The 72,089-nt window shown below is 39.7% G+C and overlaps 2 protein-coding genes across 5 annotated transcripts in view; both read right to left on the bottom strand.

The window, feature by feature from the left end:
- Positions 1 to 21,260: 21,260 nt before the first annotated feature.
- EIF1B (eukaryotic translation initiation factor 1B) lies at positions 21,261 to 25,608 on the bottom strand. The gene is made up of 4 exons (XM_072651458.1): positions 25,270 to 25,608; positions 24,086 to 24,249; positions 23,535 to 23,636; positions 21,261 to 22,961 (listed from the first exon to the last, which is right to left on the bottom strand). The coding sequence occupies exons 1-4, from the start codon at positions 25,298 to 25,300 to the stop codon at positions 22,917 to 22,919; spliced, it is 342 nt and encodes a 113-aa protein (XP_072507559.1). The 5' UTR covers positions 25,301 to 25,608; the 3' UTR covers positions 21,261 to 22,916.
- A 45,427-nt stretch (positions 25,609 to 71,035) lies between these two features.
- MYRIP (myosin VIIA and Rab interacting protein) overlaps positions 71,036 to 72,089 on the bottom strand; it is a 444,715-nt gene continuing 443,661 nt past the window's right edge. For all 4 annotated transcript variants that reach the window (XM_072651463.1, XM_072651461.1, XM_072651462.1 and 1 more), the window contains one exon: positions 71,036 to 72,089. This exon is cut by the window's right edge and continues 1,204 nt beyond it. The gene's annotated coding sequence lies outside the window, so the exon portion shown is untranslated.

The following is a 72,089-nucleotide window of genomic DNA, read 5'->3' on the forward strand; positions in this document are numbered from 1 at the left end:
ACAATCAGTGCTTAATAAATGCTTTCTGACTTACTGCCTTTATTTCAGGAAACAAAAATAAAAGAATAAGGCACAAAGTAAAATTGTATCTGTAAATCAATATTCACACTTTACTTCTGGGGGAGGGAGGAAGGGTGGGCCTGACCTATGACTGCAGTATTAGATGGAATTGCTGATGAAGAATCTCTCTCTGCCAATGCAGATCAACCTTGGAGTCAGGTGTACCTCACAAACCCAATTTAATATGTAGGACTGTATGGAATTTTAGTTTAACCATCATAGCCAGTCTTGGTGCTTCTCCAATGGTGATCTCCCTCCTCCCAGACAGGAAAGTTTTGTAAAAGTCTTGTTTCTGTAGTGCCTGTGCTGTGAGATGTGGCCTGTGAAAGAGGAAGAAGAAGGAAAAAGGAGAGATGGACATTTGAAGAAAGAAAGCTAACACTCCATAGCAGAGCTGTGAATTCCTAGGGCAACCGTCTTCCTGTCAAAAAGCTTCGTGATTTCCAGGGATATACACAACACACAAACATTCATCAAGACTTTCTGTTTGGGGTTGCATCCCATTTGATTATAAGAGGGTTCCTTTTTGAGGGAGAAGCCAAGGATCTATCTCTGTATTAATCAAACTTGCCAGAGTGAACAAGTGCATTAGGTCATACAGCACGAAAGTGTCAGCTCTTCTCCAGCTGAATCCAAAAAAATATGGCATTCAGCACTGCACCCCACCTCACCAAATGGTCTTCAACAAGGAACCAGACTTGGAAGGGAAAAGAGGTCAGGAGAAGGATCAGGCAAACACCTTTCCTTTGTTCACTTGCCCAGCTGTGCTTGTAGCCCAATTTGCTGCCCCTCCCCATCACTTCTACTCCAAGACCATTCTGGGAGCTCCAGGTCCTTCTTGATATGAAGAATATCCGAGAGTTCCAGATACTTAGAATTTAGAATTGTTCTAGCGTGAGCCTACCTATGATAGTTTTCAGGGTACCAGATAGGCTTCTGACCTCATTAGATAGAAAAACAGATTAAAGAGCATCCTCCAGCCCCTCTACGAGGAAGTCTAAGGGTCCAAAGATAACTTGTAACTGATTGGGCTTTTCCTATTCTTAGTCTCATACTATGCTCATTCTCTATCTCACCCTTGACTAGGATTAAGTGAAAATAAGAGTTGTCTGGGGAAGGAAAGGACTGAGATACTATTTAGCCTCAAATAGCAAGGGCAATCATGTTTTACATGAGAATAGCATTTGTTCATGTTACTTATACCTAGGAAAAAACTGGGAAATGCTATTGCCCTTCTTGAAGTCAAGCAAAAGATGTAGATGTCATGAGGACAGGACTCAAGTGAGCAGAGATGTAGCTGCCAACATGCCCTCTACCAAGGGTTCAAGGGCACTCAGATTTGGTCCCCCCTGCAATCTCCACTAGAGAAATCATTGGCTAACTGCAGATTTCCAAGCTTTTTCCCCCTTGAGAGAAAGCTTACAGAAGTGAGCCCCAGCTCTCACTGTACACCCACACTCACCATAGGAGGAAGTCATCAAAAACATATGTGGAAATCTCTTCCTTGTTCGGTAATGAAATTGTGAATTATTAACAACTCTCGCTGATAGTTTCCTAGTACAGGCCTATAAATAGCACAATTACCTCAGTATAACCAACGCTACTTGTAACCACATCCCTTTAATAGAAAGATGGCTTGCGCAATATGCTAACAACTTTATTGAATGCATGAGTGAAGAAACAGGTATTAGGCAAGTACCATCTATTTTTATTTCGTATATTAAAAGTCCTACAAGTCAATAGCACTTCTAAGAGAGGGAACATGGAGACTACAAGAGAAATATAATGAAAACCCTCTTGAAACTTTTCTTTCAGCCAACCTGCAGTTACCAGAAAATTATCTTCTTGATTCTAAAACTGGTCCATGACATTCTTCTCCCCACCCTTGGCAATTATTGCCATTTCTGACTAGCTGAAGAGGGGGCTCCTTCACAAAGGCTTCTGTGACTCAGGAAGGAGGCATTGGAAAACAGGGCTCCTCTCTAGCAAAGGTACACCCCAGTTACAGAAGGGGCTTCTCAAGCACAGGTCGATGTGTCCTAGATTTGAATTCAGACAACTGGGGTTTGAATTCTGGCTCTGCCATTAACTATTTATATGATCCCAAGGAAATCCCTTTGTCTTATCACTCCATTTCCTCATCTGAAAAAAATGAGGAGTTTGGCTAGATTAGGGATTCTTGACTTTTTTTGATGTCATAGCCTTCTTTGGCAGTCTGGTGGACCCCGTCTCAGAATAATGTTTTTAAAGACAAGAAGTAAATTACATAGAATTATAAAGGAAATCGATCATGTTAAAAAAAAAAAACTATCAAAATTAAAAAAAAAAAACAAGCTCAGGTACCCCAGGTTAAGGACACCTAGAACAGATGATCCCCAAAGTCCTTTCCAGCTGTAACATTGTATGATTCTAATTTTGCTGTGCAGAGCTCAAGGCTCAGCAAGGTCTAAAAACTGTCATTTCGACTGGGATTTTCCTCAGATTTGCATCCAAGTGTGTGAAATAGTCAAGAAGGCTAAACACCACACACATACACACACACGCACACACACACACTCTCTCTCTCACTCTCTCTCACACCCACATACTCTTTGCCCACAGTATCATGAATGCTTTACTCCAATTGTACCTTATCTCATCTTTCTCTGGGTTTAGGCTTCATCCCCTGTCCTTAATTACCCCTAGCTTTCCATCCCTCTCTCCTTTAGCTGCTGCTCTGCCTTGAATGGAGTCCAGCTCCATCCCAGGACACCTGCTCCACATGCTTTGCCTGAGAAGAGCAATGATATGAAAATTGGCAATGTAATTCAAATCCCATTTTAGAGGTAAATAACCTTGACAGCAGAGTCTCCCATGCTCTCTTCTGTAGACCCTAGTGCTTGATGCAAAGTGAACAGGAGTTCTGGGAGAAAATGTTCATGTTTTGCAGCACTTTTCTCTCTAAAATATTAAATTCAGGGAGGCAGTATGACTTAATGGTTTGAGTTCTGGTCTTGGAGTCAGAACTGAATTTGAACCCTGCCTCAGACACTAGTACTACTTGTGTGAACCTGGACATGTCACTTAGCCTCTCAGTCTCAGTTTCCACATCTGTAAATAGGAATAACAGCATCTATTTCATAGGATTGCTGTGAGAATTGAATGAGAGATTAAGTAAACTGCTTTTTAAAAAAAGCACGAGACTAGATGAATGTTACTTATTATTCAGTAGGAAATTAGGTGTGCATAAAAATGCTTACATTCTGACCATATGGGGGTAGAAAATAGGCTTAATCTCCTTTGTTCTAAAATTCTCCACATTGGCCCACCCCCACCTGAGTCCGAGGATGTTCCATACAAACATTGATGTTTCATCCATGTCGTTCTAAGCTCTCTATGTTCTGCAGTAATATTAGTTTGGGAAGTGTTGTTCTCAATATATTTTTTTAAAAAGTTATTGACATTTATATGATGTTTTCTATTTATTATCTCTTTTGAATTTTACAACAACCTTATAAGGTAGGTGTACTGGTATTATCCCCATTTTGCAGATGAGAAAATAGTGGCGGAGGGTGCTTATAGCCCTTGCCCTGGATTGCCCAGCTCCCAAGTGTCTGAGGCAGTTTTCAGTCCTAAAACTCAGTGCACTATTTCATGCTGCCTCCCAAACAACTATAATAAAAATATCTCCTGATTGCAGATGAATGTAGACATTTGTATCATAAATACAGAAGTCCTGGTTGAGAGGGGGAAGAAATGGTCAAGGCTTGGAAGTAATCCTGTCAATTTGTCAGTCTATTAAAGTATCTAACTGAATGCCCTCGAGCTATGTAGCAGAACACAGGTGTGCTTCATCACTATGTTTTCCTGAAAAGGTGCCCAAAATGACTTTTTTTTTAACCTCCAGCATAATTTCCAAAGATGGGAGATGTACTGTGGTAGAAACTGTCCTTGTAATCTAATTGGTGCAGGGGAATAAGGTGACCTGGCAACTATACCCAGGATGTTAGACTAATTGGCTTCACAGCACTGACCAGTCAGGGTCACTGCATTCAACTGAATCAATACTGTATCCTTGCCAGATACCCTTTCCATGGTATTGTTAAGTAAACCTCCTTTTCGGAAATGTTAGATGGTCTACAGAGTTTGAACTTCCCTGTTTCTCTTGAGGACAACACCATCCTTCTAGTCATTCTGGTTTGCAATCTGCCTTTTCATTGTCCCTCACCCCACCACCCTCACTCCACTCCTATCAACACAACATTCTCTCACATCTGTTCTTTTTATTCTCACAGCCACTTCTTTCAATCAGGACCTCCTTACTTCTCATCTGGACTATTACAATAACTGTCTAATTGGTGTCTATGCCTCAAGTGTCTCTGACCTCCAAAACACCCTCTACACAGTTGCCAAGTTGATGTTCCTAAACCATTCGTCTGCCCATATAAATGTCTCTGACATTTAAAGCCCTTTTCAATCTGGCTTTGACTTATTTGACATTATTCCCCTTCACAGACTCTACAATTCAGCCAAACTGGGCTGCTTGTCTCTTTTACAGGACATCTCATTGCTTCTCCCGGTAGGCTACACTTTTTTTTTAGGGCAAAGGATATTCTATCCCATTTCATTTTCCATTATTTTGGTTTGTCTTTTTATTTCTAACACCTGGCACACAGTGGGTACCCAAGAAATGCTTATAGAATCACTGAAAATGGATCAAATTTGCACCAGCCACTGCTGGACTATATGCAAAACAGGGAAGACTTGGGAAGATGAGGGAGTGGTGTGTACAAAGAGGTGATTGAATTGGAGGGCAACGGGGGAATTTGGGAGATGAGAGCAGCCAAGCAGGGTAGGGATGGCTGGCAGACAACACTGAAATGAATAAAGGTTTATTTTGGATCTGGAGAGAAGTGCTCAGCCAGGCTGCTGCTGCTGTCTCTTGCCTTTAAGTAGGGTAGCGTGGGGTGGGAGATAATGAGGAGAGGTAGGAAGGAGTGGTTTGGACACTGAGGTCTGAAGTCATGATCTAACCAGGCAGGAAGTCTTTCTGAAACGCTAAGTGATCCTGCTCTTGGTAATTCTTACCCATATCCCCATCTCCTCCCAAGTCTAAGTGATCATCTCCCCACCCCCTGGACTGCTAATGGGGAGAGCATGGAGTAGGTGATGAAAAAGGTCCAACCAGATGTGGAGGTTCAAACAATCAGGGATTGTTGTGAAATGTGGAAAATTCGAGGGGCAAAGGTGGATTCTATAGCTCCACAGCAAGAGCTGGAGTCGAGTTTCATTTGCTTGAGGAATGCTGCCAACCCAGCAGCCTGCTTTCATGCCATGGCAAAGCTGATGGTAACATGGCCCAACAAGGCCATGGAAAATGGCTTTAGTTGCCAGGAGTGGAACTCTTTGGTGTCTGTGGAACCTAGAGGCTTGGAACAAGAAAGGAAGCAATTGTAATATTTAAGGAGGCCCCTGAAAATGTTAGGCAGTGGAGACAGAGAACAGATAGAGTCATGCTTAGGAGAAGTAGGCTCAAAGGACTGTAGACAGATCTATAGATGGAAGGGACCTTAGAGGTCATCTAGTCTATCCCCTTCATTTTTTAGATGAAGAAATTGAGTCAGAGAAGTGAAATGACTAATTCAAGGTCACTCAGATAGTAACTAACTGGTACAGTGAAAAATACTATTGAACTTGGAGCCAGCCCTAAGATCTAAATTTGAATCCTGGCTGCTTGGGAAGTAAGGTGACAGAGGGGATTGTGGGTTAATTCTGGGGTTGGGCTTGACCGAGTAGTGATACCATATGGTGTCAAAGAGGGATTGCTTAATTAGGAAAGGAAGGAGGGTTGTTGACTTACTACCCTGAGTCCACCTTGACCATCCTCCTTAGCCAACATGGTAACTGACTAGCTTTCACAGTTAGAAGTGGCCCCATTTCATTCCATCTTCTCCAGGAAATTAACTCCTCTGTCATCCCTACTTTCTCATATTAATCTTCAATCGCTTCTTCTCTACTAGCTGATTTTCTACTGACCACAAACATACCTATGTCTACCTCATCTTCTAAAATCCCTCATTTGATTCATTCCTTTCCCTGATATTGATTGTCCTTTATCGCTTTATCCTTTTATGTCTGAATTCCTTAAGAAGGTCATTTGTGGTCTATAATCAATTGATACTTCCACTTTTTTTCCTCTCTCTTAATTCTCTATAGTCTGACTTCTGACCTCATGGAATTGTTTTCTCCATAGTTATTAATGAGCTCGTAACTGCCAAATCTAGTGGTCTTGTTCTCGATCCTCATCTTTCTTGGTCTCTCTGCAACCTTTGACACTGGCAGTCAACCTTTTTTCCTTGGTATTTTCTTTTCTCCATGTTTTTCTGTCACTGCTCTCCCCAATTTTTTCTCCTACCTATTTAAATGTTCTTTTTCTGTGTCCTTTGCTGGGTCTTTATCTGTATCATATCCACTAACCACAGGTGTCCCCCAAGGTTTTGTTCTGGGTCCTCTTCTCTTCTCCTATATTATTTCATTGGGTGATCCCACTGGCTCCATGATTTCAACCTTCATGTAGGTGCAAATAACTCTCAGATTTACATGTTTAGCCCTAATCTCTCTTCTGACTCCTAGTCCCACATCTGTGGCTTCTTGTTAGACATCTGGAATTGGATGTCTCATATATATCTTAAACTCAGCCTTTCCCAACTCATTATCTTTCCCTCCCACCTTTCTCTCTTCCTAGAAAATTTCCCTATTACTTCAAGGAACCATCAACTTCCTGGTCACCCAGGCTCACAACTCAAGTGTCATCTTTGACTCCACACTCTTGTCTCATCATCCATAGGCAATCAATCAGGTACCAGCTCTTGTCATTTCTATCTTTATAACATCTCTCCTACACCCCCCCCCCCTTTCTCTTTTGACACTAACATTAATCTCTCTGCCTCAAGGCATTCCCTACTCCAAACCTTCCTTCACTTAGCTGTCAAATTGAACTTCCTAAAATTCAGGTCTCCCCCATTAGACTGTGAGCTCCTCGAGATGGGTGTTTGCCTTTCTTTGAAAGTGCTTAGCACAGTCTTTTACACACAGTAGGTACTTAACAAATGCTAGTTGACTGACTAACTAAATTCTCATCCAACCCACTTTATAGCTTGACTCACACATGAATACCCATATCTTCTCCTTTCCTTTCCTTTTTGGGGGGTTGGGGTGGGTAGGGTGGGGTAAAGTATTTAATAGCTTGAGTAGGTGAAAACAATAAACTTTTATTGAAAAAAATTTAAAGCATCATTTCCAAAGACCATCTCACAAAACCCACCGAATCAAAGCACTGCATGCACATACAATGTTGACTGGTGTACAGGGTCAGCCATCTGAACAGGTGGCCTCGGACACCATTCCTGCCAATCTTTGAAAACAGAGCCTCTCACATGGCACCCCTTTAGACATTCTCCATTCCAACCTAACCGACCTGTTTGCTGTTTCTTGAACCTGATATTCTCTACACCTCTGTGCCTTTGTCCAAGTTGTCCCCTTGGCCTAGAATCCACTTCTTATCTCTTGCCTTCTTAGAATTCTTATCTTCCTTCTAGGCCCAGCTCAGCTCAGGTGTCATTCCCCCCCAGGGACCGTTTCCTGATTCCCCCCTACAGGGTGATGCCCTCTCTTCCTCCTTAAATTTCCTTGTACTGTGTTACTCCCATGTCAAGGATCTTCACTAGCTCTATTACCAGAAAAATAAAATGCATACTCCTCAGCTTGGCATTTTATTTTAGTCTGGTTATAGTCTACCTTCTGGAATGAGTTCACAATACTCCCCTTCACACACTGTTCCAGTCAAACTGAATCTTGTTCTTCCCCAAATTCAGTACCCAATTTTCTGCACCTCTACCTTTGCACACTTGTACAGAGTAGTTAGGTGGCACAGGGGATAGAGTGCTGGGCCTGGTGTCAGGAAGACTTATCTTTGTGAATTCAAATCTGGCCTCACATACTTACTAGCTGGGTGACCCTGAGCAAGTCACCTAATCCTGGTTGCCTAGTTTCCTCATCTGCAAAATGAGCTGGAGAAGGAAAGGGCAAACCACTCCAGGATCTTTGCCAAGAAAACCCCAAATAGGGTCATGAAGAGTCCAGACATGACTGGCCAGCAGCAACAGTAACAACCCCCAGGCATAAAATGCCTTTCTTCCTCAGCTTAGCCTCTTAAAAATCTCCCTAGTTCAGGTACTCCTTTTTAGAGCAAGCTTCCCCTCCCCTCCGTTACTGAAATCACTTTGTATTTACTTTATCTGGATATGTTTTACTTATCTGCTCTGGATGGTGTAACCTCCTTCTTTGTTTGGTCTCAATATCTCCTAAACCAGACTGGAGGCTTTGCACATTAGGTAAGTGCCTAATAATCCCGAGTTGAATTGAATTGATTACATTAGATTGACTGGTACAGGGGTGGGGGACTCTTAGCCTGCAGCCCATGTGTGACCTCTAGGCCACAAGCTGGGCTGGTACGTAACATGTAGGTCTTTGAGGACAGGAATTATTCCTGATTGAGCATAGTCAGTCAGTCAATCAGCATTTATTTACTACCTACTGTGTGCTAGGCCAAGGAATACAAAGGCAAGAGAGTCCCTGCTCTAAGGGAGTTCAGTCTAATGGTGGGAGACAAGATGCAAACAACTATGTAAAAACAAAATTAGACAGAATAAATTGGGGGTCGTCTCAGAGGGAGACTAACATTCAGGGGGGTTAGGAGAGGTTTCTTGCAGAAAGCGGGATTTTAGTAGAGACTTGAAGGAAGTCAGAGAAATCAGGAGATGGAGATGAGGGAGAACTTTTACACACATGGAGGACAGCCAATGGAAATGCTTCTTGTGTTTTAGGAGCATTGGACTGCAGAATTTGTGGAAGGGAGTAAGGTGTAAGAAGACTGGAAAAGTAGAAAGGATTCAGGTTATGAAGGACTTTGAAAGCCAAACAGAGGATTTCATATTTGAACCTGAAGGTGAGAGGGAGACACTGGATGCTGTTGAATAAGAGTATGAATAAGTAAGTTGAATAAGAGTAAGAAAAAATAGTAAGAATTCTATTATAGAGATGATAAATGAAACCATGGAGCTGATGAAATCACCAGAAGGCCCAGCAAAGCATTGAGGGACAACCACAGTTAGTGAGTATGACACAGGGAAAGATCGTTTGGATAGTTAGGAAGAGAATCAGGAGAGAGCAGTACCAAGAAAGTTAAAAAAGACTTCTCGCCATGGTCAGGTCAGGAAGAGCAATTACCAGCAGTTCAGATAACAGGTGATATGGTCCTGCAGCAAGATGGTGGTAGTGTCCAAGGAGAGACGTTAGGACGGTAGAAATGACAGGACTTGACAACTGATTGGATATAGGTGGTGAGTGAGAATAAGGAGTCAAGGATGATACCAAGGTTGTGAGCCTGGATGACTAGGAAGATGGTGGTGTCTTCAAGAGTAATAGGGAGGTTAGCAACAGAGGACGGTTTGGAGGGAAGGACGAAGGTCCTCATCACCTTCCACCTTGATTACTGAAACAGTCTGCTGGTGGATCTGCCTTCCACAGGTTTTTCCCCATTTCAATGGAGATTCAGTCACTAAAGTGATTTTCCTAAAGTGCTGGTCTGACCATGTCACACCACTACTCAATAAACTCTAATGGTTTCCTATTGCCTCCAGGATAAAATACTAAATACTCTGGTATTCAAAACTCTTCAGAACCCCCTCTTCCCTTTCCCATCTTAAGCCTTATTGCCCAATGTGAATTCTTCAATCCAATGGCACTGATCTCAGGGTGTTCCACAAAAAAGACTCTATCTCTCAGCCCCAGGCATTCTCTCTGGCTCTCCCCATGTCTGGAACCTTCTCCCTCCTTCACTTTGACTACTGGCTTTGCTTAAGTCCAAACTAAAATTCTACTTTCTACAGGAAGCCTTCCCTAACCCCTCTTGATTCCTCTTGCCTGTCTATAGCTCACTTTGTATATATTTGTTTTCATGTTGTTTCCCCCCATTAGACTGTGGGCTCCTTGAGGGCAGGGACTGTCTTTTGCCTCTTTTTATATCCCCAACATTTAGCACAGTACCTGGCACATAGAAGGAGCTAAATTAATATTGACTGATTGATCAAATGTCAAACAGGTGGTTACATATGTGAGATCAGAGAAAAGTTAAGGCTAGATAAATAGATCTAAGAATCATATTACAGAGACAATAAATGAAACTATGGGAGTTGATGAAATCACCAAGTGAAATAGTACAGAGAAGAAGGGAAGGCCCTGCAAAGTACCCATGGTTAGTGGGTATAACACAGAGAAAGAACATTTGGATAGGTAGGAGGTGGCTCAGGAGAGAGAAGTACCAAGAAAATCTACAGAGAAGAGAAAATAAAGGAGACAAGACTGACAGACAATTTCAAAGGCTTCAGAGAAGTCAAGATGGAGGAAAACTGGGGAAAAGACCATTGGATTTGGCAAGTGAAAGATCTTTAGTAACTTTGGAGAAAGTGTTTTCATTTCAATGATGGGGTTAGAAGCCAGACTGCAGAGAATGAAGAAGAAGTACTGGCCCTTATTGTAGATGGGCTTCTCAAAGAATTTACCCACAAAAGGGAGGAGAGAGAAACAGGGCAATCACTCTCTGGGAGGAGGATAGATGACTGAAGTGAGGGCTTTTTGAGGATGGATACACATAGACATGTTTATAGGCAGTAGAGAAGTAACCAATAGAAGAAACAATTGAAGATTAACGTGAAAAAATCAAGATAATGGAGGGAACAATGTGCTGGACAAGATCAGATGGAACAGGATCACTTGTGCATGTTGAAGGGTCTGTCTTGGCAAAGAAAAAGATCACCATTTTAAGTGTAACAGGTATAGGAGGAAGTAGTGGCAGAAGGCACCTGAGGGATGTGAAATAAGGAACAAGAAAGAAGGGAGAACTCTCTGTAAATGGCTTCAATTTTTTTCAGTGAAATATGAGACAAAGTTTTGACCTGGGAAGGGAGTAGGGAAAGAGTGGCTGTCAATAGCTTGAGTATGGATAAGAAGGTTTGGAAAAGCTACTGTGGTAAGATAGTGAATTGATCAGAGAGGTGCATGAGAATTGCTTTGCTGCAGTGAGAGCCCAGCTGAGATTATGTTACATAAACTTGTCATAGATCTAGCTGCATGCTTTTGTGATTTTCTCTTGCTTTGTTTAGGAGTACATGAGTAAGAGGCTAGGCAGTGAGTGGTAGGAGTAATCCAAAGATGGGGTTAGGAGGGAGAAACTATTCTACAGGATAATGGGGCAAGATATTTGAGAGAAGAGGGTATCATATAAATGAACTGGTTCACCAGTGGGTCAAGATGGAGAAGAGAGCGGATGGCAGGGCAACAGTGAAGGACCAGGAAAGAATGAAGGACTGGAGAGATTAGTGGTCATAGGGTTTGGCATTACAGAGCAGGGAGACAGGTGGAATGACAACAGACTATGATCAGATAAAAGAATTTTGGTTTGTGAACACGGACGCACGGCCTTTGCAAGTGATGGCAAGATCAAGGGTATGACTGTCTCTATTTGGCTATTGAGGGTGGAGAGAAATAGGCAAGGAGGGGAATTGGGAGATTGAGACATCTGAGGGAACATCACTTTTGTATGTTGAAATCTCTTAGAATGAGAGCAAGAGTTGGGAAGAGAGAAAGAAGTAGTACTTATTTAATAAATGTTTGTCTACTTGAATTAAACCTGTTTCCAGGGTGGGGGGTGGGGTTATCCAAAGCCTTCATCATTAATTGTTCACAGATCCCCAAACTGCAATGACTTCACAATTACATAAGGAAAAGTGAATGAAAAAAGTTTCTAGTCTTGAGGAAGGAGCTGAAAACATTGGGGGAAGCTGTGTAGACTGTGTGGCCCAGTAAGTCAAATCAAAATTATAAAGTAGTATTTTCCAGCTTTCTTAAAGGTTAGAAGGGAAAGAATTTTGTAGGGCTATCTCATAGCTGATAAGAGATGTATTAGTTAAAAGCACAAATATAGAAAAAGGACACATTCCTTGATCACATAAATATGAGCATTTTCCCACTAAAGTAAGTAGTCATAGTTATACATTATTTTTGATTATTCACTCTGTAAGTTTTTAGTTAAGTAAAATTTCTTCTATAGTTAAAATTCTACTTATTATTATCAATTTATGTAAATGTACCATGGGACACAATGATGGAATTCTATAAATTTTATCAGGGAGGGGGAAAGGTTGTGGGAAAAAGGTCAGATCTGTTTCATTGATATTTTCTTTTAAAAAAAAGTATAAGATTCTACTGACTGTTTACTTGTATGGAACATGGGAAGTCAAGAGACAGAGAACTCAAGTTTAAACCCCATCTCTATCACTTACTGTGACCTTGAATGGGTCATTCAAACTCTGTTGGCCCTAGTTTTATCATCTGTAAAATGAGGGGGCTGGACCAGATGGCATCCAAGATCCCATCTATTACTGTATCTATGACTTCATGATCTAGGGGGCCCAGTTGCCTACAGGATTTAGGGCTGAGTTGTTTGCAGTGTTGCTGTACAATGCACACATGCTCAGATTATTTTAGCAGTTGTGGGGAGCAGGAGTAACCGTGGGGCAGAGAGACCAGTTAATTTTGTGAATGCATATCATATATGGGGAAAGCTCATCAATACTTCAAGAATGGGTCTGTCCATGGGTGTGAGTATTTCTTCCCCCAATGCAGATGGCAACCCCTTTGTACATGGTCTTAGTACCTAAGTACATGGTCTTTGAAAGTTGCTGTGGCCAAAAAAATTCTAACACTCAATGGACAGTCTAGGTATGAGACAGATAAAAGATCCAGTACCTGAAGCTGCTCCAGTCTAGGAGAACCTGCCAAAGCTGGCACTTCACTGACAAAGGTAGCAAGGACTCTGGAACACCTCCTGTCCCCTGGCGAAGCATCCAAATATCATTGCCATGGAGGTTAAATGAAGGAAAGTGGTAGAAAAGTATAGAGCATACAAATAGCAGAGGAGCTTTGGAACATTTGAGCTCCTTTCTAAGGATAGATGATTTTTTGATCTCTACAGATGCAGCTGAAAACCAGTTCAACAAGGAATGAAAGAAGAAAGGAAAGAAGGAGAGAAAGAAGGAAGAGAAGGGAAGAAGGAAAAGAGGGAGGGACAGATAAAGGAAGGGAGGCAAAGAGGGAGGAAAGAAGGAAAGAAAAAGTATTCCTAAAGCATTTGGGATACAAATATAAGCTACTTCAATCCTTACCCTCAAGAATCACATATTCTAATGGGAGAGATAACAATATAAGGAAGTAATGACCACAGAGGGTTATTTTGATTGAGAAAGTTAGAGGGTTAGTGAGCATAGAGAGGAGATTAAATGATGTTTTTCAGGAGTAAAGGTTAAGAACTGGGAAAGAATTGGGGGTGGGGGCCCTGGAAGCACTCTCCTATCAGACCAGAGCACATTCCATGGAAGAAAGAGTAAGTCCTCAGGATGTGGTTTCTGGACCAGGTGATTAGGCATTTAGAGTAAAGAATGTTTAGGGCTCAGAAGAGACAAATGGAATGGCACAGTAGAATAGTAATATACAGTTAACTGAAAGTCATTGTTGGCCTGTAGACATTTGTGGCCACTGTTCTTAGCTTGGAAAGGACATTTGCCAGGATGGACCATTGGTGTGCTATAGACAGCTCCTATTGATTGTTGCAAAATTTTCAGTGTGAGCCTCTTGGCAAACACTACAGATCAGGGCTTAATTTATTGATTGTTAAGACTTTTAAGTGCTAAGAGAAAATGTTAAAAATGCAGATTAAACTTTAAAATGTATGATATATTCATTTTCCCCCTCCAGAGCTGATTGTTAAACATTTATTAGCATATCCCCTAAGATCCTTTCCATGTAAAATATTCCAAAGCAACCAAATGTAGCCTTTTTCTTTTCCCCTTTATAAAGTCACAGAAATTATGCATGTAAAGACATAGTAACCATGAAAAAGGAATAAGAGAAAAGCTTTTGCATTCAAAATGTACATGCTGCTTTGCCTCTAAATCAGGGAAATCCTGAAATATGATTTGACCAACTCTATGATAAGACATTGTATCTACACAGCATCTCTCTTCCAGGCATTGGTCCAGCTAGAATTGGAAACTGACGACCTCTTTCAGGTTTTTTAAAAATTTATTTACTTATTTAAAAATTATTATTCTAACCTCATATACATATGTATTTGTGAACATATATATTAACAAGAATTCATATATAGAAGAAAAGGAAAAGAGGATTGTATAAGAAACTGATAGAAATGATTATTAATAACCAATGATTTGGGGAGATCCAGAGGGAAAGTACTCTGGATCTCCCCAAATTTCATTTCAAGGCTGTCTCTGAAGGACAGGGCTGATGATAGCATGTGATTAACATTCTCCTCAATCTAGGTATTACTGCCCCACCCAACCCTACAAGGAATTTAAGGTGAAATTCCTGGTCCATTTTGCTCTACTTAGGCTTGGGTGGGGAGATACAGAGTCTTAGAGGATGGGGTAATTTGGAAGGAAATGTACCTCCCTTAGCCCCTCATTAGAATAGTTCTACCTCTCATTATAATATTAATTCTCTCATTAATCATCAGCCAATCAGAGCTGATTACCACCCTAAGGAACACACATTCTTCCACAGGACATATAAACTGTGAGCACATCACCATGATTGTCTTTGGTCCAAGAGAGATGGCCAAATGACCATTCTTTTTATTCCTTTTATTAATAAAATATTAGCATTATTAATAAAATGATTAATTACCCAGAAACTACATCTCTTGAACTTTTAAAACACCACAAAACTGCATAGATCTATTATATACAGTTTGGATTTTTTTGTTGATTTATTTTTAGTTTTCAACATTCACTTCCACAAAATTTTGAGTTCCAAATTTTCTCCCCATTCCTCCCTTCCTCCCACCTAAAAACACCAAGCATTCTGAATACCCTTTCCCTCAATCTGCCCTCCCTTCTATCACACCCCTCCCTTCCCTTATCCCCATCTTTTTCTCTTTTCTTGTAAGGCAAGATAGATTTGTATACCCCATTTGTATAGTTTGTTTTTAAAAATACCTAATGAATTCAACCTTCAGCTTTCAAATCTGTCCTACTTGTCTGTATTTCTTTCTGTCCTTTTTGTTGCCTGCATTTTTTTTCCTTCTGGTACATTATACTTCCCATTAAATGACTTAATTGGCTTCTCCAAAACTACAAACCCACCCTCCCACCTCCATCCTTCCCATACCCCAAACAGGAAAAATGATGACTTTGAACCCAAATAAGGATGCTATATTAAAGGATAATTGACACAAAACTGCCATGCATGATTCAGTCTTCAAAAGAAGACTCTATGTGGCATTCAAATAGTCTTCCTACATCCTGAAATAAATAACTTATTACAGTGATAATATGTTGATAGTATCTCATTAGGGAAGTTAAAAGTCAATTAATGGGGCAAAAAAAAAAAAAAACCAACTTAAAATAGTCCAGGGATAGGCGCAGGACCCTGCACCCGGTGAGCACTTAATGTCTGCAGAACTGAATTTGTTTCCATTTTGAGTCAATAAAACTGGAATTTGGTTTCCAAAATAAAATAGATATGATTTTTTTCCAGGAGTTGATGAGTCAGGATTCATCCTAAGGGGTTATTTAGTTCCATGAAAACTTTGCCTCAACCTCTGGGTCCCAGGTGATAAATGGCATCCATTTGGGCAGCATTGAAAACACAGGTGTTTCAGTGGGAAAAAGCTAAGAAAATTAGGAGTATATTACCCCTAGGATGCATGATAACAACTTCTGGATATATCATTGTAACAGTAAACTAGAATCAATGTTGTATTAGCGAAAGAATAATAAACTGTTATTGTGTTTTACGTATTTATTCCACAAACATAATAATCTATCATAATTATACAACATCAAGGCTCCATTCCATTTGGAATAGAATGCCTAGTAGATATGGAATTCATTATTTCTCCCCGATGCCAGCTGTTAGTAGCAATCAAGCTACAAGATTGTTTTTTATCATTGTAACCTCTGATCAAAAATTACCAGCTTTGAGATGAAGTCCAAGCTCATCAGTTTGGCTTTCGATGCATCTCAAATCCTGTCCCTATGTACTCAACATATACTATTAATCACCTAACTTATCAACTATTAATCAATATACACCCCATGTTCCACCAAGGCTTGTTTCTTCATTGTCCTTGAAATATATCATGCTCCTCATTGGAATACCATGTCTTCTCTGTTTCTGCCAATCCTAATCCCATTCCTCCTTTTATTCATGCAAAAAAACCCCAAAAACTGAGTGCCTAGAATATGCAATATGTTGTCCTGGGGGCTGGAAGAGATACAAAGAAAAATAGGAATACGATGCAGTCCATTAAGGAGCTAATAATCTAGTAGAGGAAATGACATATATTCAGGTAAATATAATATTGAAATATGCTAAGTATCTCATTCAATTAAATGACCACTAAAAGTCTACTGTATACAAGGAGTTGTGCTGGGCACAAAGAAGAAAAAGGACACAGTCCCTACCTCCAAGGTGCTTACCATCAAATGGGTGTGGTGATAGGATACAATAACATAAAAATGAATGAATACAAAAAGCACTTATTAAATACCTACTATGTGTCAAGTACCACGTGAAGAGCAGGGATACAAAGGCAAAAGCAAAAATAACCCTTACCTTCAAGGTGTTTTATACACACATACATATACACACAAGCATATATGTATACGTATATACATACATATATAATTTTAATTCTGAACTTACGGAACACCAAAGAAAATTGACATTTTCATCTTCACATATCTAGTAGAACAGAAAGAGTATTGGACATGAAACTTCAGATCTCTATTATTTTATAGCTTGACTTTTGTTTACAGTATATGAGTTCAACCTGTAGCTTTCAAGGTTATTTTGCTTCTTTCCACTTCGGGCCTTTCTTCTATTTTTCTCTGCTTTTTATTTTTTAACAAAAAGCCTGAAAGACCTTTTTAACTTCCTTTTTTTTGGGAACCTTATCCCTTGTTACAAGATGGGAGTCGTGGTCCTGAGAGCATCGTGAGTTTCCCCTTAAGGCAGGCTATGCCTTATAGAACATACTCATGGAAAAATACTGACAGTGACATTTTTTGAAAACTGGCACAATTGTCTCCTAAATAGTATTTTGTTTACCCCCACCTTGTTTTTCTCCCTGCAGACAAATCCCCCAAACAACACTTTGTCCCGACCCCTGATAAGCAATTCGGCCAGTTCAGGAAGGCCATCCATAATCGTAGCACCAGAATCCTGCCCTCAGAAGGCCACCTTGGAGCATCCCCCACTTCTGCTGAATGGAACCATGTCTCTGTGCTCCCCAATGCTGCACTGCCCTTATTTATGTGAGCCATACCCTATGCTAGTGTGTATGACTGAGCTATATGTAGTAGGGGCCTCTCTTCTCTTCCTTCCCCTCTTCCCCATTGCTTGCAATAAAGATTTGCATTGAACTCCCATTGTTTTACATGTCAGAACCCAAACTCATTAAGGGGCTGTTTTCCCCAACAGCTCTGGCTGGCTTACCTTTTGTTAGACATAAACTGTGTACCTGGATACGGGCTTATTTGACACTGTGAACAAGGGTCAATGTGGGAACCCAATGTGCTCCAAGGAAGGGTTCCTTTAGGCCAGAGGACTGCCACAAAACACCTCTATTCCACTCTCTCATCCTCCCTTCCACATTGGAAAAAGAACAAGAAAAAACAAGGCTCTCATAACAAATATTCCATCAAACAAAAAAAAATTCCTTTATTGGCTGTGTCTGAAAACACATCTTATTCTGCATTAAGGCATGACCTGTCAAGTGATGGATAACGTGCTTCATCATCAGTTCTTTGGCATCAAAGCTGATCATTGCATTGGTCAGTTCTCAGATTTTTAAAATTTGTTTTTATTGTTGTGTAGTTTTTATTGTGCACATTGTTCAAGGAGATGACAATCTAATTGGGTGTGACAACTAACACTGAAAAGAGGCATCCAGGGAGGGATATAGGATGTAGAATGACATCTCTTTTTAATAGAAATGGTATTGATTGCATTATGGTTTCAGAATTAGGAAGAGGGGTGTGATGGGTGTGGTGGGACAGAGGGCTTAAAAATATAAGCTTTTTAGAGAATAGCATGAAATACAGAAAAAGAGCTCTAGGAAAAATTTGAGGGGGTAGTCACTGTGAGCTCTTGGGACTGTGCACACTTTTGTGGAGGAGGTAGCTGCTGAGAGAGCACATTCCAAGTAAAGGGACTTGTCTGAGGAGTTGGATGGAGGTAGGAGAATGCAGGATGAAATCACTGGATAGTTGACCAATTTGACTAGATTGGAGTGACTCATTCAGGGTTACACAGCTAATAAATATTCGAGCTAGAACTTGAACTCAGCTTTTCTTGACCCCAAGTCCAGCAATTTATTCACTACAGCACTGACCCTATGCATCCTCACACCAACTTCAAAATCATCATTGCTTAAGTAGATGAAATACTATGGATTCTAGATTCCCGAACAAAATCACTACATTGCTTTGGTTCTTGCTCTGAGTTATTTTTCTGGTGTAATCAGTATGTCAGTATAAGAGTACTTTTACTCTATGCTGTTCAAATCTCATCAATAAACAAAATGGTGGGGAACAGAATTTTTGGATAGGTTCATTAATCTGATTTTGTAGCCACAAACATCATTTTGCAGGGGGAACTGAAGGGTATTCTTAAATATTTGTACTACTAATATGGTCTCACAGTCACTTGGCACTGATTCACTTTATCACAATCTGTCATAACGAAATTTACATCTGGGTGCTTCACATACATGCACTTGAGTTGGTAAAGACAAAACTTCAAAGAAACTTCAGAAATACTATTGTCTTAATAGAACCCCATTGGGTCAATTAGTAATCCAATCTTGTCTAACCCCAACCCCTATAATCTAAAAAGTCATTTAATGGTTGACTAACAGGTACTTAAATTCAAGTAAGTCCTAATATGGGAGACTTGTAAACTGGGTTTAAAAACAGTTAACATCATATACTTGTCTTTAAAAATAGGTGAATTCTATCAAATTATCTCCACATGGTTTTTTCAGTTAGTTGGTGCAACAAAATACCTGGAGAAATGATATGACCCAGCACAGCGCTTGACACATAGTAAGTAATGTTTGCCTATTTAAATCAAAACAGTTTTCCAGTCCTTCAAGACAATTGGTTTCTGCATTAATGTGTATTAACATAATGAAGCCAGGCCATGAAGTTCTTTGGGTTGGCAGTGATCTGAAACATAGTTCTACTCACTTAAGTATATCACCATCTTAAGAATTTAAGTCCCATGTAGTCAGAATGACCAACAAGATGGGAATTACCATTGTAGAGCATTTAGGTATGTGTGCTTTTAACATATGCAAAAATTGCATGATTGTCCATCCAAGTTTCTGTAAAGCTTGTGTGAAATTTACATCAACTGGAACAGGCTATGTGCCTAGAGTGAGAGTCAATAGGAAATGTGTAAATATAGACATTAATACAATTATTCCACTAATAGTATAAACATATGTAGTTTTAAAATTTGTTTCAATTACAAAAAGCTATTTGTCATTGATGTCACGGCTTTTATTGCCCATCATTTCCTTCATATCCCATATTATTGGCACTAAAAACACCACTGGCCACACTCAAATTTTGTACAAGTCAGATTGGTGGGAGGGGGGCAGATACATCTAATATTCAGATCACTAAAATAAATTAACAAACCATAAATTAATGGCTTAGTGTTAGAATTCTGCAAATGATATAGCTGGGTTTTCAGGTTAGATCACAAAATCACTCAATGCAAAACATTGCTGAAATCCTACACATTTATTATTAAATATAAAACCATACTTATACCTTAATACTAGTGTTTGAGAAAACGGATTTAAATAGAATGTGGAGACTCTTTAGACTTTGGGGCCTTGCTTCTTTATCAACTCCTTGATTCAGTATTTTCATTTGTTAGAATGTCATTAACTGGAGAGGTAGGGTGGCAAGGAGAGCTGTGCAGTAGGACCAAGATTTTAAGTAGGCAGAAATTTGTGAAGCATGTTAAGGGGATTTGTGTATATACATCAGAAAATAGTTGTTTGAGGTACCATAAAGCGTTGAGATGAAACAAGGATCTTAAATCTTTTACCACTAGCTTCATGACAGTTCCTAATATTGACCACCAAGTGGTAGTACTGACCTAGGAAACCACAGATGTGGTGCAAAGGCTGGGAGATCAAGGCAGCAACGGGCTGAGTACCTCTACGTAGGTTATTTGCAAGCTGGCCTTTTGCAATTATGGACCTATGAACTCAAGAGAGATTACCTAGGCATCTGAGAATTGGTAAAGATGAATGAGTTTCCTCAAGGGAAAGCAACAAAACAGGCTGACTTGATCAACTGCCACCTCTTCATTAATCTCAAACTGGTCAGTACTTTATCCTCTGGTATCAACTTTAGCAGAGTATTTTATATTTGACTAATTTTTCCCCCTTTACTTCCCCAAGTACTTTTTAAATCTATTAATTCAATGAACCAAATCTACTCAGCCAACATTTGTGACAAACTAGTAGTGGAAGTAAAAGTTTGATCCTTTTACATACAATAAACACCAAAGCTATCAAATTTTAAAATTTTTCTATGTAATTATTTTTGCATCAATTTACCAGTTTTTATTCACTTTAGGGAGCCTAGCAGTCAAATTGGAGACCTTAATTTATTCCTTCAGGTATTCCCTCCCTCCCACTCTCTCCAGTCCAAGTTGCAGATGACATTTTTGTGAACCAAAACTCAATTACTATTATTACCTTCTTCTAGGTGTTCAGAGAATTAAGCGAACTAATTTGATAGAAGAAAATTTGGGCCTTGGAGTCTGCATATGACCTAGCACTTAAAAGTCTGGATGGCAAATCTTATCTTGACTCTATTTTCACTTACAAAAGCATCCAACACCATATTTAAGCCTTAACACCAAATTGAAGATTTGGAACTTGGGCCTATGTGACTCTCTGTGCTTGTGGGAATGAGTTTTGTTCTAATCAGATACCTGAATGTTGTTCTCCAAATAGCTGAATGATGAAATCAAGGCAGAAACCAGATCTACTCATCTCAATAAAGAAAAATTTGTTTTCATTTCAAACAAGTTATCTGTGGAAACCACTTCTACAGAATGAGACAAGTGCAAAAAAGGGAAGTCCTCAAATACAGCTCAAAGATCACTAAGGTATATTATGGTATACATGAAAATAAATACAACTCTCAGTTATTTAAAATGGACATATCACATTTATATGGCACATTACCAGACTGCTGATTCCACAGATTAGTATTTTCCAGAGATCTTTAACTACATTGCAAATTCCAAACTTAACTATAAAGTGAATAGTTAAGTCTTATTTCTAATATTTTATTCCATTAACAAAAACAAAAAAGCTCCCCCCCCCCCCTTATAAAAGTCATGGGTGAACATCATGAATTCACGAAGGAGGCAAGTATACTTATTGAATATCATGGACATAGGTTCAGCTGGCATACAATGTGATATAATATACATTTCACAGAACCTTCTATTAAACCAAAATTGACTCACTATATTAATCTGATGAGTATTTAACAGGCACCTACTATGTATGTTCACACCACTATGGAGAATACAAAAGCAAGGTCCCTGTCCTCAGAGTTTTTATTTAATAGCTTACACATTTGGGTCCAGTCCTTTTGGCTATCCTGCTTGAATATTGTGCAACTATATTAATTCACTTGACAAAAACACAGGTGCTATTATGTCTTCATTAAAATTTATTAACTAGGTAGAAAGGAAGTGCATTTCTAGGTGTTATGGCACAACCCCCTCCTCCCCATTACACCATGCCAATTCTACACACTTCCAATTTATCTCAGACTGTTCAATTGACTCTTTCCTCCTTTTCCTTATTTTTCAGAATAGTCTACCAGAATAAGAAAAGATTCTTGGCTTCTTATTTTTTAAGGCATGAGCCGTAAAACATATAAAAGCAAAGATTCATTCAAAGAAGATACTAATTTTCATGACAGTAGCACAATTCCAGTGACAACTTTTTATTTAACAAGCAACTGAATCGTGGCACTGATGATAGATACAGTTCAGCTATGTAAAACACTTATTTCCAAGGATTTTATAGTCAGTAAACAAAGAATAGTCATGGAATGTGCCATTATCTTATTAAGGGGAAATTAGCTCAAGACTATTTAATGCTCCCTTTTCCTTCAGTGCTCAGCTGATTAGCTCCCAATGTCACACAATAAAGTTTAACTATTCTTGGAAAGAACTACTTGCTGAAGGAGGAATCCATTTATTTGTGGAAGTTTATATTAAAAAAAAAAAGTGCTTGTAACTTAGGTGTTTAAACCTGGGAGCATAACTGCTCACAAAAGTGTTAATAAGCTTTTTTATTGTTAAGCTGTAACATACATGGTTTAATACAACAAAAACATTTTAAATCAAGTGAAAAGTAATAAACTGAACAATAAAACACTCAAAACAAAATATTTTCCATTGGAAATGTGTTAGGATGAATAAAAGGGCTTAGTTACCATCTTACTGCAATTTTCTTATGTGTTACTAGCCTACAGACATGTTTTCTGTAATCATGCAGATGTGAATGGAACTTTGAATGATTAAATAAAAGAAAAGTCCGTTTACTGCAGAGACTCATTTCACAAAGTAGCCAATTTGGCTTGGAGAACAAAACTATTCAAGAAATACTTCATGTGTTTTTGCTCATTTTAGAAACCATGAACCTTAAGCTGCTCCTCCTTGACAATGCCGATCTGTAAAACAAAACACATTTTAGCAAAGCTGTTTTCAGGAATAAGTTGCCCTTCCCTAAAATGGTTGATATAAAATTAAGAGGTATAAAAAGGGTATCAATTAGTTGGGACATTTGGTGAGAAACATTATTGTTATCTATGGAGAAAATTCCTTGTATTTTTGACATCAAAATATTTTCAGTCTGAATGTGTCTTTATTGCATTTAACTTAAATTTAGGAACAACAGAACCATATTCAATCAGGGAATCAAATTTCTGCCACCAAAATGTTCTGAAAAATTATAATGGAAGTATTTTCAGAATAGTGTTAATAATCATTACAAAACGTATACATTTCAATTGAGAACAAATAGATCCTTAAGACATTTCTGTAAGGAACAAGAACGTTAGGCCATTTTAATGATGAATTGGACAGTCTATCCTTCTGTCACTATATAGACATACTATATTACCAACTACTCAGTAAAACTGATTTACTTGATGTGCATCACTTTTATGAAGGTAATTGCTTATGTACAAATATAACTTTAGTAGAAATCTAAACACTGCTTTATTTTATCTGCAGTCACTTACCTCCAGGAGGAACTGGCAAATGTTCTTTCTCTGGTCACCTTGAAGCTGGATAACCTCACCGTATTCAGGATGTTCAATCACAGTACCATTACAAGCAAATTTCTGGAAAAATTTATCCACATCATCAAAAATGTGCCACAAGCAATTACATCTTTTCATATCACTACATGAATAAAGTTTCACTGTAATAGCATCAAATATTTTGGTTTTGCATTAAATGAGGAAATATTAAAATGGTAGTTTATAAATGCTGGCAAACAAATACAAAAGTTAATCAAAACAAAGCACTTAGATCATATTAAAAACTAAAGGATTAATTTTCACATAAAAGCCAAATAAGGAGTTTTTTTAACTTTTCAAACTGAGATAAAAGGCAGGAAATGAATACTTTTATATCGATTTTAAGACTCATATCCAGCTTGTGGGAAATTGGGTATTATAACTAATACTTCACCTATTCAAAACTGAGAGTAAACTATCGTACACAATTTAAGGTTTGACAGAACTTGACTTTTTTTATTTTTCTTTTCCGTTAAGTCTAATATATATACCTTTTTGAAAGCTTTCACAAGTTTCTTTTTGTCATAATCATCTGCAATTCCCTGAACAGTAGTCAGCGTCTTTCTACCGTTTCGTTGTTGGATTCTTATATGAATGTAGTCCTCAGTCCCTGCCGGGAGTAAGTCGTCACCCTTAGTTGCATCAGCAAAGGGGTCTGCAGGCCAAACGACAGGAAAAAAACGACCACGTAGTAAGCAGCCCAAAATCTGGACAAGTGGTAGCAAGAATTTTCCAGCGGTTAGTCGTTTCTGTCGTAGTCTAGGCTTTCCCCTCCCCCAAGGACCCTCAGCATCACCTTTAAGAGACACAGACGCCAGCTGAATCTCAAACCTAAATATCCCCGTTAAAGCTAATTACATGTGCAATCTAGACAACGTTTCGGGCAGTCACCCAGTCATTCGCAGATTTAAACGTTCTCTAGTTTGGGGTGGGACGAACAGCACTAGCTTCAGATACTTTGTATCGGAGCCACGAAGTAAGATGTATCTTTCTATTTCACATTAAAAACAAAAAAATCCTGAATCGGTTCCCTCCCCCCACCCTCGGGAGTCTTCATCCACTCGATTCACCGTGCCTGACAGCAAACACATCCTAAGGGCACAAGTGCCCAGTGCACGCTCCAGCCCCCCGCTCCCACCCGGTCAGAACTAGCTCTCCCACTGGGTCAGAACCAGCTCGGGCCCCCCCCACCCCCCCCACCGGCCTGTGAAGACTTCTCGCTACTTTCCCAAGGGAGGAATGCGACGTTAGCCTTCCACGGAAAGGGGCAGAGGGGCCTCGGGTCCGAGGTCGGGCTCACCCCGCCCCGCCAGGGGGACCCCGGGGCCGGAGGGAATCCTGCCCAAGGTCACCCAGGGGCCAAGGGCTAGGCCAGGTTTGGAACCCAGAGCCCCGACCGGAGGGGTGGGGGGCCGGACAAAGGCGGGGCTCGAGGGGCCGGAGCGAGATACGGTTGGTGGGGGGAGGGGGCGGTCGGCTGGGGGGGGGGCAGGGGGAGGCTACCGGGGTAACTGACAGGGGAGCGGGACTAGGGGCCGGCGGGCCGGGGTTCGCTCGCCGTCGGCCATTTTCTGGGCGCAGACAAAAGCCCGGGGTGCCGCGGGGGTGGAGGGGGCGAGCGGCCCCGGCGGGCCCGGGGTAAAGGGCGGCCTCGGGGCTCCGGGCCGACACTTACCGAAAGATTGGAGGTTCTGGATAGTGGACATGCGATACTAGTGAGAGGCCGGCGAGGGGATAAAATGCCTGCGGGGCGCGCCCGGGAGGATCCTGTGTCAGGAGGCTGTGGGGGCGAAGGAGGGAGATAAAGGACGAAAGGCAGCGGGAGCGGGAGCGAACAGGAGGCGGGCGGAGGGCGGCGACGGAGGCGTAGGAGCAGCGGCGTCGGGAGGCGGCGGAGGCAGCGGAGGAAAGACGCGGATTAGACCCTAAGGAGGAGGCGGCGCTGCGGCTTCTCCCACAAAATGGCCGAACGCGACTATTTAGGCACGCTCTCCGCCCATCCCACGTGACTGTCGCCGCGCGATGTCTCTTGGGACTTGTAGTTTTCTCTTGGCAGGATAAGCAGAGAGGTACGCCCCTGGCGCGGGGCAGCGGACCACAAATCCCGGGAGGCATTGCGTCTCTGCGCCCTCTCCCGCTCCCCGCCCCCACCCACCCTTGGGCTCCTCAGGGATGCCTGGAAAGTTGCTTCTAGCTCCTTACTGGAAGAATTCGTTCGGGGGAGGGCGAGACCCCCACCCCCCTCCCAAACCTCCCAACCCGCTTCCCCCCTCCCTCTCCCACGCAGACTTGTCTGGGGCTCTGGGGTCGTAGTTGTAGAGCTTCAGGGAATGTCAAAAATCATTTTACAGAAGAGGAAACTGAGGCATTAGGCAGTGAAGTGACTTGCCCAAAGTCATGCAAATCGTGGGAAAGCTGAAGCTCCAACTCGGGGCCTCAGACTGACCCTTTTCATATGAATTCAGTAATTCAATTCGTTATTATTGATCTCCTACTATGTGCTGGGCATTGCTCTAAGCACGTCATCAATCAACCAATCAGCCAGCAATTATTAAGGGCTTCCTAGGTGCCAAGAACCGAGTTAAGCAAGCCTTCCCCAGGGCTTCCCCGGGGGGTTGGGTTATCCGAGGTCTCTGGCTTCAGGAATTTTCCCCAGAGCGCTCGAGGTCTTCCCTGACACTTGGTGTTACTTTGTATCTCTCTTGTATCAGTGGAGATCGTGCATTCTCCTGCTCAGACTGCCTAGAAACACCTTGGGAGGAGGATCCCCGGGTCCCACAGCTAAGAAGCACGCTGCATTTGAATCCAGGTCTTTCTGGCTCCAGGCGCAGAGCTCTCTCCACAGCTCCCTACGATTTAGCTCTTGTCCAACTTTTCATGACCCCCATTTGGGGTTTTCTTGGCAGAGATACCAGAGGGGTTTGCCATTTCCTTCTCCAGCTCATTTTACAAATGAGGAAAGGGAGGTAAACAGGGTTAAATGACTTGGCCAGGGTCACACAGCTAGTAAGTGTCTGAGGGCAGATTTGAACTCACAGAAGGTAAATCGTCCAGACTCCATACCTAGCTGCCAACAATACTTTTTTGTGTTTCTTAAACTGACCCCAAATGGGGTCAGACCCACAGTTTAAGAAGTACTGAAGGGGCTCTGATTGGAAAAAGTTGAAGAAGCCCTCAGATGACCCTCTTCAGATGGTCCCTTCCAAGTCATAGGGTGACTTACATGGCGTTTTTCAAGTACAAAGTGCTTTCACAGATTGATCTCCCTTGATCTTTAGATATTACCATCCTGAGATTACGAATAAAGGAGAGACTTTTCCGGTAGGTTAAAAGATTTACTCAAGGTGTGGGAGACGGTCAGGGTTGTAACCAGAGCTTCTAATCTAGTGCTGTCTCAGATACAATCCCTTTTTTGTATATTGAAATGTTGGTGTCTGTTGAGTAAATTCATAAGAAAAAAGGACTCCCTGCCCCTTTCTACCTCCCACTTTTTGTGTGGCCTTCCTCATTAGAATATAATCTCCTAGATGGTAGGGACTATCTTGAATGTATTTCCATCTCCAAGGTTTAGCATTGTGCCTGGCACTTCCTAAAGCTTAATAGCTTATTCATCTGTCTCTCCTTGTCTCAGTCTGTGTGTGTGTGTGTGTCTGTCTGTCTCTGGTATACACACACACAAACACACACATATATACACCCATACCCATGCATATAAATACATACATATACGAAGTGCATATAAATAGACGCATATTACAATTACAAATCCATACATATATAAATTATGTATACATATTTAGATATGGAATATCCAAAAGTCAGTGCAGTTTTAAGCTATTAAAGCAAATTTTTAATTTAATTAAAATTTTTGAATACATGCACACATTTGGCAGGTTTACCCACACAGGGCCTTTGGTAGTTCTTGGTACAGAAACTCCATTCACCAAAGTAAATCAACATCACAGTTACACTCTTGGGGAGTTGCTTGGGAGGTAGAGAGAGCATAGATGACTTTCTCATTGTTACACAGCTAGCATGCATCAGTGGCAAGACCTGAAATCAGGTCTTCCTGACTCCAAGATGGACCCTCTATCCATCCACAGCTGCCTGTAGATACATCAGCAGGTGTAGAAGAAGGAAGCAAAGGTCCGAAAGGGTGATCTGTGATAATGTTGGGGTCTGGAAAATAGCAGCTGGTCTGGGAGAAAGGTCAGACTTTGGATGGTGGAGTGACCAAAGGACAGACAGCTCGCTTAGAGAAGACCCGTGTACATTTGTGTGTGACAGGGATATTGCTTTGTGATTTTGCTGCTATGAGGCAAATCCAGGAAAGCTTAAACTATTAAGCTTGCATAAGCAGAAACTCTTAAAGCAAAGCACTAGATGGAGGTATGGCTAGTTGATGGGGGATTTTCTTTGTCTATAGGCATATATTTTGGTCTGTTCTTTCTATTTCCCATAGTAAATGTTCCTGAATAGAAATTCCCTAGTGTGGGCGAAATTTCATCATGATAAAAATTCACTTGGGTGAAATGTAATAGAATTTTGCAATGATGAGAAAAGTCAGAATGCATTCACCCTGTTTCATGGAACCTGCTTATAATGGAAAAGTCCAGGAAAGATGCCAAGGTCTTTGGCTATAAAATCCTTTTACAGCTACCAGATTTACTATCTGTCTTTATGTAAAAAAGGCTGGTGTTCTGCAGGGTAAGGTGTATGGAGATGAGATGTGATTTATTTCTCCCACCTACTTCTGTGCTGCAACCTGTATAGCTATGCATATTCTTTATTTAAAAATTGTTTTATTTTTTTCAATCAACAAACATTTATTTTTCTTCTTTCCACTCCCTTCTGCCTCAACTGAAGAATTAAAAAAAATATCCTCATAACATATGCAGAGTCAAATGTTAGACCGTGCCCAATAATGCATGTCTTCTCCTTCTGCCTTTTAAGTCCATCACTTCTTGGGCAGAAGGTGGTTAATTTGCCTCATCTTTGTCCTTCTGGAAGTATGTTTTGTCACCACAAGGATCAGCACATGCATTTTCTTCATTAAAAAAAAAGTTATTTTCCTTAGAAAGCCAGACTGAGCTTGTGGAAAGAAATGGTGTCCTTGGAATAGAGAGAGACCTGATTTCAAATCCCACCTCTGAAGCTAACCAATGTGGTGACCATGGGCCAGTCACTAAGAGCCTCAGTTTCCCGCAAGGTGTTAATATCGAATGCAAATTTACCAATGTTTGGAAGAGGTTCAAATGAAATAGTAGATATAAAGTATGGTGCAAATCTTACAACATTATGTATCTACCAGGCATTATTATAATTCCTTTATAAGTCTTTGTTTTGACACAATCATTCAGTATAGACTTTTAAAGGATTTTTGGATTAGACTCATAATTTCAACGATTTGGAGAGCTCCTGGTGAAGGGATGTGGACACCTGTTCTGTAATTTAGTATCTGAGAGAGTTATCTGAAGCATTGAGAAATTCAGTGACCTGTCCATGGTCAGTCACATAGTCACAAGGCAAGACTTGAACCCAGGTCTGTCTGGGCTCTCAGGACAACCTTCTATCCATTACATCATACTGCTTTGATATAGAAGGCTCCCTTTAAAATAGGTTGCCTTAATCCCATAGTCCCTTAAGTGGATGTAATTCTAAATGGAGCATGATGAAATAAACTATAGAAAGTGTGCCTTGGGGTTTTGAATGTTCGAGTATAATAGAACTACATTAAGAATATTTATGGAATATACTGTGAACATGTTACTGCTGAAACAGTTATTTATATGATAAAAAGCAAGAAAGTAATAACCCTCGCTGCCATCTCAGCCTTCACTCTATCTCCTGTTTCTCAATATAACTGTGGAACACTCCAACACAGGGGTACATCTTTCAAAATTTTCTTCTGTAAAGGTTTGCTACAACTGGCTCTGTTCAAAATAAAGTGATTTTAAATGGCAGCACTTTGCCCATGGAGTTTCTTTGTTGGTGATGTCCAAGCAGTAAACTGATCTTACCTTTGGAGAAGAGAGGGAGATGATTCCCTTGGTATCCCTCCTGGATCCTTCATCTGAACTCTTAAGTTGCTTGCTCTAAAAAATGAACGAATTTCTTGGAGCTGGAATCTTCTTTGGCCACTAACACAGGCATTTCTCATGCTGCTATAAAACTGTCTAGGTGCTCTTCTGGAGGAGTGAAAAAAGTGGGTGATGTACTGCTTCCTCTTTTGTGATTGGGAAAACCATCCAATCATTTGCTTTGTTTCTGGTAACCTGCTTTCTCCTCTATCATGGTAACATTGGCACAAATAGGATGAATCTGTAACTACACATACCCATTCATTACATTTGCTGTCCAATCTCTCCTAGTAGATAGGTGACACAGTGGATATAGTGCTGGACCTGGAGTGAGGAAGATTTCTCTTCAAATCTGGCCTCAAACACTTATTAGCTGGGCGACCTTGGACAAGTCACTTAACCTTGTTTGCCTCAGTTTCCTCATTTGTAAAATGAGCTAGAGAAGGAAATGGCAAAGCACTCTGATATCTTTGCCAAGAAAACTCCAAATGGGGTCACAAAGAGTTGGACAGAACAGAAAAAGAGGGAATGAACAACAACTCCTATTTGACAGAAAGCCTCCTTTAAGATTGAGAGCAGGGATATGTCTTTTAATATGTATTAGAAAGAGCCTTGGGCAAAACTAATTACAATAGAAATATGATTTGGCTAATTGAGAGGTACTAAAAGATTTGTTATTTAATAAATTGGTCTCCCAGCTCTCTCTCTCTCTCTCTCTCTCTCTCTCTCTCTCTCTCTCTCTCTTTCTCTCAACTCTCTCTCTCTGTATATATGTATATCTATGTATGACAGGTTTCTCACTGAACTGAATATACAGCAAAAATCAAGGGATTATGGCTCTTAGCTATGTAAAGATGAAAATACGGACGAGGGAGGTTGTAAAGGTTGCCTTTTTCTTTCAGATTTTGTTCTGGACCATAGATTCATTTGCACACCAGTCAAAGAAGGAGGCCTACCTACGTTCCCAGCTTCACGTCAACATTGTGGCGTTTTTCTGGCAAAACCCAATGAATTTTGGGGACATGAGATCCTATGAAGAGTTCAAAGGAATTTTCCAACCTAAGTCAGATAGTTTTCTGGGACCATACACATTTCAAATCATCCCCAGGCACAGACAAAAAGAATACCTCCATTTTACTCAGTTGTAGGGCTTGGTATTATAACTGTTAGACCTTTAAATATGAATGAAAAGAAGTATAGCTCCTCCTGATAGGGGAGACTTTCATGTTCCTCTAACTTCACCTGAGTAGGAGACCCCAGCGGGATTCCCTGGAGCCCAGCAGATGGTGGTAGAGAGTAGTTACAAAGAGAAACGAGCGGAGAAGACATTGCTGAGGAGGGAGGATACGCCCAGTAGAAATGGGATGTGCGCTATGATGTCACCAGAGGACAAGCGCAGCACTGTTTGATGTACAAGTGTGACTTGGTCATACTTTCCTTTCTTCACATGCCTTCCTTGAATGTTTCTGGTCCCATGGGGACTCCATTCCTCCATGAATGTGCCTTAGCCCCATGGATTCTAATGTGCCATTTCACTAATGTTTCCTGGCTACCTGTAATTCTTATGTGTGCCATACGTGTTCCTCAATTGCTTGTGTGCTCTCCCCGGTTAGTTGTATGGTAACCTGTGAGAGGTACTCCATGTGATATGGAGAGGAATCTCTTCTTGTCACTTTGTTATGCTGTTTGATTAAATGCCTTTCTATTTTGAAGTAATATATCTTCTGCTTGGCTGAAAAATGTAAATACATCAATTGGCACGTGCTCAAGAACCACTGGTTTTGAGTTGATGCTGACCTACAGAATATTCAAACTGCTGTAGCTTTTCTGAGGGACAGGTGCTACATGTGCATATGTGTTAACACAGAACAATGAATTACTTCTATTCATTTTTCCTTTCTAAAGACTCTAAGTTTATCACGCTTTATTCTTTGATTAAAAGTTTCCATTAGAAAGAGTTGGATGAGCTTGATTCTCTAGAACGAAATACCAGGCTTATGAATCATGCCTGGGATATACAAACACAGTTTCCTTTATTAATGGTAATTAATGAACATAAACAAAGGAAAGCCATTTAGAAAAACAAAAAAAATGTTATAGATTTGCTTGAATGATAAATTGTTCTTGTTCAGTCATTTTTCCTGTTCTGTCCAACTTTTTGTGAACCCATTTGGGATTTTCTTGGCAAAGATAGAGTGATTTGCCATTCCTTCTCCAGTTCATTTTACAGATGAGGAAACTGAGGCAAACAAGGTTAATTGACTTGCCCTGGGTCACCTGGCTAGTAAGTGTCTGAGGCCAGATTTGAACTCAGGAAGAGGACTCTTTCAGACTCCAAGTATAGCACTTTTTCCAACTGTGTTACCTAGCAGCCCTGAATGATAAACTAAAGCTAATTAATTTACGGCTTATTCTTTCTTAAGTATACCTTTAATAGTAAAAAAAAAAAAAAAGCACTAATATTTCTTTGACCTGAATGAACACTACAAGTTGGACACATAGAAACAAAATAATGAATGCTAGATTATATTCTAGGAGTTTAGAAAAGAGGGAGATTCAACAAACTTTGTTTAGTGTCCATATTGTTTAAAGCATTGTGGGAGGGTCTGAGAGAAACACAACTTGGTTCAATTCCATAAACATTTATTGATCATTTACTATATCCATGGAAACATGGAAGTTGTGTGACAGAAAAAATGAAATAAAATGCAAATCCTGCTTTCCAAGACCTTCCTGAATCAATGGCAGAAAGAGCTTGGATTTAGAGTCAGGATATCTGGGAAGAAATCACACCTTAGATCCTTAATAGCTCTTTTAACTTCCCAACAGTCTCAAGTTTCTTCATCTGTAAAATGGGTATCTAGGAGCTACCCAGTGAATGTTGTGAGACAAGTGTATCACAAACGTTAACATTTCATGTAAAACTGAATTATTACCAAGTTCATACATCAAACATTTTTTAAGCACTTGCTGGGTGCAAGGCACCATTTTGGGCACTGGGGACGTAAAGATAGAGAAGAATCTCTGCTTTTAGAATTGAGGAAGGATTATGGAGAAAAGAGTGCCCTTTTGGGCTCTACCTTGTGCAGCCCTAGATTAGAAGTCCTTATCACTTCGTTGGAGTGGATTTAGTAATAGTGATGCCTTCTCCACCCCCACATTCCACAAAAAGGGAGAAAAAAAATTAAAAAGCCTCAATTCTTTTTAATGTAGAAAAGAGAACAGAACAGAATTGAATTGAAACTGAGTTGAATTTATTATACAGTTAAACCAACAAACTATATAATTGAGATTCACAGTCACACATATATTCCTTTTTTTTCTGTTCTTGGTTTTTAGAAATATTCACATTTGTTGGTATTGGCAAGTTCAGAATAGCAAACATTTAAATGAAAACTGTGAAAGAAATATTTAGTTCAATGTTCTTTTGATCTCCCTGTCTCCTACCCTTTCCCCTCCCCACCCAGTTCATTGACTTTGTCAATCCTAAGACATCCATTTTCACTCCCACATTCCTTTCCACAGAAATTCTCCCTTCTCTGCTGAGAGCGGAGAAGGCAGGGCATCTATTTTCTTTTATCTCCCCAGGGCCTAGCACAGATCCTTGCACATAGTAGGTATTTGATAAATGTTTGATTGGGGAAGGAATTTCATAACAATTCACATTTGAAAAGCACTTTGAAGTTAGTCCTTCAAACACAGCAACCCTTCAGCCGTCCAGATGTTACCATTCTGATCTCCCCCAACTTCCTTTTGCAATCAGCTGAGGAAGTTCTCTCTGGGAGATACAACCTTCCCATCAATGTGTAAACTAGGGCATTTCCATATATGGCAAGCACTGTGTGCTAAGCACTTTAAAGATATTATCTCATTTGATCCTCACAAAAAACTCTAGGAGGGAGGTGCTATTATTATCCCCATTTTTCATTTGAGGAAACTGAGGCAAATGAAGGTTAATGCCTTTCCCAGGGTCACATAACTAGTAAGTGTCTGAGGTGAAATTTGAACTCAGGCCTTCCTTAATCCTGAGTCCTACATCACACAGACTACTGTCTGTAGTCTGATGAAGTCTACCCCTTCTCAGAAGATTAAAAAATATATAATTGAGGAAAACACTACATTTTAGTCAGGAGTTAGTAAAAATTAAAATTACTGCCCTCCCTAAGTTGATGAACTGTCTGCAACTATCCATGAGTCTGTGGAGCTCAAGTTAAGAATTCCTCAACTAGGGATATCAGGATATTTATTCCAAAAGTGGTGGCTCATGAGTCGTGTCTTGAAGGCAGGGATGTGCTGTGCTCAGTATGACCAAGCTGATTGTTAAATTTTCAGTGTGAACGTTTATACCTCAGAAATCACAAATGCTACAAACCAGGGCATGATTTATTGTTTTGTTAATTGTCTAGCTTTAAGAAAATGATGAAGACATTGTGAAGTGCCAAGCTTATGAATTATGCCTGTGAAATACAAACACATCTTCCCTTACTAGTGGTCATTAATGGACAAAAACAAAGGAAAACTATTTAGGCAAAAAATTGTCATAGATTTGCTTGAATGATAAAATTGTTGTTGTTCAGCTGTTTTTTCTGTTTTGTCCAACTCTTTATTTCCAAGCAAAGACTTGGGGTCTGGAGATTGAATGCTGATGTCAGAGAACAAGTAGATCAGTTTGATGGGAACACAGAACTCATGAAAGGGAGTCATGGAAACACCTGGAAAGGTAGACAAGGAAACTGATTTCGAAGGATTTTAGATTTCAGATGGGGAGTATGCATTTTATCATAGAGGCAGTAGAGATTTTTGAACAGGAAAATGATGTGATCAGACATGTTTTTTGGGGGAATTTTCCCCTAAATGTCTTCCAGAAAGCCGTATATCTTATGACAAAGAACAAAAAAGAGGCGGCAAAAAATCAGTAAATTACTTGAAACCATTACTCACTGAAAAGGTAGAGGGCCCTTTCACACAAATTTGCTGGTCCCTTGGGCTTTACTCAGGCTCCATTCCCATCCTCTTAGAAGGCTTATTTTAGCCTTATTCAGACTACATTCACATCTGGTACAGGAAGGTCCTCTTTCAAGAGGAGGTCAATTTTCACCTCTACTTTGAGTAGGCTCATTTGCAACTTGTAAAGAAGAGGTTCTGGTTTTTTTGCTTGTGAAAAGACCAACCAAGGTAGTGAGCCTGCTCCCTAGCACAGAGGGCCTCAAATAGCCGTCATTTGCATAGACCAGGGGGTAGGGGACCCCTCATGAAAAGGATTTATTCTGTAAAACCTGGACTCAGTCAAATGGCCCACCCAAACACCTAGAAGGCCACATGTGGCTTTAAGGCCACAGATTTCCCATCCCTGGCATAGACCATCAGGTGAAATTTAGAATTGAAAAAAACTGGGGAACCCAGAACCCCAGAAGTGTTTGGTGATTATGGGGCAAATGGCCATTGCCTGGTTATGGTCTTGAATGTAGAGATGAAGATTTGGGAAATATAACTGATGGTCAGTATAGTTTGGGTTAGGTTTCTCCCAAGGGAGCCTAACTCTGAACCAGGAAAAGTTGTTGAAAATGCAACCAGATTTGCACCCTGGGAGTTCAGTCCCAGGCTTGGGGATGGAGTGTTTTTGTAACTTCTGTTCTTGCTATGCCGTTTGAATAAATCGATTTGCTAAGACTTAAGTCTACAGCCTGATTGTTAATGTGGAACAAACCTGTGGAGACCCAGGAGCTAGTGATAAAAGCAGCTACTTAAATGTTGTCCCCTGGAACCTAAGGGAGTGACCCTAGAGAGTGGGTTTTCCAAAAAAGTCTGATAATTATTAGCAGTGTTCCACACCCACTATCCCCTGCTTTGGGTGGGGGTGGGGCAGTACTTTTTCATATTCCTTCTTTGGAGCCAAGCTTGGTTACTATAATGTCTCCGAGTTTAGTTTTGATTGTTATCATTACTCACTGCACATCACTGTAGTTACTGTACATACATACTGTCATCCTATTTTTACTTATTCCACTTTGTATCAGTTGGTCTTCTCATGCATCCCTGAATTCAGCATATTCATTGTTTCTTACAGCACGGTAATATTCCTTTACATGTCCCACAATAGGTTTAGATATTTTACATATCTAAACTTTGCACGTATGCTAATTAATGACCTGTAGTTGTTGTTGTTGAGTGGTTTCAGTCATGTCTGACTCTTCATGACTCCATTTGGAGTTTTCTTTGGAAAGATACTGGAGTGATTTGCCTTTTCCTTCTCCAGCTCATTTTACAAATGAAGAAACTGAAGCAGACAGGTTGAAGTGACTTGCCCAGGGTCACATAGCTAGGAAGTGTCTGAGGCCAGATTTGAACCTAGCTGCCCTTATAAATGACCTTACCAATGATTAATAATGAACTCCCTTTCATCTGAGAATGTTCCTTTCACACTCCCCCTATCTCCTGGCCCTTGGGAATGATAAGCTTTCTTCGATGCTTCATCCCTTGCCCCATTTTACAGAACATTTTGTCTATTTTTTAATGTCCTGGAAACCATTCCAGGACTTCTCACAGCACTTTCAGAATTTCCCTCTGTCACCATTACTCATCAGCCTTTTCTCCTTTGAAATTCCATTCATCTTTCTTACTGTCTGTATTCTTTTTTGGCACCTACCAATCACATTCCCTTCTTTCCAAATGTTTACTATCTGGATCTCCGATTTTCTCTTCACCATATCCTCAATTTTCATGCTTGATATCTTCAATATGTTAGCTGATGTACCTTTGACTATTCTGGCCTCCCAGCTCATTGATTTTCTCAACTCCCCTAGACTCCATCTGTACTCTGTCTGAACCACCCACCTTACCATCACCCATAACTGTCTCAGTTCCAAGATTTTGAACTTTGTAATTCTGGTCTCTGATGATAATACCATTCCCTTCTCCCTCTCCCTCTGCCTCACTCCTCCTTAACCTCCACTTCCTCTGCCCCTCTTTGCTTTCCCTATTCTTGCATTGTTTTCCTCTCTTCATCGTCTTGACCTTGGAGCTAACCAGTCTGACAAGGCACTATCTTCCAGACTGCTCTCCCTTGACCCCTTGCCCTTTGACCATTCATATTATGCCAGTTTTCTGGAAGGATACTTACTCTCCAACTTCTAGGTGCCTACTCCCAAGCTGTTGAACTCTGTTGGAGAAAGTCATAAAATTGTGTCAACTAGGACCACTACAAATTCATGTTGTCTAACCTCAAGTGGACCTTTGCTTCTTCACAGCAATTGTTTTATTTATCTCTGATTTACGCTCTTCTCATTGGGTCAGTTTGTCTCCTCAGTCCCTTATATATGAGAATGCCACTAACCTCTGTTTTCTTAGGAGAATTATTTTAGGTAAGGAGAGAAAAATAGGTTGTAACTGGATTATGAAGGGCTTTGAATGCCCATATAAGGAGTTTGTCCTTAATTCAGTAGGCAATGGGGAACCAGAAGAATATAGTTAGAATGACACATTAACATTTTTATAAGGGAATCAGGATGAAGAATAGGTTGGAACATAGAGAGACTGGAGGCAAAGAGACCAATCAAAACCTATTAAATTAAAAATGAGGTGTTAACTCTTTAGTACCCTCTTACCACTGGGGTCCCTCTTTCCCTTTGTTTGGAGAGGTTGGATGGTGGACATGGAGAGCTCCTTCCAGATCCTTTATTTAAGGAGAGGGCTCCAGGGCAGTTATCTCTTAATATTCCATCTGACTGCCCTCCTGGACTTCATTATGGTCTCCATAAATTCATCTTCCTGCAAGACACATCAGCTCTGGGACTCATACCTCCCTGGTATCCTCTGCCCCTGGGTCCCTCCCTCCTTTTCATTGGAAAGGCTGGAGGTTGACATGGAAAGCTCCTCTCAGATCTTCCATTAAGGAAGGGGCTTGGGACAGCTATTTCCTCTTTCCTACCTGAGTTTAGAGCTTCATCATGCCCCTCTATCCCTTATGCTCTGTCCTCTCTTTTGTAGCATTCTGAGACAGCATTCTGATTTGCACATTCTTTTTACGTACTATCCACATTAGAGTGTGAGCTCCTTGATTTTTTGATTTTCTTTGTGTCCATAGCACTTGGCACAGTTCCTGGCACATTGAAGGTGCTTAATAAATGAGAGAAGGATGGTTACAGTGGGATTGAAAAGGAGGAGATAGGAACAGAAGACACCCAGGTAGAACTGTTGATGTGGCAACAGATTGCATTCTGGGAGCAATCTCAATCACCAAGCATTCATTTAGTGCTTACTGTGTGCTGGCCATGTGCTAAGCACCAGGGAATGGGAAGCCTGGGTAAGGGAGAAGGAAGGTTGAGATGGCGCCAGCATCCGCCCAGATACCCTCTGGCACCATCAACCAAAGCAGAGAAGTTAAGGGAGAAAGACATTGTTTTTGGCAGGAGAAATGATGATAAATTTGGTTTGTTGACTTTTAAAGTACCAGCGGGAGAATCAGGTGGGGATATGGTGGAAGCACACAGCTTTAAGGCCTCAGTTGTGTTATAAAACATTAAAAACAAATTGGGACCATGCTCTAGTCTAAAGCCCTTGGTTTCAGTTGAATCAAGGACACACTCAGTTTTAGAATTATAGGCTTAGCACTGGAAGGGACCTTAGAGGCTGTCTCCTCAAACCGCTTTACTTTACAAGTGAGGAAAATGAGGGTCAGAGCAATTATGGGACTTGCCCAGGGTCCCAGAAATGGCATCAGACAAGTGGTGAGGCTTGAACCTAGGTCTTCCTGATTCTGAGTCCTTAACTCTATCCACTATACTGTGCTGTCTACCTTAAACAGAAGACTTCATGAAGTTTGCGTTAGGATCTAAAGTCTTGTTTATGGTGAATGAACTGAGAATAGAAATGTCTTTATGTCAATTGAGAGATGTATTTTGTTTACCTTTGTGCGTGGTTGTGGTTTGTTCTTCATTCTCAAAGAGGACCATGATATCAGGGAGGTGATGCCATGACATGCAAGCAAAAATTGGATTTAAGGGCTGTGCAAAGTCTCTAGCCTCACTCTCTCCTTCAGAGCCATCTGGGTCCAGTGGCCAGATATGTATCAATTCAACTGGAGATAGCCCAAGGTGCAGTGGGAGACCTTGACCCTTTTAAGCTAAGGTCTTTTCAGGTTCTCACTTTGAATGAGGCAATGGGAATAGTTAGAGAGATTGATTTCAGTAAGCTTTTCTCTAAGATTCACCTGCATTAACATCCCTATTGTTCTCTGGTAAGTCAAAAACCATACATTTGAACTGTGTATCTTTGTTGTACTTTTCTGTGGAACTTTGTTCCATTATTGTTATAACAAATACATTGGAAGTTGCTTGGGGGAGAGACAGTATTCTGAATAGCAGAAGAAACACAGAATGTCTCTCTAAGCTGAAATATTTTTATACTAATAAATTATCTCTGGTAGATTTTGTTTAAAACACAGAATTGAATTTTTCTTCCATGACATCCATCAGGCAGTTGGGAATACAGTACTAGAGTGGTGGATTTCAGTTCAGTCCCTTGGACTCTAGAGTCAATATTCTTCCCACTGGACCCCTCTGCCTCTATGAAATCTTGATCCATTGAATACAACTATCTTAAAAACCCTCTGCTGCCTCTGTCCCTCTGATCAGAGCAAAAAACTGCTCCCAAAGACTCCCTCTAAAGCCTTCCTAGAAATTCAACCAATAATTATCATGTGGGTACCCTCTACCCCTTCTCCTTAGCTTTCTTTGGTGTGTGGTCTTTCCCCATTAAATTGTAAGGTCCTCAAGGACAGGGACTGGCTTTTTCTTCTATGTATCCTCAGTGCTTACTTAGCACAGTGTTTGACACGTAGTAGGTGCTTAATAAATGTTAATGTATTATATTGTTTCCATTTTATTTCTAGATATACACACATACATATATACATAAACATATGTATTTATACACACATGTATATAACAGAAGCCATTTGTATATATATGTATATATATACACATGAAATTGAAGTAGTCCTATCTACAATATATATATAGTATATGTATACTATACATGCACCCACATAAACATACACATTCATACATATATATATACATATCTATAGCTATGCCCCTGCCTATACCTAATCTATATCTATATCATCTATATATCAATATCCATATCCATGTTATCTACATCTATCTATATCATCTGTATCGATATCACTGTATTTATATCTTTCTAATAGCTCCGTTTATATTCCCCCATTTTGGATCGCCCCCTTCAGCCAAGGTCAGCAGCTAGGCATCACAGATTGGAACAAAACAAAATCAGAAGCCTCTCTGTATACATTTGTCAGGTTTTGCTTTTATTGGGTCCCTGGGATGGAGAAAATGCTTTAAGTCACTAACAGAGAACCAAGGAGGTTTCTCAGACATCCTAATACAATGGGTTGGTGCAGTGCACATATTTTCTAATAAGTGGGGTTTGTGTCCCTCCCTGATACTACTGGGTAAACATAAATCTGGCAAACTCCAAAGGAATAGATGGAACTGGCATTTTTATAACAAGACGATTAAAAAAGGAGAGCCTAGAGAGAAGTGAAAACAAGCCTGCAGGAAGAGCTAGTAATTGTGCTTAACAGTTGCTAAAAGCCCTGATCAAAAATGCAAAAGGCAAAGGAGAAAACCCATGTGATTTGTGTACTTGATTTGAAGGTAAGAGGGAAGTTATGTCTTTGATTCCTGTGAGTTCAAAAAAGAAAGTGCTGAATGGCGGAGTCATGAAATCAGAAATTAAAATGAAAAATACAATTAACCAAGGCCATTTATCTCAGAAAGTATGGTGTCACCTTGTCTTTGACTCATCACCTAAAGAGGTTAATGGCGGAACAAAGAGAAGGCCAGCTGCACACAGGAGGGAATGGCTGTTCTCAATTACAGGAAACCTCTGACTGGCTTTTTTTTTCAGCTTTGCATGCCCTACCCTCCACTTAGGAAAGGGCTGTGGCAAGATCCTAGACCTGCTCTGAATCTGGTAGGGTCCCACTGGGGTGAGTCAGTATCTGCCTGCTCTGTCCCAGCATGCTTCTGTGAGTGTCAAAACAGAGTGGAGACCTCATATTGATATTTACTGAAACTCAGAGTTAAAAGTGAACTCAGAGGTCATCGAGTCATCCAGGCTTTCCTTGAAGAACTCCAGTGAGGAGTCTGCAACTCTTGGAGGACAGGGGGGAGCAGCCCATTTCATTTTCCAATAACACCAATTGTTAGTAAGTTGGTCATCGTATATAGCTGAAATCTACCTTCCTGCAACTTTCAGACATCGTTCCTATTTTTGAAACCCCGGGCCAAGCTGAACAAGTCCAGTCTTTCTTATGCATGAAAGCTTCAAAAATTCACCAGTTGCCATCATGTCTTTTCTTCCTCTTCTTTGTCTGCTTACCACCTGCTCTGGAACAGTGGAAAAGAACTAGATTTGGAGCCTTTAAGACTAGAATTCAAATCCTGCTTCTGTCACTAACCAGTCACATGACATCGGACAAATTACCTAACTTCTTCCTCCCCTGGTTTTATCATATAAAAAATGAGAGGATTGGGCTAACTTATTTCTGGCCCTGCTTAAGCCATTCTGTGATTTTAGGATATACTCGGTGACACTCAGGTGTCACTTTGGGCAAGTCATTTACTTCATTTCTGAGCCTCAGTTTCCTCATCTGTAAAATGAGAAAGGTTGATAAGATGACCCCTTCTAGCTCTAAACCTCTGATCCTATCGTCCCTGAAATCAGAATCCTTTTTTTTTTTTTTTTTTAACCAAATATCTCAAGTTCCTCTTGATCATCCTTATGTGCCATGGTCTCAAGGTTCCTTACCATTGTTGGTCACTCCTCTCTGGCTTACTGATGTCCTTAAACCATAGTATCCATAAATGAGCATCACTTCAGATGTGGTCTGCCCATGGCAAAGTCCAACAGGACTTTCACCCTTTATAATTGGACAATCTGCCTCTCTTCATGTAGCCATAGGTTTCATTAGCTTTTTTATCTGCCATGTTATATGTTAGCTTATATTGAGGCTTTAGGCAACTATACACCCCAGTTCTTTTTTAAAGGGACTGTTGTCCAGTCTTGTGGAGTTGATTTCCTTTTGGAATTATACATTTGTTTCTGTTAAATTACATCTTGTTATATTTGGCTTCCCATCTCTTCAGACCTTTCAGGGTCCTTATGGTGTCACCTAACATGTTAGCTGCCTTTTGTACTTTTGGGTCACCTACATATTTCATGAGCTTGCCAGCTACTCCTTCCTCCAAATCTGTGATAAAAATTCTGTCCATGATTGAACCTTGGGCAATAGAGCCTTGGGCTTTCCCCCATGTCAACTTTCTCTGGTTTGACATCAGTTCAGCGCCAGATGCTTTGTGTTATGGCCATCCAGCACCTTGCAAATACAGGAAGCTGTACAGCCCAAACCTCTCCATCTCACAAGAGCATGAGATGCTTTGTCAAATACTCTGCTGAAAAATTAGTGATGCTGTATTTACACAGTTCCCCTGATCTTCCAGGCTAGATCATCTCATCAATGGATGTCTACTTCCAATGAGATGAACTGGTGTGAGCCCAGGCAGATCATTTAACCTTTTAGCCTCCATCTTCTCATCTATAAAATGGTGATAATAGCACTTCCTTTGCAGGGTTGTTGTATGGATTAAATGAGAAGTTGTATGTAAAGTGCTTTACAAATCTTAGCGCTATGTAAGTATCAGTTATTGTGATTGTTGTTTTTGATATTTTCTGTAATTATGCTAATGTTTGCAACGTTGGATTTGGTGAAAGTGGGTCCCCAAAACATACAGTTTCAGCTCTCTTAAAGCTTGTTTTAAATTGAGACAATAACATTTGGAGCTGGGAGAGACTTTAGAGACCTTAGATGAGATATTTTGTGCTTCTAAAACTTAATTTCCCCACTTGTATAATAGGGATAAAAATATTTGTGCTATCTGTCTCACAGGATTATTATGCAAAAAGGTCTTTTAAAGTGTGATCTATTATAATTTGTTCAATCTTCTAATTTTTAAAATAAGGCAACTGAGGTGAGGTGACTTTCTCAAGGTCTTGCAGAACTGTAACTAGAACCTAGGCCTCTTGACCTCTTAGTCCAATGCCCTTTCCATCACAACACACTGCAGTACAGGCAGGAAACCAAACAAACCAGAAGCTTGTGATCAAAGGAACTTAAGTGCAAGCATTGGATTTGGGGCCAGAATACCCAGGTTTGAGGCCACACAAGTCACTTACCATTGCTGGACCTTCAGTGGCTCATCTCCAAAACCCAGGGGTTGAACTGTATGATATCCATCTCTGAAACTTGGAATCCTTTGCCATGCAGCTCAGAGACATTCATGAAAATGGAAACAATGGAAACAGCTTTTGTGAAGAATAATTAAGAAGACTTCATAAAGAGAGTTCTTCCCAAAAATGAATGTCAATAGCTTGTGTGTTAAGTATCTACGTCTGTCTCTATCTATAAATTTACTCATATCCATCTACCTTCTATCTCTCCTTGTGTCTATAATCTCTTTATTTCTAACAATTTATCATCTATCTATCTATCCATCTATCTATCTATCACCTATCTATTTATCTATCTATCTATCTATCTATCTATCTATCTATCTATCTATCTATCTACCTGTCTGTCTATCTACCTACCTAACATCTCTTTCTCTAACAATTCTCTTCAGTAGTCAAAGTCCTAATAGTTTTTTCAAACACATGAATTGAACTGAAAACGCTGGAATAAAAAGATTGATTAAAAGAGTAAGGACTTTCACACCCTACCCAAAAAAATCAAATAGAAGTAAAAAGTGAAAAGAAATGCCTAAAAAAAAACTCCACAGATAATAAAGACCAACCACATAAAAATGAACAAATCAAGGAAAAGTGCTGATACAATTATACTGCACAACCATGAATCAGCTAAAATAGCAAGTCTAATCAAAAAAAGGGGGTGAAAAAGAGAACAAGCTGAAATCACCAAAATGAGAAAGACTAGCTCATAAGAAATTAGTGGTGATTACTATGTATAGGCTAATAAATTTGGGACTATCACAGAAATGGATGACAATCCCCAAACGTATAAAATGCTCAAACCAACATATCAAGACCTAGATAACATACGTACATCCAAATCAGAATAAATCAATTAAAGAGCACTGGACTGCCCAAAGATGCCAGAACAAAATGAATTCATGGAGTGAAATTTCCCAAACTAACTCCTAACCACAAATATTGCTCTCAAACATGAACAGAACTGGTAGGTTGTGCAACTTTAGAGGACCACAAATTCAAAATGAATCAATAGTATGATGATGGCCAAAAATGCTAATGAGATCTTGGACATAGCTTCCAGGAATAAGAAGGTGCTATTTTGCACCTCCTAAATCATATCTGGAGCATTGTATTCAATTCTGCAGTTTAGGAGAGACAAGACAAACTGGAGAATGTCTGGAGGAGGGCAACCAGACTGTTAGTGGGCTGTGGGTTCCTGCCATATGAGAATCATTTGAAGGAACAGGGGATGTTTAACATGGAGAAAAGAAAGCTCAGTGGAGAGTGACTTGCTAGCTGCCTGCAAGTACTTGAAGCATTGTGTTCATCCTTCGTTGCCAAAGAAGACCATGCCATCAGAGAAATAATGATGTGACTTGCACTTGACTTTGTTTTGAGTGAGGGAGGGTTGTACAGGTCACTAGCCTCACTTTTCCTCTAGAGCCATCTGATAAGTGAATGAAAGAAAGGAACAAGTATTTTATAAGCACCTACTATGTGTTGGGCAATCATTTGATTCTTACAAAAACAGTGTGAGGAAGGTGCTATTATCCCCATTTTATAGTTGAAGAAACTGAGGCAGACAGAGGTTTAAGTGACTTGCTTAGAGATGTATAGCTAGTAAGACTATGTTTGAACTCAAGTCTTCTTGATACCAGGCCCAGAACTTTGTCCACTACACCACCTAACCGTGGGATTAAATTTGTTCTAAAAAGCAGAACTGAGAGCAATGGGTAGAATGTAGAAGTAACAACAAGGAATATTTGGACGATGTCAGGAAGAACTTCCTAATAATCACGACTGTCTCAAAGAGAACAAGATTCCTTTGGGTAGCAGTCTTTAGTTAGCACCTGAGGGACACTGGTTGGGTGTGATGTAGTGGAAAGTCTTTTCCAGTAAGAGTTGGTCTGGATTGCCAAAGAGCTGTCTTGCAACTCTTCATTTTTGTGAGTCTGTTTCTGCCATTAAATAAATATAGTATTGATCCCTAAATTGAACAAAGAAAGTCAAAACCAAGAAAGCAAATTTTAGACCAATATTGTCAGTGAACATGGATTTAATTACTAATTAAAGTATGCACAAATGCAGTCACCTTTGCTATATGCATTTTTAAAAATTATTATGTTATGTAAAATGATGCAATAAAAATCACAAGGCTTATGGCAAAAATGAAACTGGGAGAATCACACTCAACAACTTAGCAGTACATAAAGGAAAGACAGAAACCAATAAAAATGGTAGCACACTTTTATATATGTTAATGGCTGAGAAATACATAAATATTACAGTAAAGAGTGGTGGTGTCCAAAGCCCAGGGCTGCTTCTTGGCTTGCATGGGCTGGCAAAGTTCAACCATGGTTGGCCAACCAGAAGGTCAACAAGGTTGGTGTTAGTGCCACAACTTATAGAACCACTGGTGGCGAGAAGGGTGAGTGCGATGGAGATCATAGGTGTAGGCCAGCCCTCTTCTATCCTCAACTTCTACTGCATCAGAAGATATATGATAAATATGACACTTTATCTTGAAAAAGACCTGAAGTTTGCTTGTAGGATAGGACTTTGGAAGGGTTGTAGTTTGTGAGTTATTGTGAGTGGTAAAGTATTGTGCATTCTCACTGTTTGTTGAGGATAAGATCATCTGTAAGCAAATAAGAAATTCATATTATATTCAAATTGTTCCCTAATATATTGAGAATACTGGAACAAATTTACATTTTCAAAACAAGCATTATGACAGAATTCAGTACAGAACTTAAAAACATATAAAAAATTACCATTGCGACCAAGTTGGATTTATTTTTGGAATGAAAAAGGTGGTTTGTTAACAAGAAAACAATCCTTATAATAAACCTCATCAACAAGAGAAAAAAATGAAAAGATTATATGATCTTATAAGATATAGATAAAGTCTTTGATAAAAACAGGACCCATATTTATGTTAAAAGATATTAAAATAAAGTAGGGAAGTATCTTTCCATGATATGATAGAAGTACATATTTGAAACCAGGAGCTACTATATTCAATGAAGAAATGAAAAGCATTCTCATTAGAAATAGCTGTAATTAGAGATATCTGTTCTACCCACTTTCATTTAGCAAAATTTTAGAAATTTTTACAATAAGGCGTGGAGACAAAATTAAATGGACTAGCATTGGTAATGAAGAAGCAAAAAGAGTCTATTTTCAGGTAATGTAACCATATACTTAAAAAATCCAAGACACTGGATCACCCCCATTAAAAAAAAATTATAAATAACTTTAGTGAAGCAGCAGGACACAAGAGAAACCTAGAAAAAGACATTTGCATTTCTATATATCATCACTAAGGATCAAAAGAAATTGATAGAAAGAAATATTATTTGCAACAATGACAAAATGTAACAAATATCTGGGTATTAACTTATCAGGACATAGTAGAGAAATATACAAAGACAGCTTCAACAAGCTTTTGAAAGAAATCAAGGAAGAATCTAACAAATATTGCATAATCCTTGTTCATGACTAAGGTGAACAAATGTAGCAATCAATGGATCAGCTGACAATTAAGCCCCTACTATGTGTCATGCATTCTAGCATAAAAATACAAAATTAAATTATCCTAAATTTTCAAAGGAACTTACCTTTTATTGGGGGACACTGTGTGTGTGTGTGTGTGTGTGCATGTGTGCATATGTTATGATGGATGGATTTACAAAATACATACAACATACACACAAGGTAGTTAAATATAATATGATTGGAGAGAGAGGACACTAGTAGTTGGAGGATCAGGGAAGCTTTCTTGTAGAAACTGGTGTTTGATCTGCACATTAAAGGAAAGAAGGAAAAGTGTTTGAGGCAGAGATAAGGAGAGAACACATTTCATTCATAGGGGATAGTCAGTACATAGGCACAGAGACTGGAAATGGAGTATCATATGTAAGGAACAAAGAGAAGACCAATTTGGTTGAATCATAGAATATGGAAAAGGGCATAACATATAAGGAGTCTGGAAAGATAGATTGGGTCAAGTTATGAAGGGCTTTAAAAGCCAAACTTTATTCTAAAGTTAACAGTCACTGAAATTTTTAAATAGGCAAATGACATACATAGTCAGATCTAAGCATAAAGAAAAAATATTTTTAAGATTATGTGGAGGTAAAATGGTAGAAATGTGAAGGCCTCCCAAACTGACTTTCAGCTTTAATGAAATACCTGTAGCTTATTTCCTAGAATTAGATTTTCATAAAAAATTCATGTGAATTCACTTCATAAAGAAGTGAAAAAAAATGAAGACTAGCATCATGAGATTTCAAAATGTATACTAAATTAATAATAATAAAATCTGTCCCTTGCTGGAAAAAACAATAGAGAACTAGATGAATGGAACAGAATAAAGAACATAGAAGTAGAACTCAGTAAATAGTAAAGATCAACGTTTAACAAACCTACTTTAAAAAAAAAACTGGGAAATAGGATCACTATTCAATGGAAACTATTGGTTATATAATTATATAGCAAAAAAAAAAAAAGAAAAGAAAAAAGAAAAAGAAAAACTTTGGATCCATATCTCACAACATATACTTATTTGTACAGAAATATTCATAGCTATTCTATTTATGGCAGTAAAAAAAACTGGAAACAACTGTCATATCTAAAAACTGGAGAGTGGCCAAATAAATTATGGTAAGTTTATGTAATGGAATATTATGCCACTAGAAAAAGATAAATATGAAGCATTCAAGGATTTTTGATAATATCTATGTTTGCTGATACAGAGGAAATTAGTAGAAACAGAGCACATGTAGCAGACTTCCACTATATGAAATAAATAAAGGAAAGTAGGAAGGAAAACAGATTTGGAAGGAGGCACGATTTAAGGAAAGTCTGGAAGGGGTGCAGACCAAAAGAGTTTTCATGGTTGTTTTATCATTACCTAGTTCTGCTTTGTTATGGTTAAAGGCTTGGTATAAAATTTCAACTTTTCTTTTATGTGTTTATTTGGTGTTTCTGTTGATGGCTGTTGAATTCATAATTAGAAGAATATAGAAAAGTGAAGATGAATGAGTAGGTCTTTGAAAAAAATTGCCAAGATATGTTTTATTTTTATCTTAGTCATGAACATCTCAATATTCAGTGCCCTCAAGTAGCAGGTAAATTGGGAAACTGATTCATTTTCAAAAATACTGCTAGATTACATGCATATTTTTTTAAACTTCAGCTCTCTGCTCTCATCCTAATTAAAATGAATATGCTTTTGAGTAATCAAATGAAGACATCCTTTGTTAGGGAAAGATCTGTTCTCTACTACACAAAAAGAACATTTGTCAGTTTTTGTTTATATCATGGAATAGAACACAAAATGACACATTTTCTGTGCTATCACTAAGCATCTCACATTTATATGATAATGTTTTGAATGAGTCAAAAGATCACATTTTTGCTTTTTAGAGAAAGTAAGAAGCATTGAGGCAGTCTGATTAAATTTGGCCTCTACTTCAAGGAGAAGGGGGAAGGAAACATTAACTGGAATACCAGAGTGACTAGTAAAACTACAGAATGTAACCACTAAGAAATAAAGGAATTCTACCAGACCCATTTCAGATTCTTGTCTGGCTCATGTTGGCAATATCCTAGGCACATGGGGTTTTCTTAGCCTGCATTGGTACAGTTTTAATGTAACTTGTTTATTAATTAACAACACTCACCATCAATATTCGGTACTGGAAGAGCTGGACAGCTCCTGAGAAGATTTCATGTAGTGCTGAGCTAGTTCCAGTCCAAAGGTCTTTCCATAGTGAAGTCAGAAGACCTTGATTCAAGACTTGGCTCTGTTATTTAAAATCTCCCATCTTGGGCAAATCACTTAGTTGGGCAAATCACTTAGTTGGACAAATCGCTTAGTCTCTCTCTACACTCATTTCCTCACCTACAAAATGAAGGAGTTGTACTAGATGACCTTTCTAAATCTATGCCCCTATAAGCTTAGAATCAGGACAAAAGAAATGAGGGTAACTATGTCACAGTCTAGTGCATAGTTAATTAATTAATAATTAATCAAGCAATGGCAAAATCATACACATCTATCAAGCACATACTATGTGTGAGGCACTGTGCTAAATTCTGAGCATACAAAGCCAAAAGCAAAATAGTCTCTTCCCACAAAGAATTTACATTCCATTGTACATATCTTATCATGCTATCATATCTAATCCATTAGATTATAAACTCCCTGAAGGCAGGGACTATATTTTTCTTATTTGTAGCCCTAAGACTTAGCACAGTGCCTGACACATAGTATAATAAATGTTTTTAGCATAAAGGAGATCTATACATAATGAAGGTAGTTTGGAGAGCATGGGCAATAGCAGCTGAGGGGAATCCGGAAAAAGTTTTACATGGAAGGCGGTCCTTGCTTATCCTTTGTTTTGCTATCAATACATTTAAATTCTCTTTGAGAGTGACTTGTATCTCAATCAATCAATCAACAGCCATGCATTTAGTCCCAACTATGTGTCAGACTCTGTGCTAAACATTGCTAGGCAACGAAACAATTTGTGGTCACTAGGAACTTACATTCTAATGGGGGAAGAAAACAAGTACATGCACATGTATATATAAAACAGATGAAAAGTGATAGATACAAACAAATCCAGAGCAGTTAAAAACCAAAGTGGTGTGAGAGGGAGAACACTAGCAGCTAGGGGTAGGGTGGGGAAAGCTTCACGGAGAAGGAAACGATGTCTTGAAAGAAGAGAAGGACTCTGCCATAGGGGTAACGATGGAATGAATCACAGTCACACAGAATGCTAATGTAAAGGTCTAGAGACTGCAGATGGCATGTTATGTATGAGAAACAGAGAAAAGAGCAGTTCGACTGGATCTCAGACTTCAAGATGGAGTGTGACATCTAGTGAAGTTGGAAAGAAAAGTTGATACTGGGTTGTAAATGACTTTCAAAGCTAAATAGAGGAATTTGCATCAGATCCTAGAGGCAATAGGGAGCAACTGGAGGTTATTACCTAGGGGAAGGGACATGGTTAGACTTGTGCTTAAAGAAAATTATTTTGGCAGCAGTGTGGAGGAAGGATTGGAGTGGGGAGAGATCCGAGGCAGGTAGGCTAATTAGGAGGCTGTGGTATGAATCTAGAAAAGATGATGAAGGCTTCATTAAGAAGGTAGCTTTGTGACTAGAGAAGAGTCAGATGCAAGAGATGTTGGGGAGGCAGAAACAACAAAGTTTATCAACTAATTAGATGGGTGGGTAAGGGAGAGTAGAGGTCAGGATAATTATGAACTCGAGAGGCTGAAAGATGGTAGTTTTTTCAACAGAAATAATGAAGTTTGGAAATACTGTTTGAGTCCTGTTTGGGAAATGTTGAGATGTCCCTTAGACATCTGGTTTGAAAAATCCAGTGGGCCATAGATCATGCTGAAGTGATATGTAATCCTGTTTCCACCCAAGTATATAATTCCTTCCTTCTTTCTCCCTAGAGACTTCAGAGAGTAGAAAGTTCCTTGGGTGACATCAAACTTTTTCCATCTGGTTTGAGCTGATATCTGAATTGATCTACTGATACTGATCTATGGATAAGACCAGGAGGTTAGATCTTCCTGAGAAGAGGACAATGTAGAGTTGAAATGGCTAATTATTGAGTTGAGATTAGAAAGGGAGGGAAATGGAGTCAGAATAGGAGTAATGACCCAAGAAAGTTCTGAGAGGTGGGAGAATTAGAAATCTTGAGAGCAAAGAATAGGTTTAGGCATAGGAAGATATCAATAATCAATATAATAATAATATCAATAAAAAATCAATAGGGAGATAATCAAAAGATTATGGTCATAAGGAGAAATGTCAGAATTTCTAATTAAGAAAGTGAAAAACTTGTGGGTTATGGTGAGATTCAGTATGTGACCTGTGCTGTAGTGAAGGATTAGGTTATAGGATTTAAGGAGGCAAAGGAATTGGAAGGTTAAGGAACCTCCCTCAAATCTAGAAATGAACTGTGAGAAGCACTAATAAATACAAAATAAAATTAGATTGCAAATTAATCTCTAAGTCTTGCACATCCTTAAAAGCCCATGTCAAGTCCAACTTATTCTATGAAGTCTTCTCTGATTATTGCAGGGCAAAGAGGTCTCTCTGAACCCTTAGTGGATTTGTAGTCAATTCCTCAATTTCTCAAAACTATATAATGTGGTACTCTCTAATTTTTCCACATGTGTTACTTTTGTCTCTGTCTGGAATGTACACCGTTTGAGGGTAGAGATCACTCATTATACTTCTTTCTCATCAAGCCTGTTCCCCAGTAAGGGGGTCCATGGGTTCATGGAAAGCACAATTTTGGACTGGGAAGTAGGTAGGAGAGTGGAAAGGGTACTGGATTGAGGGTCAGGAGTTCTGGATCTGTTAATAATCAGCTTTGTGACCTTGGAAAAATCACTTAACTTCTCTGGACCTTAGTTTCTTCACCTGTAAAATAAGGGACTTTAACTACATCATATCTAAGGTCTCTTCCAGTTAAACTATTCTTGATTTATTGATTGTGTGTGTGTGTGTGTATGTGTGTGTGTGTGTGTGTGTGTGTGTGTGTGTGTGTGTGTGTGTGTGTGTGTGTGTGTGTATGCTAGATGTCTTGGCAACACAAGGACTAATCTGTGACTTACATCATAGTAAATTAGGGATCTTTGCAGGCAGAATACAACTGAATTCCTTCCATATCCTGGCTAAAAATTCTTCCTGACTTGACTCTGCTCACCGAGACAGACATAAAAGCCTAAAAAATCCACCTACACTTTTTTAAAACATCCATTCTAAACTGGTCATCTGCCAAACAGAATAACAGCATTTTAGTATTCCTTCTCTCATTTTCTCATCTCATCAGGCTTTAGTATTTGTAGCTTATAGAATATATCCTCAAATTCTGTTATTTTTTTAAATCTATTCTCCCCACTTAACTGACAATCCAGAGTTTCTAGATACACATCTTGAGATTGGAGAATAAGCTGAAGGCATAATGAAATGTTGAGATTGCTTGACCTGTATCCCATTGTCTTGATTGCAATTTATAGGGTTTCAGATGTAAACTCAATACCTTTCTAGTCACCATTTTAAAGAAAGCTGTCTAGTTCCAATTATAAATGACAAGATATGGTGGTTGCCTTGGAAACTCTTCTGAACACAAATAGAAGCATGCTTTTGGCTTCCTCAATCCCTGACTAGGTACGTACATGGAAATCTCTGGATTCTTGTGATTGTATCTCACTGTATGAATGCTACACTTTGTAAAACAAAAAGTGGCCCATTTAGTGTTAAAGAATTTACTTGTTCCATGTACAAAAACTATTAGGATAACAGAGCTTATCAACACAACCAGGACAGGGAATCATAGAACATTAGAGTAGGAAAGGATCTAATGGGGCATCTACTTCAACCCCCTCAATTTAAAAAGGAGAAACTGAGGTCTAGAGGAGCAAAGTGACTAGTCAAAGTTATGCAATAAGTTGAAGGATTGCAGTTCAAAAAAATAACCAAATCATCAATAACTGAGTATATTTTCACAGGACATGCTTTTATTATTGTGCTACATATCAGCAACAATACTCTAGAATGCCATCTTAATGTATTATGCAACAAGAAAGAATGAATTCTTCTTTTGATAATAAAAGGCAGCATGGTGAAATTGAATGAGCATTGGACTCAGAGTTAGGAAACCTGGATTCAAATCCTACCTTGAACTGCTGTTATGACTCTAGCCAAGTTACATTACCTTTAGTGTTTCAGTTTCCTCATTTGTGAAGTGGGGATAATAATGCTTGTTGAAGATTCTCTTTCCTAAAAATTGAGACATTTGCGCAGCTCCAATCCTATAGCATCTCTCCCATTTTCTACTGTCTTTCAAAGATCACTGACTGTAATTCCATTGGCCATTTCTCCTGGTACATTGGAATGTTGTTCCTCTTGGAATAGTGTCTTGAATTCACCAAGGGCTGCTAGGTGCTTCTTGCTCTTTCCTCCCTCCTTCCCTCCCTCCATTCCTCCCTCCTTCCTCTTCCTTCCTCCCTTCCTTCCTACCTCCCTCCCTCCCTTCCTCCCTTCATTCCTCCCTCCCTCCCTTCCTTCTTTCCTTCCTTCCTTCCTTCCTTCCTTCCTTCCTTCCTTCCTTCCTTCCTTCCTTCCTTCCTTCCTTCCTTCCTTCCCTCCTTCTTATTTTTATGTTCCTTCCAATCTAGTGATCATTCTTTGTGGACAAAACAGACTCAAAAGAACGACTCTACCTTTCTCATCTTTGTCCCATCTATCCTGAGTGCTGATACTAACCCTTCTTTGATCTTTCTCTATTCCTTGGTACTATTTAAAAAAACCCTCTGGTATATGTCAGGAGAACATAACTGGACCCATAGTATAACTGAATGTGTGGAGAAGTCAGGTTAAAATTTGGCTCTGCTCCTTTTTGCCTCTGGCAGAATAACCAGGCCTCAGTTACCTCATCTATAAAATGAAGTTGGACAGGACAATCTTTAATGTCTATTCTGGCTCTAAATCCTATTATTCTATAAAATGCTACACATGGTATCAACAAAGTAATCAAAACATTGATGATTCCATTTCAGCTAATAAATACATTGTGAATACCATAATGACCTTGTCATAATAAGGAAATGAAAGGAAAGAAACCTGTGGCTAATTTTCCGTGGAATGGTTCCTCCCAACCTCTGGATTGTAACACATTTCAGAGAGATATGAAAAGAGCTCAATGAATTCTTTTAAGGGGATTCCGAATATAAGATATAAGAGGCACTGAGTTTGCAGCCATAATACCCACTTCAACTTAATCTAACACACATATATTATACCCCCTCTAGGTACAAGGTTCTCTGCTCAGTGCTGGAGATAGAGAGACAAAAATGAAACAACCTCTTTCCTTTAAAAGCTTGGGTGCAGCTAGATTAAAACCTTGGCTCTGCTATTTTTACTACCTTCTTGTGACTTTAGGCAAGTTAGGTACTCCCTTTAGGTCTCAGTTTCCTCATTTGTAAAATGAGGCCAGTAGGATCTACAAATTTTCTTCCAGATTTAATTCCTACAATCTTAGCATAAGGACCTGAAATTTACTCTGCTGCCGAAACTAATGAAGTGTTAACAACAGATGGAAAGAGATGGTATAAAAGACTTATGTTCTCCTTCACAGAACCATGGCAGGAATTTGTTAATTGACAAAGGGAGGGAGATGAGAAGGCAATAATACCTAATACATCTGCCATGCTTCCCTTTCCACCCTGGGCTCCCTTGTTAATTTGAATAATTTGCACTTATCAACTCAATTCCTTTTAAAGGCTTTAAAGGACTTCGTAGAGTCTTTATTCATTTTCATGACAAGCCCATTGGGAATTGAGCTGTGTATATATGAAAAATAGCTAGCATTTATGTAGCACTCCAAGGTTTGCAAACTGCTTTACATATTATCTCACATGACTTTTGAAACAACTGTTGGACCCTAGGTGCTAGTATTACTCCCTATTTTACAGACTGAGGAAGTTGAGGCTAAGTGCCCATGGTCATACAGTGAATGTATTGGAGGCAGCATTTCAGCTCCTCTTCATGGCTCCAACTTCAGTACTCTCTCCACTGTACTACCAAGATGCCCTGTATTTTGTTGTTGTTGAGTCATGTCTGACTCTTCATGACCCCTTGGACCATATTGTCCATGGGCTTTTCCTTGGCAAAGATGCTGGAGTGGTTTGTCATTTCCTTCTCCACTGGATTAAGTCAAACAGAGCTTAAGTGACTTGACTTGCCCAAGGTCACACAGCTAATAAGTATTTGAGGCTGGATTTGAACTCAGACACTCAGGTCCTCCTGATTCCAGGGTGTGTGCTCTATCTAGCTGCTTTAGATGCCTTGTATCCCTTCCTTTTATTTTTTTTCAGCAGATATAGCACAACTATTTATTTCTTTTTTCCACAAAAGAAATACTTAGACACAAAAGACTCATAGCACACATTAACAAACACTTAAAACTTGAAACAGAAATCCATCATTTATTTTACTGTCTTCGGAGATAAAGATAGCTTTGTAGGACCGAACACCTCATACTGTCTGAGCAACCTACAAGTCCGTATCTCTTGGCAAGCCTGCTTATGGCTCCATCTTGCTCCATCTTTCCAGGTGTAGCAACCTCCCTTTAAATAACCATTTCTAATCTCTTAGGACAACCATCCCTAAAAATCCTAAGATATGGAAACTGGGCATTTTGTGTCAGGGAAATTACTACCTACAGTTAACAAAGAATGGTTTTTGCACTCTTCAGCTTTTGTGGATTTTCCCTCCGTGCTTTTTATTTGCTTTCAAGTAAAATGTTGTTACTGAGAATTCTATTTTGCTGCTTTGCTAATGCTATCTCATCATTTTTGATGGAATCTGTTTTCCTCCTTCTGTATTCTCTGGTTCCACTGACAAGGCTTTCAGCATCTTGGTTCAGTGCCGTGGCAGAGCATCTGCCTCTCTTCCTCACACTTCTCCCCTCCTCCCTTCTCCTCAGCCCCCAAATAGTGAAAGTGGGCCACAGTCTATATGGCAGCCCAGCTGCTATCACTCAGCTGGTCTCCAATCCAGGGCAGATCATTTAACTGTTAAATTGATGACAAAAGTGACTTGCCTGTCTTGAGCAGGAAACGTGCTTCTTTGCCAGAATATCATATAAAATGACCTACATTCATCTGTTTGTGTTCATCCTTCGTTGCCAAAGAAGACCATGCCATCAGAGAAAGGATGACATGATTTGCACTTGACTTTGTTTTGAGTGAGGGAGGGCTGTGCCAGGTCACCAGCCTCACTTTCCCCTCCCGAGATTACAGGAAAAGGAGGAATCTCAGTTACTTAAACTTTCTTAGGAAATTCCCTTCATCAGGGTACTGTCACTAGTCAGGATATAAACAGGGTTTTAATTTTTTTTGGTGGTGGGGCAACAGATGGGGAAGGTGGATAAAATATTGCTTTTCATTTTGGTATTAGAAGTTGCTGGCAATTAGGTATATTTATATTTGTGTTGTACATACTTTGCATTTACCTATCTAGGTTGCATCCCCCAGGAGCATGTAAACTCTGGAGGGTGAGGAATGTTTTTGGTTTCTTTTAATATCCACCCCACTGGAAACTTAGACTCTACCCTTGGCTTTCCCCCTTCCCTACCCTGGTCAGTCTAATTTTTGCCTGAAATTAGATCTCCTGCAAGGCACTTGCTTCATTCTCTTGGTTGCCTCTGTCCCCTTTCCATAGGTTGTCTTCTACCATTAGAACACAAACATCTTGAGGTCAGGAAATATCTTGCTTATATCTCTGTCCCTAGCTTTTAATACAGAACCTAGCACATAGCATAGTAATCTCTTAATGAAATGTTCTGTCTCTCCATGTCTCTGTCTTTCTGTCTTTTTCTCTTTGTGTATCTGTCTCTCTCCTCTTCAAATTATGAAAGTTTTTTTTTTCCAGAGAGAATATTTAATTTCAAACATTTAGAATATTTGGAAAAGGCAAATTTGGAATCATATGCTAGAGTGATATTTTTTTGTTGTTACTTAAGGTCATTGGAATACAGTTTTGGGAATACTTTTATAGTTCTTAGCATCAACGAATTCCTCCTGGAAAATATGGCTAAATTTTAGTTACAGCCAGTTGTTCTTAAGACTCATGCTGTCTCACAACTCTGGGCTAATTTCCCCAGGCTGTCTCACTTGTCCTGGGTCACCTCCTTCATCATAAATGATACCTCGGACATACTCCCCTTACTATGGAAAGAATAATAATAGCTAGCACTGCACAATACTACTTCATTTTATCCTTGCTTCAATCCTAGAAGGGAGGTACTGTTATTATTCCTATTTTATATATGTACAAAGTGAGGTGGACAGAGGTAAGTGACTTGCCAAGGGTCACATAGCTATTGAACTCAGGTCTTCCTGATTCCACATCCAGCGCACTTCCCACTCTCTAACAATGCCACAGTAAAGTGGGAAGCAAGCATACCTTCTGTAGAGTGACATACGTATTGCTATTTGTCACATATAAGATGCTATCGAGATGAATAAAATACTGATCCATTTACAAGTATGGCTGAAGTAATTGGATGAGATATCAGCTGATAGACTATAAACTCCCAGAAGACAAAAACTGTTTTTCTTTGTCTTTGTATACCCCAGCAACAGCGCCTGGGCAGAGCTGGTTGGTTGGTTCTGGAAGAGGACCAAAATGACATCACCATGATAAAGTGAAGTTTCAATGTGTACAATATAGCTGATCAGACCAATACGGAATGCTCTACCACAGACTGGGAACAGATAGGGTGGATACTTAAATTTGCACATCTTACATTTCCTTTGTGCTGTTTCAATTCTGCTTTGCTCATGGATATGGGCACGCCATGCTGAGCCAGTGTCTCCCATGTCGCACAATCAAATCCAAAGGTCTTGAGAGAAACCTTGAGAGTGTCCTTGTACCACTTCTTCTGACCACCATGTGATCGCCTGCCCCATGTGAGTTCTCCATAAAATAGTCTTTTTGGCAAGCTTACATTTTGCATTCGAACAACATGGCCAACCCATCAGAGCTGCACTCTCTGAAGCATAGTTTGAATGCTTGGCAGTTTAGTTTGAGCAAGGACCTCAATGTCTGGAACCTTATCCTACCAGGTGATCCTCAGAATCTTCCTAAGATAGTTCAGATGGAAGCGATTCAGTTTCCTGGCGTGGTGATGGTAGACTGCCCATGTTTCACAGGCATACAACAATGCCTATTACATCACTGTCAATTGATCAACTGCAGTTTTCCCCTAATCAATGGATGCCAATAATACAACTCCTATTTTATGAGAGAACCTGAATATTTTTAAGTTAAGAAGGGATATTCGTGTTGGAAAAGGTTGGGAGCCCCCATCTAAAGTCTTTCATCTTTATCTCTTTCAACTGCACAGGCAGATAGCACATCTTAATGTATTTTAGGGCTGGCTGTGTTCATTGTCTAGCCTAGTTTTAGGAATGAATAGGTAGGCAACTCTGAATTTGAATCAATTAAAGAGGCTTCAGATATTTTAAATGGACGTTAAAGCTTTCCAACCCCAGGGAAAGCTCTTCAAAAGAACAGTTCCATTTACCTGCACTATATAATAATTATTACTCAGTTGCCAAGGCTGAGGACTCATTCAGCTAAATGTTCTGTAAAATGCAAATTTTGCACAGGGCAGACTTCTCCTAAGAGAAAATAAAGAGGTTGTCATGCAAGGAGATGTTTTTAAATGAGCACGCCAAATGTCTCCTTGACTTGAAATGTTTCAGTCTGAATTTCAGTGAATATAGCAGATAGATGCATTGTCATTACTCTTCAGAAGCAACCAGGTGGCCAGAGAGATAGAGAATGCTGGATTTAGAGTTAAGAAGACTTGCTTTCCAGTCCTTCCATGGACCCTTAGTGGCTGTGTTACCTTGGGAAAGGCACTTAATGTCCCTCAGCTTTCATTCCTTCATCTGTAAAATGAGAATATTAATAGTAAAGGGATGTTGGGAGGATCAAATGATGTTCCCATCAATGTACAGCATTTTGCTAGTTTGGCTACAGCAGGAAGGGTTGGGGTAGATTTAATATAGGCATGGTGCCAGCTCTTGAAGATTTTCCTTCTCCACTCAGCATTCAACCACTCCAGTAGCACTTCTTAATCAGAGAAACCCTAATTTTGCATTGAAGATTCACTGAATGACAACTTAGCTGGCATTTTGAGACCTAAGTCTTTAGTCATCTTGGGTACGTGGACCAAGAAGTATGATTATTGTGTGTTTTGGGAAAATGACACTGGTAAATAGTGTAAATAGTGGGCCACATTTTGGGGGCTTCGCAGCACCAAAACTGGTGAATGTGGAAGATGGATGTTAAGATAGGTTTTTAAATTATTTTGTGATTTTTCTTCTGTTGCCCTTCATACACCCCCAACCCCCCACATATACACACACACTACTTTCTTCCTACTTCTTAGTGCCTAGCAGTGTTTGGCACACAGTAGGTGCTGAATAAAGCCTTACTTGCTTGATTCTAGTCTACTGTCACCTCCTTGAGAGCAGGAATAGTTTCCTTTTTGGCTTTGAGCCTCTGGCACATCACCTGGTACAAAAAATCGTTTAATAAATACTTGTTGAATTAAGTCGAGTTTGACCCTAGCTTTTATCTATTTCTACCTCTGTTTCTCATCATTCTCTTTTTCAGATTGTTTCATTTGAGATTTTAGACCAAATATGTGGAACTGATTTTAGACCAAGTATATGGAACAGAAAAAGCTAACCTCAAGCCAGGGGTTTGCTTCAAACATTTTTACCCTTGAAGAAGAAGCTGCTGGGGCTGCCTGTATTCTCTGTGACAGCAGAGCCCCTGGGATTTCAAGGCATTGTCACACATTAAAGTAACCCCACAGATACAGCTGCTTCTTAGTTCCTGTAGCCCTTTGTGGGACTGAGTTGTTCTCTGTACTTTGTGGAAGGCAGATAGTTGAAAGAAAGTGGTTTGCCTGGAATTCTCAGTTAGTTGGTTAGAGCTCAATGCTAATGAACCCAGGGTCATAAGTGAATCTCCAGGAGGGCCAGTATGCTTAAGAGTGAGAAAAAAAACTTTCTTCAAGGCACAGACTCTGTTCCAGTGAACCTCTCACCTTTGCAGATTCTGCAAAATGGGATGAGCTACAGTTTAAAAGAAAGTTGTTCTTTAGTTGTTTCAGTCCTGTCTGCCTCTTCATGACCCCATTTGGGGTTTTCTTGGCAGAGATACAGGAGTAGTTTGCCATTTCTTTCTTCAGCTCATTTTACAGATGAGGAAACTGAGGTAAACAGGTTTAAGTGACTTGCCCAGGGTCACACAGCTACTAAGTGTCTGAGGCCAGATCTGAACTCAGTAAGATGAGTCTCTAATTTATCACCACCGTCTGTCAAAACCTCAGCACAATCAAAATTCATGGTACAGTGGAAAGAACAATGGATTTAGAGTCAGTTACCCTGGGTTCAAATCCTAGGTCTGCCTCCTCCTACATGTGGGACAAGTCACAATCTTTCTGAAACTGTTTCTTCATGTGAAAAATGAAGGGATTGATTATATGATGTCCAGGATTCTTTCCAGATAAAAATCTATAATCCTATAATTCAGGTCCAATTGATGATTTCTCCTTTTCCTTCTCTCTCCATCCAAATCCAACACACATTTAAGTACCTACTGGTAGAAGACAAGTTTAAAGGGGAAAAGGTCCTTCCCTCAAGGATGTCCTCTTCTCCTGCCAGTGCTCACCCTTTGGCCAATGGTCAGCTGTTCCTCAGTTGTTATCTCAGGGTTGATCACCCTGGGGCCAGCTTGGTGATGAGCCCTTTAGGAGTTTGCTAGACTGTGATCTACTTAAGATCACAGACATACAGGTGAGCACTAGTCAGTCTATTTTCTGGAAGCTTTTTCAGTTTTGCAAGGCATACCTGAGCTTGTGCTCACCTAATACAGCCTTTCAGCCTCCAGAATCCCCTGGGTCCCATGCTGAGGCCTCTGAATAAGCTTTTAGTAGTGGGAGTGAAAGTGGAAAAGAAAGAAAGGAAGGAAGGAAGGAAGGAAGGAAGGAAGGAAGGAAGGAAGGAAGGAAGGAAGGAAGGAAGGAAGGAAGGAAGGAAGGAAGGAAGGAAAGAAGGAAGGAAGGAAGGAAGGAAGAAACTTGCCTTACTAGATCCTTGAAAAGCTGTTGGGAAAGTTCCTGGTCAGCCCAGTTTCTTTCTGTCTGGGCTTCAAAGGAGGAGGCAGATGTTCATAAGGTATTTCCATTCCTCTGCTTAATCAGAAATATCTGAAACCTCTTTAACTGCTTCCAAGTCACAGTTCCCAACCTAGGTCATAGAATCAAGTAGTAAAATGAGCACAGCTGACTCTGAAACATTATGGTTTCATAAAGAAGACAATCTTTGATATCTATATCTCCAGTGCCTAGCACAGTAGGAGGCACACAGTAGGTGCTTAATGTGTATTGGTGAATCTATTGTCTGTTCAATAAGATTAGAATGGATGGTGTAAGGCAGAGACTCTCCACTTTTTTTTTTTTTAGTACGAGAGTCCCTTCTTAACGTAAGCACATTTCAGGGACGTCCCCACAGTAGCATTTATAGTATTGATATTTGTAATGCGATTATAGTTTTTGATGAGGTCTTTTCCCTATGAAGTCAGTTTAGCATAATATTGATGATAACAATGTTGGTAGTAGTAATGAAAGCTGGGATCCACATAAGGCTTTAAGGTTTACAAAGAGTCTTACTTAGTGTATCTCCTTTGAGCCTAACAACAGTCCTGGAAAGCAGGAGCAATTATCATTCCCATTTCTATAGAAGAGGAAACTGAGGTTTTCTCATTCCAAATTGAAACTTGCCCCGAGGTCATGGCTCCAAGTGTCTGAGGCCAGACTTGAGTTCAGGATGTCCTGATCCAAGATCTAATGCTTTATTTACTGTTAGAGTAGAGAAGCAGATGAAGACCCTGAGTACCTAAACAGGAGATGAGAAACATCACTTTCTTTCATTTTTTCCCCTTTTATTTGAGTCTTCTTGTATAAAATGACTAATATGGAAACGTTTACTTAATTGCATATGTACAACCTATGTCTGATTGCTTATGGTTTCATGGAAAGGGGAGAGGAAGGGAGGGAGAAAGGGAGGGAGGGAGGGATAGAATTTGGAACTCAAAACCTTAAATAAAAATGTTAATTAAAAAAAAAAAGGAAGGCTGCCATTGATGTGGGAAGAATTGTGATCATCCCTTAAGGCTTCTGGAGGTAAGGAGACTGAAGACTAAAACCCAACCCTACATTGAGGAGAATAGTTGGGATAAGAAAAGGGAAAGGAGAACAGAAAAGAACAAAAAAAAGTCCAAGGAGCTCCCCAGTTAGAGAAAGACTATAGATGATGGAGGGTAGCTAGGTGTGCAATGAATAGAGTGCAGGGAATGAAGTCAGGAAGACATCCTCGTGAGTTCAAGTCTGCCCTCAGACACTTACAGCTGTGTAACCCTGGGCAAGTCACTTAACTCTGCTTGCCTCATTTTCCTCATCTGTTAAATGAGCTGGAAAAGGAAAAGGCAAACAACTCCAGTATCTCTACCAAGGAAATTCCAAATGGAGCCTTGGAGAGTCAGACTGATTAAGCAGAGGAATTAAGCAGACAGACAGTCAAAAATGACTGAAAAACAACACTGATGATTCTAGAAATTTTAAAAGGTTGCAAAGAAGGAGCTAAGTTCCTGGAGACAAGGCCAACATGCAGACTAACTTATTATAAATACACGTCCTAACATCTTGAGAAAGGCTTTCCTTTTATCTTTCGCCATCACTTCTGGGACTCTTAAAATCTGGATGAATCATCCAGAATAATCATTTCTCTCTTATCTTACTATGAGCGGGGGTGTTGCTTAGAAAAATAGAGATTCAGCAAATGCAACAAGGAGATTTTCTCGTTTTTTTCCAAGGAACAGAGATGAAAGTGGGCCAAAAAGACAAATTGAAGGTGAAATGAGGTATTAAAAATGGGTAATTATTACCTTTTCAGAATCGATCTAATAGGAGAGAGATTAGATAGGCCCCCTGAAGTCTCTAGGTTTATGATCATTTTAACTAATGTCATTAATGCTCTACTTGGATGCCTTATCTTGGGGTGAGGAGGGCCCTTGATTCTCAATAGTCACACCAATGGAGTATAAACCTTGGCACATCTCCCTGAGCTCAATAGACCTTAAGCATGGCCCCGGTGAAAGCCTGTATATCGTTTCTGGTTCAAGGACTAGCTTAGCTAGCTTTGCCAAAGATCCTCACCAGATGCTTGGCCATTGTGTGATTAATTTTTATTGTTATTCTTAATCATCTTTATTATTTCTTGCCAAAGCAACTCTGGAAGATTAATAAGGCAGAGAGGGGTTGTAAACCTGCATCATGGAAGGGGGTGCTTACACTGTGTTTTTGCTCTTGGGCAGCCCATGCCTCTCAAAGAGAGACATGGCTAAGGGTGTCCAGGAGAAGGACTTTACTTCCCTGTGAATATACTCTTCAACTTTCTATAAATATAAAGTATGTATGGAAGGGTCCTTCAGTGTCTTGTTTGTCATGTACAATTCAGTTTGATTCCTTTGGGTGTCCAACGGGTTCTTACCATCACCTGGAGCAACCTTGGACCAATTGAAGAACTAGGGATTTGAATAAAAGAAACTTTTCTTCCATTTACTGATGTGGGTATTTCCTCCAATGATGCAAATTGCAGTCCATTTCCCCCTGCATGTCCTGTGCATCTTTTGACTAATAGATTTGTTCTGTTTTGCCACAGAGGCTGGATGACTGAGCACTCATCAGGTAAACTTTAGCAGGGATTCCTTTCAGATATGGATTAGATAGCCTTGAAGCCACCGCCAATTCCCAAATTCTGTGATTCCGTAAGATTGCCAAAGGAAGTTGACCTGACCTCTTGACTTCCTAGATTTATCTTGACATTTCAAGGATATTGGGGAAACAGAGTAGGTTTTTACAAATTTGGAAGAGGGATATGCCTGGAATTTTCAGCTGTTCACTTAAAATTGAAGGAAGGTGAGGAGACTCAGGGTTGGTGTCATATCATGGAGGAGTGACAACAATTTTCTGGGAGTTTTTTCTTCCCACAGGGATGACAAATTATTCTGGAGAGGAAAGGATATCAACAGAAAGATAAATACCAAAGTATTTTCTTTGGTTTAAAGCACAGTTCAGCAGAACTCTGGACTGATTTTTCTTTTTAGAGTATTTATTTTTTTTATTATTTTATTTTTGGTTTTCAATTCTCTTTCTCTCTTTTCTTTCTTCACCAAATGAGAAGGTGAGAAAAAAAACCAATGTATATATATATATGTGTATCTATCTATCTATCTATCTGTAGATAGATAGATAGATAGATAGATACACATACACACACACATACGTATGTGTATGTATGTGTATTGTTGTTGCTTGGTCATTCAATTGTGTCCAACTCTTTGTGATCCATATGGTGATCCCCCATGGGGATTTCTTGGCAAAGATATTGGAGTGGTTTTCCATTTCCTTCTTCAATGAATTAAGGCAAAGGTTAAGTGACTTACCCAGAGTCACACAGCTGGTAAATGTGTAAGGAATTCAGGAATTCCTGACTCCAGGCCCAGCATTCTGTCCACTGAGACACCTAGCTGCACTTGGAATCTCTCTCTCTGTCTCTGACTCCCAATACACACACACACACACACACACACACACACACACACACGCACACACACACACACACAAACACACACACATTTAATTCCCACAATAGCTCTAGATTTTCAACATCATCCTTCCTCTCCTCTCCTGCTTTTTTTTTTTCGCCTTTGAAAACTTCTGACTAACCTATATGTAGTATCCTCTTAGTCCCTTCTTCTACTTGCAGCATGCTACAAACTCCCTCTGCGTTCACCATCGTAACTAGCAATGGAGTAGTAGGGATCTAACTTACTGACGTCTACTTTTCTCCTCAGAGTTCTAAGGATAAATCTGAAGAACCAGAATTTCTACTTCTGGTGGTCAAGAGCCCCCATTCAGTGTGTTTTCCAATACTGATTAACCAATTGACATGTACTGGCTTTTACAAAAGGGTATTTACTGAGAAGGCATACTAAGAACAGTAGATATAAAACATTTACCCCATCCTAGGGGACATACTATGCCCTTGCACAATTAATCCCCCATAGGGAGAGTAGGTGCAGACTTAAGGTAGGGTAATGATGATGATGATGATGATAGCAGTAATAGTTATCTTTTATATAGTGCTTCAAGTTTTTCAATGTGCTTTAAATGTCCTCTGATTTGATCTTCAGAACAAGAATATGAAGTAGTTGATATTATTATCCCCATTTTACAGTTGAGGAAACTGAAGCTGAAAAAAAGTCACTTGGCCAGGGACACATCATAGGTGTCTGAGGAAGGATTTGAAACAGGTGTCTGACGCAAGTCTTCCTGACTCCAAGTTTGGCACTCTATCCACCCCACTCTCCCCACTGAAATTTGCTTCTAGAATGGCATTGATGATGACCACTCACTTCCTTACTTAGCTGGACTGCTCCTCTTAGGCCATGGCATCTTCACTGGATGTTTCCCTTCCAGTTGTTCTGGATCTTCATCTGTCTGTTTATGGAGACTTACATTCCCATTTTAGATACTGCCATAACCACCTCCACTCAGATGGCCTCCTTAGCCTCCCTTCAGCTCTGTCTGTTGGTGTAATTTTTGATGGCTTTGATGAATTTCTAAGGCTTGTTGGTTGGCTGGGTACTCCCAACTCAGAATTCTGATTCCCCCCAAATCTGGAAAGAATAAACTAAAACAAAAAGGTAATATGTGTTTGTAAACGCATGGCTCCTGGAAGAGAAAGAGTGATTAACCTTTCCCCACTTGGCAACTCACAGGAGTCCTCCTCACTTGAAAACCACCAGGGAAGGGAGAGGCCTCAGGGACAGGAGTCATCCTTTTAGTATATCCGTGGTGTTTTGGCTGAGCAGACAAGTAAAAGATATCATTGCCACACAGTATAAGGCCTGAGTCATCATGGCTGACATGAAACAGGAAGAAGAATGGATTAGTTTCCTTTTAAATGATAGTGGTGATGAGACAATGGGTATGTTACTTGATCTCCAGGGTCTCAGTTTCCTAGTCTATCAAATGAAGCCATTGGACTATTAGATGGTCTGTCAGGTACCTTCCACTTCTCAGTCAAGGATCCTATAAAACTGTAATTTTATATGTCAACTATAAGCAATGTAGTTGAGTGGGAAGAGCATTGGACTTGGTGTCAGAAGGACCTGGGCTCTAGGTCTCAACCCACTCTTCTTCTTCTAGTTAAGGAACTCTGGTCAAGTCACAAACTCTCTGAGCTCTAGTTTTTGGATATCTAAAACAGGGACCATAATATTTGCCCTACTTGCTTCACAGTGTAGTTGAGAGGACCAAATGAGAAAATGCTTGTAAAAGCACATTGAAGCTGCATTACATGAATGCAAGTGATTATTAGAACATTATTATTTTTCCTATAATGATGACAATGTTAAGCCATTAAAAGTCTCCAGCTGAAGCGGCAGAAACAATTTCTAATACTGGGTAATGTGCATTATTCCTCATTTCTGATTTAATTCATTAGACTATTTACCAGATAAAGGCAAGGAAGTAACTATAATTCAACTACATTAATTATAACTTCTTTAAAATCTCAATTAGCATTTACTACCTCTAAAATTCATCCTAAAGTATAAGAACTGAGGATTTATGATAGTTAATAAAAAAGAATTTTTATTACCCAGTTAATGAAGTCAAAATGGAGACCATGGACTTTATTACCCTGCAAGGTTTTACAAACTCTAGTGCTGATTTGTCAGGTGTGCTGTTGCAACATTCAATAACATGTCTATTTCACACATTGGACAAATATGTTAACAATGGATCATATGGTGACTCGATCTTTTAATAGGGATAAGGGTTGAATGAGCTGAACTAGAGGTTCTCAAAAGTCTCTTTTGGCTATGACATTTCATGAATCTATGAAAAAAGACATCCAAAATGACAGAAGACCAGATCTAGGGAAGCTTAGTCTTGTCAGGTTTAATTAATTGACATAATTTCTGTTTTGACACAAACAGTAAACTGACTATTTGATATGTGGTATTAATCACCTCACCATAAACACCAACAGGGTTAGTAGTTTGGGTTTCCTAAGTCAGAATTGCAGACAAGGCATCTGGGCTTCGACTTTCATGAAGACTTCACAGTTTGGTCAATTCAACATTGTGCTCCACTGACATGACTTTTGAATACTCAGTATCACCTCCAGGCCATGATAGAGCATCCAAAGATGATTTTAGTGGGCCATTAAAATACCAAGCTCCTTTTGAAGGGGTCCAACGATGCCATAACCACAATGTGTCAAAAAAAGAAAAGATAAAAAGAAACTGACTTCTGTTCTACAAAAGGCAAATGGGACTTTGTCCACCAAATTCCTTGATAGGTACTTTCTCTCTCCCCACTTCCTTTCAGCCTCCCTTTATCTATTGTCTTTCCCTTTAGAAGGTAAGATCCTTGAGGGCAGGGATGTCTTCTATTTGTATTCTCAACACTTAGCATAATGCTTGGCACATACCAAGCACTTCATGGATTCTTAAGGACTTGTTGACTTGGTGATTTTGGACAAGTCATCTGATCTCCTTGGCCCAGCATTCCCCATCTCTGAGGTCCTTTATAGCTTTAGCTCTATGATCCTATGAATAAAGGAACAAAGTATTTATTAAGCCTTATTCTGTGCCAAACACTGTGATAAGTTCTAGGGACACAAAGAGAAAAAGCAAAGATAGTCTCCTCTCCCCCCCCCCCCCCCCCAAGTCTCACAGTCCTTAGGATGCAGTGGCAAAAAGTCTTAACACTTCTTTCATGTTATTGCCATTGATAGGGTTTCATCCGTCTCTGATGTTGAACCATGTGACAGTGCCAAGCACTTTGGTGGTCAGAACTTTCTTTTCTGGGTCTTCAGTAGCTAAGGCTGTAACACTTATAGGAGCAGTTGTCAGGACACTGGGCTGGAAACAATGCTATTCCTAAGGCTCTTGGGCTCAGTGGCTTGGGTTGTTTTCCTTAGGGTCTGTGGGGTTAGTGGGCAAGGTGGTGGTGCTGGTGGTTTACTTTGCTTGGCTCAGGCTGCTTCCTGTGTCTCCTTCAGGGTGCCCTGATGCTTCAGCTATAAGAAACTACCTATCAGAACTGTGAATTGCTATCTACTGCAAATCACTTAATAGCCACTAAAGATGATATGAGAAATGCCCATTTGCCTTATGTAGAACAGAAGTCAATTTCATTCTTTTCAGACTGATCCCAGAGTGAGAGCAAGAGGTGGAAAATGGGTGGGGTGGGGGGAGATGAGCAGCAAGTCAGAAGGGAAAAACACATGTTCTTTTCAGGAGAGCCTTACTTCTGGAGGTCAGGGTGATGGTGGTAAGTAGCTGATATACAATGGTTTCTGTAGGGTGACCCTGCAGGGCTCTTTCCCACAAAAGTTTGCTTCTTGTTGCAGTGATCCGACCAAGTTCTACAATGTGCAACACAGGAATGCCTCAAACCACCCAATCCTTATTGACATCAGCAGGAGTCACGTGGATTAACCACCATAGTGAGTTTTGGAAACCTCAGTAAGTCCAAGAGTAATTACTTCTGTATATTACACACAGGGACAGAAAAGGCAGAAATCATCAGGAATTGGTTAGGCAATTACATGGAAGTAACTGCAATCAGAGTGATGGAGAGCTAATGCTAAGCTAAAGAGCATCACAATGATACTTGTGCCCTGCACCTTGGAATTGGCCTCTTATAAGGAGAGCTAAGGAGATATTGGGTTTCCTGAAATCTCAGAGGCGCCTTCCCAAATTCCCTTTGAAATGTACCCATCAGGTTGTAATCCCTGTGAATGTCTGCCTGCCTGATAGGCACAGATGTACAGATTAGATTGAGGAAATAGGCTCCCCACTTCCTTAATTAATTGAGACCAGAGGTTCTTAAGCTAAAATATATAGAACTACAAAGGAAACCAAAGATTAGTGAAAATAAAGATTAAATGTCTTTTCCATGAAATGAATGGAAATCTCTTGATTCTTGAAATCTATCCAAGAATGGTGGATCCCAGGTTAAGAGGCCCTGATCATCAGGCTGGCCAAACTGAAAAGCACAGTCAATTAATAAGTCAATATGTACTGATTATGTGCCAGACTCTGTTCTAGGTGCTGAACAGGAGAGCTTAAACCTCTCTCCTCAGAAGGGGCCCACCGTGGGCAGGATCTGGTGGGAGACTTGTTCACCTTTGCCCTCATAGGACTGATAGAGACATGTGGAAGGAGTTGGCCCCAGAGGGCAGAGCTAGAATCAATGATTAGAAGTGGCAGAAAGGGCACATTTAGGGGTAAAATAAACAACTTCCTAACATTGGTGCTGTCCAAAAGGGATAATGGCTGCTCGAAGGGGATTAAGTGTAGATGACTTTCTCTTAATGGAGGATTTAAAGCAAAGGCTGGGTAGTCATTTGTCAAGTATGAGGATTCCAGTTCTGATGCAGATTAGCCTCTGAGCTTCCTGCCTGACACTGAGATTACGTATGTCTCTGTAGGACAGGTGAACTGAATTGAAACACGGTCATTTCATTCTTTTCTTTTCATAGCTAACACCCATCAGTGAGGCAGACTCAGCTGTATGTGACTGGCACAAATTCTCAGGACTCAATGCTCTATTCATTCTACTCTTAACGATACAAAACCTTGACTTTGTTGTGTAGATGCTGAGGACAATTACAGCCCAATGACATGCATTCTGAATCTGCACCTATTGCCTAAACTGAAGGGACACTTTTCAATGCCAGCACATTTGAATAGTTGTGAATCATTCAACCAGCATTGAAAAGTCAAGCTTTCCTCCTAAATTAGCAGGGTGCTCATTTGGACTGGTGTTGGATGTACTCACAAGTTTCAGTAGCCAAATCCTTACCGAACAGAGAGCTACTAACCCATAAGCCACCGTCCCAGGCTAACAGACTTGGCATAAAGATCCCCTCCTGGCTTCGTATTTGGCTTCTGATTTAGATTCTATATGCCTTCCACAGAAATCTAAAAAACCACTAATGGATATTGTACATCTTTCCCATGTTAATATTTCATGACTCACAATTTCCTTCAGACAGAAGTGGATTTAGCCACAATTTGTCAATAATCAAGTTTTTAATCAGAACTGTATTTAATCAGAATTTGTGTCACCAATGATCTGTGACTCTCTTTCTCTGTGCTGTGTGTATGGGGGCTGGGGGGTGGGGAGCAGGGAGCCATCAGTCCTGTAAGGGAGTTCCAGATCCTGGCTGAATACTATGATAAATTCTTGGCTCCTCCTAGAACTTGGTTATATTTCAAAATAAGTGAGATTATCAGTTCTCTAGAAAGCTAGTGCAGACTAGTAGACCTGGAACTGGACTTGGGGTTAGGTAGATTGAGGATAATGTCCTGCTTCTGACCCACACTGGCTGTGTGACCTTGGACAAGTCACTCAACTTCTCCTTTCTCTAACCTACTAAGACTAAATTGCAGAGAATTTGCTAATCTGTGTTGGTTGAAGGGGTTTCTTCACTCTATACTAATATAATCACAGGTTTAGACCAAAAGAAAAACAACAACAAAATTCAGGCATATTTTTCTTGGCCATGTCATGACTCAACAAACAAGTGTAAATTATCTTTAAGTTGTTGATATCTCAGAACGGGCATCTGGAGAAAGGAAGAGAGTCCTATTCTCTCAAGATTCCTATAAAGACACCAGACTGGGCAGAGATTCCATGCTTCTATTAGTATCCAGAGTTCAGCTCATACTATTGGAGCATTCCAAAGTAAACTGAAGGTGCATGTTGGGATAGGAAATAGCTAGGGCTGGTGTTCAACAAGAAATGGGCAGGCAATACAGTCTCAGAAACTCCTGAGCTCTGGAGAGCTGCAGGACTCCATGGAATGCTCCTGAGTCAAGTCATTGCTTCTTTCCCTTCATTCCTCATAATAGATTCAACATCTTTCGCATCCAAGTTCATGGACCCCCAAATCTATCCAAGGACAGCGAACTCCAGGTTAAGAGCCCAATGGCTCTGGGACTTCTTCATTCACATCAGATGTGTGGCAAGCTCTCTAACCTTAGAGGTCATTCAAGGACAGGAGGGAAGGCATTCTGTGATTCAATTCAGTTCAACAGGCATTGGCATCAACTGCATGATGGAGGCAGAGAAAAATTTAAGGCTGTTTCCCTGAGGCTGAAACAATCAGTCCATCTGGTCAAAAAAAAATCATCTGATTTAGGGAAAAATATCAGTCAAACCCACTCTGGTGGTAGTTCTAGCTTGAGAGTACCCAGCATGCACCTCTTTAATCGTGTGTGTGTGTGTGTGTGTGTGTGTGTGTGTGTGTGTGTGTGCAGCTGGCTTACATTCTTTTAGAAAAAAAGTCACATCTGCACAGACATTATTTTTCATAAATGACTTTTACTCTGTTATCACTTCTCCCGACAGTAATTCTTGGCAAAGATGCAGATAACATGAAGGCAAGCTTAACTTGTACTGAGACTTCATTAAAGAAATCATTAAAGCATCTTAATTTTCTTAAACCATTAAAATATTTTCATTTATAAAAATTAATCTAAGTATAAATATTAACACTAAAGATTGAAATCACTTGATGACAAAATAATCCTCCGTGTTGATAGAACATATGCTTTTGTGATTTTTCTGAATGATAAAATTAAATCTTCACACAGATTTGGCACAAGGAAACCTTTGTAAAAATTCAAATGTCATATGTCATAGAGTAGCTTTTTTTTTTTTTTTGCAATGTTTACACAGGACACATTTTTGTCAAAGAAGACAGAATATTTTAATACTAACACAACAGTAGCTTCTTCTCATGCCTCTTTATGGAATACATTCTATTCTGACCTCTGAGCTTTTTCGTATTGTGGGCTTTTCTCTTCTCCATTTTGTTTTAAATCACACCAGTAGAACAAAAGTCAAAGAGTTAACTCTATTCAAATGAGTCTTTTAGGTTGGATAACACATACACAGTATTAGTAAATATTATAATTAGACAAATATGCAAATCACCATCAGGGTCAGCTTATGACTCATACCTGCAGCCATCAAAGATTAGGAAATGGGTGTAACAGACAAAGCAATCATCTAGAGGTTAAAAATGGTGCAAAGGGAGATTTTCTTTAGTCATCCCAATTAATTCAACCCCCCTAACTAGATTTTCCTTTAATAATATGAATAAACATGACCCACTTTACTGAATGATGTTTTTAGGTTTGTTTGTTTTTGTGAACAGAATGCAAGTTGACACATATTTGGTACATGTTCCTGCTGTCCACACATGCCCAGAGTAACATAATAGTTTATTAATGCTACATTTATAATTTGGAGTCACGCTGCTTATGATAATTTATTTTGAAATAAAAAGGTATTTAGCATTTCCTTTGAAATAATTTGATACTTTGAATCCTAAAAAATTATTTTCCAACTGG

This window comes from Notamacropus eugenii, chromosome 3 (assembly GCF_028372415.1).
Source record: "Notamacropus eugenii isolate mMacEug1 chromosome 3, mMacEug1.pri_v2, whole genome shotgun sequence".
NCBI classification, from domain to species: domain Eukaryota; kingdom Metazoa; phylum Chordata; class Mammalia; order Diprotodontia; family Macropodidae; genus Notamacropus; species Notamacropus eugenii.

What these genes read in the sequence shown, in the direction of transcription:
- EIF1B (XM_072651458.1), bottom strand. Translation starts at nt 25,300, where the DNA reads ATGTCCACTATCCAGAACCTCCAATCTTTCG. An exon ending in CCAGAACCTCCAATCTTTCG is followed by an intron (nt 24,250 to 25,269) that starts GTAAGTGTCGGC and finishes TTTGGCCTGCAG; the next exon opens with ACCCCTTTGCTGATGCAACT. An exon ending in TTGTGAAAGCTTTCAAAAAG is followed by an intron (nt 23,637 to 24,085) that starts GTATATATATTA and finishes AAATTTTTCCAG; the next exon opens with AAATTTGCTTGTAATGGTAC.